The sequence below is a fragment of the Ctenopharyngodon idella genome, chromosome 12, assembly GCF_019924925.1.
Source record: "Ctenopharyngodon idella isolate HZGC_01 chromosome 12, HZGC01, whole genome shotgun sequence".
In the NCBI taxonomy this organism is placed as follows: Eukaryota; Metazoa; Chordata; class Actinopteri; order Cypriniformes; family Xenocyprididae; genus Ctenopharyngodon; species Ctenopharyngodon idella.
Window position 1 is genome coordinate 6,199,916 of NC_067231.1, and position 66,517 is coordinate 6,266,432.

Here is a 66,517-nt window from a genome sequence, read left to right on the forward strand (position 1 = left end):
CTCTCTCTTCTGAAACTGTAGAGGAGAAACACTGGGTTTTTTCACCTGTAAAAAAATCGAGATTGATAAGAGATTTCATGTGTGATTTTTCTTTCCTACAGGTACAAGGGTGTGGACAGAGTTATCTGTGTTGATTGTTAAGCACACACCTCTTATCATGTTGGAAAACCTTGAACTCCATAAAATAAATAGAGTAACATTATGAACAGGCTGTGAGCTCAAAGGTTTACCTAACATCTAAGCGTCTCTAAAACAAGAGGAGCTCTGGGCAACTGCTCACATGTCAAACAAATTCCACACATTTCTATGTGGAATGTCACACAGCAGCCACAGACTGACAAAATGCTGCATTATCCAGAGGTGAACGTCAGGCTTTTTGGTCTTACTTAAGAAAAATTTAACAAAAATTAAAAGATCCAAGGCAGATTTGAGCTGAGGATGGAATCAAGTGACAAGCAAAGCCATTAATCGCGTAATTTGTTCTGACAAGGTAATTGCACAACAACATGCCCTTATACTTTGATAGAAAAGCTACTGGTAAGCAAAAATACACTGTCCTGTGCATGACTAAACATGTTTCCGCTATCTGTCATTAGCAGTTCACCATCTCCCACAGTACTATGGGAACACAGGGGCTTTTTTTTTCTATCACAGCTATCAGAAATGTTTAATTACACACTCTACACCTTCTCACTACAAATATCTATACTTAGGGTTATCATCAATCATTAATGTATAAACACAGAAACATTACCTGTAGTATGCAGCCTACAGGTGGCAGCATTAGTGGATTATGTAATTGTGTGAACGTCTGAAAGTTACATCACACCAGAACAATACAAATATGAAAGTAAAATGAAATAACTGAATAAAAAATAGCATGGGCACGGATTAAACTAGCCAAGACTTGCAGATTGGAAGACAAGTTGATTCAAACTGAGAATTGGGAAAAATGACTGACTAAATTAAAATGAAACTGACCAAACTGTCTCACAAACAGTCAATCTTTGGCATTTGCCACCCTATATTTTTCAACAAATCACAAATCTGTTATGAAACCTAGTGAGTTGCTTCTCTAGACAGCATTCAAAGGTGTCATAGTTTCCAATGCTTTTTCTAAAAGTAGATTATGTAGCCTAAGCCAAGGTACCTTCTTTTGTCCAAATTTCTATAATGCATTGAAGAAATTAAGTAAAAAAGATCATCATAAAAAAGGCAGACAAAGCAAAAGAAATGGAATTACTCAATTAACAAATACCTGAAGACTACCCAGCTAACAGGGAACATTCTCAGAATTGTGGCTAATGTTCTGGCAAGGTTCTCTCAAGTTATGAACAAAACATTATTCCAGTAACATTAACAGAAGGTTAGCTCAAAGTTTTCTGGTTCGTTTAAAACGTTTAAAAACATTATTTAGACATTGTTCTTGGAAGGTTTTTTCCGAAACATATTTTTTGTAAAGCTAGGTACATTCCAATTTCAGTTATTTTTATTTATTAACATAATAATGTTTTAGATATGTTATTAACAAATACTTGAAGTCTACATTCCACTTAATTATATCAATATTTAACTTTTTAATTAAAGGACTATGCAATAACATGTTTGTTTATGCAGCGGTGGAAACTGGTATTGAGAATTGTGAAATATTGTTATCATAACCCTACCTATAAGGTTAGCTGCCCTGGAGACATTAGACAGTAAGGGTTTGGAACAGAGCCGTAGTGTTTGTGTAAGGTGTGTACTACAAAAAGAATCAACAGTGTGTTTAAAAGCCACAGGGAGTTTGGCATGAGAGTCAGTTCCCATGCTACAAAGATGACTTGATTTTGTTGTATTATTAATACCTGCCATTTGTATTAAAGGGTTAGTTCACCCAAAAATGAAATTTCTGTCATTAAGTACTCACCCTCATGTTGTCCCAAATCCGTAAGACCTTTGTTCGTCTTCGGAACACAAATTAAGATATTTTTGATGAGAGTATCTGATCCACACATAGGCAGCAACGACATTGCACCTTTTGAGGTCCAGAAAGGTACTAAAGGCATCGTTAAAACAGTCGACGTGACTACAGTGGTTCAACCTTAATATTATGAAGCGACGAGAATACTTTTTGTGCACAAAAACAAAAAGCAAAAATATCGACTTTATTCAAAAAAATTTGTCTGTCCCCTGTCATACTGATAAGCTATTTTCATTGCAGAGCTTCAGTGTGTACATCCGAACGTGGGCTCAGTATTGGCTGGCTCCTGCGTCAGCATCACACACATGCGTCGTGCTGCTCACATGACCATGATCCGGCCAATACAGAGCCACCGTTCGGACATAAACACTGAAGCTCTGCAACGAAAATAGCGTACCAGTATGACAGGGGACAGACACATTTTTTTGAATAAAGTAGTTTTTTTTTTTTTTTTTTTTGTAATATTAAGGTTGTACCACTGTAGTCACATTGACTATTTTATCGATGTCTTTAATACCTTTCTGGACCTCAAAAGGTGCAATGTCGTTGCTGCCTATGTGTGGATCAGACACCCTCGGATTTCATCAAAAATATCTTAATTTGTGTTCTGAAGACAAATGAAGGTCTTACGGGTTTGGGACGACATGAGGATGAGTACTTAATACAGAAGTTAATGACAGAAATTTCATTTTTGGGTGAACTAACCCTTTAAGCAAGAGAGATTTTACAATATTAAACAACAGGACCTAAGATGCATAATGTATCTGCAGGCCTCAAATCTAAGCGAGATATCAGAAAATGACATGGCGCGTCATATATAATCATATCAGACTAAATGGGGGGATAATTTGATTCCAATGGTGCCGAGGAGAATCATATTTCATACAAACTGCCCATCTTCACATTACCCCATTTACATGCATTCATCACTTTGCAGTGACATATTGCAGCACTGAGTTATATTTAGACTTTTATCTCATGACTAGCCAAATTCATACATTACAGAACAGTGAAAGATATTGTGGTTTAGTAAAATATGCAAAAAAATATTGCACCTTTGGTGCAATACTTAAAAATTAAAAAATGTTGCCAGTTTTCACGAACAAGAAAAAATTTAGGCTGGGACTTGATTTTGTCCATCGGGAATTGATTGGATGTTTTTTATTGCTGTTGTTTGCTACTGTTGCGATCTCATGTGAGTGACAGGTTGTTCCACCCTTGCTCCAGTAAATGCATCATCACAGAATAGAAAAGATGTCACTGCAAGAGGGAGGGGAAGTTATTTTGGTTAAAGATTACAAGAACACATCAATTCAAAATAAATACTGCATTTTGATCGTACAGCAACTATAATTTTGCTAGTTCTGGTTTTCCAAGCATTTTTATTTAACTTTTGTTGTTGATTTTGTTGTCAGTCACAGTGTGTGTGTGTGTGTGCGTGCGTGTGTGTGTGTGTGTGTGTGTGTGTGTGTGTGTGTGTGTGTGTGTGTGTGTGTGTGTGTGTAGAGAAACTACATGTCTGATAAATATCTTAGAAGATACTCGTGTTGTTGTACACTGAAGGCAGTGAGGATTGAGATCTCGTGTTTGGACAAAGTCCCTTTTCCAGTCATGCAAGTACAGCTCCTAACAACTTGAATGGGGGAAGATTGAAAACAGATTGTCAGTGATATGTTTTACATTCAACACATTTCAAACCAGGAATAAAGTCTGACAAAAACAGTATTGTAAATTTTGCTAAAGTCACGCTAACAAACTGTATTCTTCAGACAGGTCCAGCTAATGTGTATTAGCATTCAAAAGTAAACAAACAGGTGATGCTTATTTAACTGCAAAGGGGGATTTCCATTTATCTGCAAAAAATGTAAATGCTACTACTATCTTTTGTCTCTGAAAGTGTTTCAGGCGATACAGTAGCATCATTCCATATCTGTAAGATTTACTCAAATAGTCTGAAAACTTGCACAAGATATACATTTAGTATACACTACTGGTCAAAATTTTGAATCATTACATTTTTTCCCCCCACAAAATTACTAAGCAGCAAAAACTTTTTTTTTTTTAAATTAATAATAATAAGAAATTTTCTTGAGCACCAAATCAGCATATTAGAATGATTTCTGAAGAACTACACTGAAGACTGGAGTAATGATGCTGAACATTTAGTTTTGCATCACAGGAATAAATTTCATTTTAAAATATATTAAAATAGAAAACAGTTATTTTTGTAATAATATTTCACAATATAAAAGTTTTTACGGTATTTTTGATCAAATAAATGCAGCCTTGGGGGGCTTTTGACTGGTAGTGTAAATAATTGTTGAAGAAAATAATGGCTTTATTGTTGACCAGCACTCTTTCGCTGTACAATAGACTATTCTGAAAGAAAAAGAAATGTGACACCATGTTTGAGTTTCAACAATGATGTGATACTGAGCTCCTCAGTTCAGGCATTACTTAACACATGACCTCACAATGTACAGTAAGCTCTGACATCAGAGGTGACAGCAAGTGATTGAACAATTCTAATGTTGTTGATGATGTCACTGTGATGACAAAAAACATCTGTTATCCATAAATGTGTCCTTGGAAAACACACTCACGTTGGGTTTCCATGTTTTATAGGGACATTCCATAGACATGATGATTTTTATACTGTACATTTTATACTGTACTGTGATTTTTATACCCCTAACCCTAATCCCCCCAAACCTAGCCATCACAGAAAACTTTCTGCATTTTTTACATTTTCAAAAAACATCACTTAGTATGATTTAAGCTGTTTTCCCTATGGGGACCAAAAAATGTCCCGACAAAGACAGGGATTACAGATATTTCCATCTTTGTGGGGACATTTTGTCCACATAATGTAGGGTTTAACTGAACCACACATACACACACTCACTCAGTAATCCTGTCTGATATATATTAAGGCCACACATACTCCACAGGGCTTTTTTAATTTGGACAAAATCAATTAGATTAAAAGAAAAGCAAATTCCTCACTGGAGGTGTGTCTGGTTAGTAATGTGCCTTCTAGCCATGTACTCATATGACTGTACATGTAGGTTCAACTGCAGAACGCACCTCTGTCTCCTGAGGTCACATCAACCACAGCCGCGTCATGCCTTTGGCTTTCACTATCAACACCCTAATCTGCTTATTATGGCCACACCCCTGAGGCCTGGCCGGCTCACACTGAAGCATGAAGATTTATGGGAAAGGAGATTAGACGTGACAATTGGAAAGTTATATAGCACACACTTTTCGGCACTTCAAAGCATCTGGCCATTTTTGCCAAGTTTCTTTCTAGGCTAACTTTGTGACTGTCACACAAAACTGTCTACAGGAAGCATTGCATAATACTTTCCCATCATTTGGCTACTAATAAAGACATATTAGTTACTGATAACTACATAATACAAAAACACTTCAACATTGACCATTCCAAGAAAACTGAGACTAAAACATAAAACAGTTAAATCATTTTTAAAAGTTAAAATATAATAATCAAAAAAAAAAAAAAAAAACATATACTTTTTTTAATTAAGCTGTAAATCACACAAGTGGAGTTCATGGTTGTATTTACGAGCTGAGTGCGCGTTAATATTACCACAATGTTGTAATTACCAGTAGGAGACTCCAACATTCTAAGCTGTTAATGTAAATTAAAGCCTCACTGTAAAAAAAAAAATTGTCTTGGTCATAATTCAGTTTTAACTGCATGTGAATGTTGAATGTATTAGTTTGCATTAGTTTGATAGAGAATAGTGATAAAACTTGTGCAGCAAAACTATATTTCTGAACAAGAACCACTTCACCACAATGTCCAAATATGCTGTATATTATAATTATAGTGTCACAGTGAAAGTTATTAGGTTTTAGGCTATAACAATACACTATTTCTCAAACCTTAGTTTTCAAATCTTTTAAATTAAAGGGTTAGTTCACCCAAAAATGAAAATTCTGTCATTAATTACTCACCCTCATGTCATTCCACACCCGTAAGATCTTCGTTCATCTTCTGAACACAAATTAAGATATTTTTTTATAAAATCCAATGGCTCAGTGAGGCCTGCATTGACAGCAAGTTAATTTAGACTTTCAAATGCCCAGAAAGCTACTAAAGACATATTTAAAACAGTTCATGTGACTACAGTGGTTCAACCTTAATGTTATGAAGTGACAAGAATACTTTTTGTGCGGCAAAAAAACAAAATAACAACTTTATTCAACAATATCTTGGAAAGGGCTATTTCAAAACACTGCTTCATGAAGCTTCGAAGCTTTAGGAATCTTTTGTTTCGAATCAGTGGTTCGGAGCGTGTATCAAACTGCCAAAGTCACGTGATTTCAGTAAACAAGGCTTCGTTATGTCATAAGTGTTTCGAAATTTCAATGGTTCATGTGACTTTGGCAGTCCTCCAAACCACTGATTCGAAACAAAAGATTCGTAAAGCTTCAAAGCTTCATGAAGCAGTGTTTTGAAATCGCCCTTTACTAGATATTGTTGAATAAAGTGGCCATTGTAGTCACATGAACTGTTTTAAATATGTTTTTATACCTTTCTGGGCGTTTGAAAGTCTAAATTAACTTGTTTTCAATGGACGCCTCAGGACCCATCGGATTTTATCAAAAATATCTTAATTTGTGTTCTGAAGATGAACAAAAGTCTTACGGGTGTGGAATGACATGAGGGTGAGTAATTAATGACAGAACTTTCATTTTTGGGTGAACTAACCTTTTTAATAACCTTTTTAATAACAATATTTGTATTTAATTTTTTACTAGTTCCAACATGCTAATAATCCAAAGTACAAATGCATCAACACATTCTTTGTATTTGATATATTTGTTGTGAATTCCACTGAAAGTAGGAATATGCATTGGCCGTCAGGCTGTGAACTCCATGCACCTGAGGTATGAGGACGCTGCTGTGTCATTAACACACATCTGCCAGTAAAACTCCTCCTCATTCTGCCTGCATGAACCTGCCCTTGCCAGCATTCCCCGTGATCAAAGTCAACATTATGGATTAAGACTTTCTGGAAGAATGATAACGTAAATATAACATTTATATCCAAAACCACCGTACAATAGAAACATAATTTGTAGACTTATGAAAACAAACGGTACTCAACTGAATGAAATTGTTTTTGATCTGTTATCTGAGGGGTTGTGTAAGTGCTTGTGTTGCTGATGAATTTATATAACACACTTATCAAAGCTGACATTTGGCTTATTAGTACTGGCTAACTGCACTGCAGAGTGCACGACTTACGTGGGAAATTCAAGTAGAAAACGATGACATCAGCTCTCCATTGCCATGAATATGTCAATCAATCAACAGAATAACCTCTCTATGTTCTTGGCAGATACAAAGAGTCTTGTAAAGAGAACAAACCTTGTGAGGCAACTTTGATAGTAGCGACGCATTAGCAGTATTGCAGCACAAAACAATGAAATGAAATGTATCGCCAAACCTGAAAAAAAAATAGTTTGAAATAACTATCAATTCAGTTCATGTTATAATATATTTAGGTGACAAACTTCTTCAATTTATGTGACTCTACAATAACAGTTAAAATACCATTTCAAATGGTACCATTTTTGAGAGCTGAATAGAAAAAATATGTCTGGTCTTAAAGGTGCAGTAAGTGATTTCCGAGAAACACTGTTAATATTTGAAAATGGCACCCAAACAAACCTACCCTCCCTTCATTGCTCCGCCCCCAAAATAATGAACATGCTATGCAACACAGGCAACAACTGGTGTATTAGACAGCTCGTGCAAGTATGGATGAATGAGCTGTGATTCATCAACAACAACAGCATACAGAAATAAGTTAATGCAGCCTCTTATTTACATGAGGTAAGCATAAAGCTCCTTGGTTTATATTTTTAATGTATACAATTGTATAGTGCTGCAACAACTAATCGATAATGAAAATCATCGACAACGAATGCCATTATCGATTAGTCGTGTCTGCCCACAGTGCACAGAAAACTTCCGCCAGTCACGTCAAATTACAGCACTGAATAACACATTTCTATGGACAAAATGCATCTAAAAATAGTGAAGGAAACAGAATGAGCTGCTGTGAGAAAGGTATGTGATCCAAGCTGCCCAAAACATGAGAATATTTTATTTTAAGCTTCAAGCTAATTCATTAGCGTAATGTTTAACACGGCTTGCCCTGTCAGGCACTTTGACAGATGCGTGTGCTGTTTGTTGTGTGATATGTTTCCTCAGCGCAACACTTTCATTTTACGGTTATATCCTTATATGTAAGTGTTACAAATCCACGCCAGTATTTCCATTTTGCATGAAGGCTTGTCCTGACTGTCTGCGTTAAACTTCAGACTTTACTGAATGAGCGCGGCGCGCACATGTGCGTCAAACAGATGGGATGCATTAAACAATTAAAACAATTAAAATTCAGCGCAAAAATATTCACTTTGCTAAAATATCTGTTGTTGGACGTTAAATGTATGTTTAAAAGTCAACATGTAATTCAAGTATTTTATGAGAGTGGTAACTATAAATGCTATAAAAAAATAAACTATATGCTTTATAGCTCTTTTGCACATAGCATAGATATATTCACTATGTTTTCATAGCATTCAATTGACATGTTTGTTTGAAGGACAGCTTTGGACAGGATGTGGAATAGTGCGTTTTGTCAATCAAATAAATAAAATAATTGATTAATCGATTAATTGAAGAATAATTGGCCAACTAATTGATTACAAAATAATCGTTATAGTTGTAGCTCTACAATTGTATACAATACATATTTTAAAGGTGTAATGTGTACATTTTTGGAGGATCTATTGACAGAAATGCAATATAATATATATAACTATGTTTTGAGTGGTGTATAAAGACCTTACATAATGAACCGTTATGTTTTTATTACCTTAGAATGAGTCATTTCTATCTACATACACCGCGGGACAGGTCCCATTACATGTTAAGTCAGCATTTTGCGCCGACATGTTTCTACAGTAGCCCTAAACGGACAAACTGCTCTACAGAGCGCGTTTGATTGACTAGCTACTCTCTGCTGTCTCAGACGACGACATATTTGTCCTGTATTGACCACCATAGCTTCTCGATATTACAATTTGCAACCTCACTGCTAGATGCCGCTAAAATTTACACACTGCACCTTTAACAATTGTATTCCACACCTGATGCTGCCAATAACGACCCATTTTAAATGTTATGTGATTTATTTCTCTTTCTAATTAATTTAAAAAATATTATTATTATTATTACATTGTGCAGGAATAACAAATTGGTTTAAAAAAAGAAAAGAAATTAATGGTGTTGCTTTCACCCTATGAATTACATACACATAAATCACCAAATCAGAATGTGAAAACATGCTTCAAAGATGATCTAAGCAGACGTGCCAAACTGCCTTCCACTCCACAAGCACAAGCCCTGATCCTGCTCTTTATGAGACTGCAGGCACAACAGAACCCATCATGTCACAGACACACTGGCTGTCAGATCTGCTCTCATCCCAGACCTCCTGTGCCAGCCGGATTGTTTCCTGCTGACAGGAACGCTGATTAGTGTAAATAAGTGCTAAAGACTCTGAGCTGGGTGACGGGACTCTCTTCAGCTCAAATAAGATCAGATTACAACCTTAGATACCTGAGCTTGTTGCCCTGCATGTCTTGGGAGCAGAGAAGTGTTTAACAGTGTGTGTGTGATTGTGAGTGTGTTACAGGCTTACACAACTATAGTGAGTGATACTTCCAGGTCAAGTCCTTCCTTTTACACAGAAAAGACCGAACAGAAAGGACAGATAAGAGAGTTTGCTTTCAGGACAAACAGGATTCCAGCTCACAGTATTGTGTAATAAATCTTTTAAATAAGATATCAGCATATTTGCCCAATAGAATATTATAGAATTTTGAAATCTTTGCTTATGATTGCTCATGAACTGACAGGCCGATGCCATAAGAACATGCACAGTCCCAATTTTTCCATTAGCGACTGTCCTTATCTGTGACATTAAAGAGGACCTATTATGGGGTTTTTTTTACATTTTCAACTTTCTTTAGTGTGAAATGTTGCCGTTTAAGCATGAAAAATGTCTGCCAAAGTTACAAAACACAAAGTCACTCCAAAGGGAGTTATTCTCTATATCAGTGCGCACTGTTTCTGAACTCCCTGAAACGTTTTCTACGAACACATCATAATATTCCTCATTTAAATAATTCCCGCCCAAGGCATATGCAAAAAAAGGGACAAGGCCTGGTTGAGTTGCATTAGTAGTGTGTTGAAACTCGCAGTTATGGTAAGGGGCGTAAAATTTCCCAAACACGCTCAAAGCCGTTGACCAATCACAACACACTGGTCTAGCCGTCCAATCAGAGCACATTGTGTTTTTCGGAAGGAGGGGCTTCACAGAGACCGGAATTAAACAGAGTGTTACTGACAGACTGGAAAGAGAGGTGCTGCAACAATGTAAAATATGTAAATAATATTTTTTTTTGAACATTCAAGCACAAAAACAAAGCAAGACTTTGTAAAAGGGCATAATATGGCCTCTTTAAAGATCAGCTTAACTATATTGTTATAAAATATTTGTGATTTAAATATTTAAATTACACAAAAATAGTAAATAATAATATAATAAATAACATTCAATAATAATAATAATAATTTACTATAAGCATATTTACTGAAAAGAATATTTTGTCAAAATACTTGTGAATGACTATCAATGGAGAAAGATGCTTTTAGCAGCCAGATGTACTAATGGCATCTATCAGCAGTGGCTAACAGTACCATGCTAACCAGAGAAACCTTGACCCCTTAACATACACATACTTGCACAAAGCATGTTTTGGGCCTAAAGGTAAGTGTATTTTCCTACTGTACACCCTGTACAACTGTTTGTACCATTTATCCAAAGCAGTTCTGCATGTTTACATATAATTCACAAAAGGTATAATGACTTCCAATTTACTTTGCGCCTCTTAGTTTTTCATCCAAAACAAGTGTGAGAAACTCTCAGGAGACATCAACAGCACTTTGAGTGTGGTGTCATAACCTGTGGCTGTCTTGAAGAATGATGCAACCATTATTACAACCTAGAGCAGGTTATGACAGAAACACATTCCACAAAATCTGGCACATAAAAGGTGTTTTTACTTATGTTGTTTACATAGAAGTCATTTATGAGAAGAACCCCGAAGAAACTTGTTTGCAATATGTGGCAATCAGTTGGTAATTAGCCAAATGTTTGAGCCATCCTAAAGTGAGATTATATCAGTTATCAGATGTCATGCAAACACTTTCTTTATAAATGTTGAAAGACAAATTAGAAACAGGTATAGATTGACAAGACCCAAGGGCATGTCAAGAATTTCCTTAAGGCTTTTGTTTGAAAAAATGATGCAACTTTTTTTAAAATAAATTTTAACCTTGTCACCTGGAAGAAATTAGTTACAGCATCAGTTCACTGCTATCTAATATAAGCATTTTCATTATGGAAGAGGGGATTTGGAAGATAATTAATGTAACAAAAATGCAAATCCCAAATTGAAAAAAACTTTCTGCATTTTCAGATATTGCCATCTTTGTGAAATAAATTATGAATATAATTTATCACAAAATAATTGTTAGGTTTTTTTTTTTTTTTTTTTGCAAAGACAAAATCCAAAAAATCATTATATATTTGCAAAGATAATTTTACGCAAACATGAAACATCTGTAATCTGACATATTTCTTAGTGAAACAAGGCCAGGACTTAATTTCATCCATTGAGAATTGACTGGATCATGAAAATACATGACATGGGCATTACATGACAGAATAGAGCCAGGTGGTTAAAGGGAAGTTGAAAACAAATATGAAGACAATATTCTGATTTCACACTGACTTTAAAGGGGTGGTTGATAATGATTTCACTTTTTTAACTTTAGTTAGTGTGTAACGTTGCTTTTTGAGCATAAACAACATCTGCAAAGTTCAATGCAAAGGGAGATATTTTCTTTTAAAGAATTTTCTGTTTAAGGACTACAACACTAACCCAAAAATTTACATAAACCCTACCCCCGAGAACACGCAACAAAGGGACCGAAGAGAGGCAACCGAAGAGAGAGCTGTTAAAGCTCCACCCTCTTCTGGAAAGCAGGCCAGGAGCAGCAGCTCATTTGCATTTAAAGGGACACACACACAAACGGCGTGTTTTTGCTCACACCCAAATAGGAGCAAATTATAATAATTTGACAAACTATAATAAATGGCCTGTGGGGTATTTTCAGCTGAAACTTCACAGACACATTCTGGGGACACCAGAGACGTATATTACATGTTGTAAAAAGGGCATAATAGGTCCCCTTTAAAGTCTCAGGGGGTTCTTCAAGTCAATAATTTAGGTGTCAGGGGTTCAGCTGACAAAGGTGAGGTTAGGAGCCTCTGGCCAAGTAAACAACATCAGCTAAAATATGCAGTTGTTCCAAAATATCTACAGTATAGCCAGAGTATGCATTACACCTGACCTGACATATGACTGTATGATCAATGATCTGCATGACAACAACCTTTAGCTATACTCTAGTTCTACACTATATTATATTTAGCATAACCTTATTGGTTAATTAAACCAAACAGCTGTCTAAGAGAATGAGGGGTCAACATTTACCCACTATGAGTGTGAGAAACCAAATTGCACAATAAATAGCATATATAATCAGTAAAGACTATCTGTGATGTTTGCAGATGCTATGAGCCTAAATGTCAGCAGGCCTTCACAACATTTAAATGCTTACTTGAATGCCCGGGCCACATTATGGAAGACAGTCCCCATGGTAACCAACACAACAGCCTGATTTCTCCATGGCAACCAAAGCACCATAGGGATACAAATGTGAGCAGAAAACAGAAAACTAAAGAACAAAGACTATTTGTGTCAGACACTTCCACTATCAAACATTCAAACAAATCTGACAAATTTCTCTTTACTCTAGACAAATAACAGTGAAATATATCAGTAAATATATATATCAGTTTAAGAAATAAAGACACTGATTATTAGTCACTGAACTGAACATTAAGGGCCCTATTTTAACGATCTAAGTGCATGGTCTGAAGCGCATGGCGCAGGTACACTTAAGGTACGTTTTGTCCGAATCCACTTTTTCTAGTTTAACGACGAAAAAAATGGTCAGCGCGCCAGGCGCATGGTCCAAAAGGGTTGTTCCATAATCTCTTAATGAGTCATGGGTGTGTTTTGGGCGTAACGTGCAATAAACCAATCAGAGTCTCATCTCCCAAACAGATCTCACCCCCCATTTACTACCATAGTATTTATTTTTCCTACTATGGTAGTAAATGGGGGGCGAGATCTGTTTGTTTACTGACATTCTTCAAAATATCTTCCTTTGTGTTCAGCAGGACAAAGAAATTCATAAAGGTCTGGAACTACTTGAAGGTGAGTAAATGATGACACAATTTTCATTTTTGGGTAAATTATCCCTTTAAAAGTGAAGTGTGTCATTTCTGTGGCATCAAATGGAATTGCAATTTGAGTGGCCCAACTGAACTGGGAGCAAAAACACTATAACAAAGTACTTTGTGAGGCCACAGTACGTGAAGACTATTTTCCAAATGATTGATATCCCTTTTCCATCTTCATGTTAATGCATATTTTGAGTATTTTCAAAATACACTATCACAGCTGTTCCACACTGGCTGTAGAAACTAACAGGACCACAGAGTTACTGTGCAAACAGTCAGGACCACTTACCGTGAGAGCAGAAGGAAAAAACAAAAAAAACAAAGACAACTAAACAGGAAACAGTATAAGAGACATACAGCTTAACTCACAGTTCCCTCACATAAATAACAGCACCTAAAGAACTGAACAGATATAAACATCATTCAGAATGGCTGCTCTTTCTCTTCTAGAATTTATAGTCTCTGCACTTGGCCCATTTCCTCATGGATGGCACAAAAGACATTTTTTTAGCCCCTCAAATGGTTGCATAGCAAAAGTCTAAAAAGTGTCATGGCACTATGGTCCTCCAGACAGTTTACCACCTTATATCATACTTTCCCCTGAGAGACGTTGTTTAGTTGTTATGTAATTTGTTTGTAACATACTAAATGGTGCACAGCACCTGGAACAACTGGAGGACACACTGACTGAGAGAATACAACAACAGATTCATATGAGACCTGACATGTAGGGCTTCGAATCCACATATCCTTTCATGAAACTGTTATTTTTCCGGGAATATTTAAATTAGGATGAGTTGCTGCTTGTGTGGATCATCGTTACTGCACTGGCACAACATTTGGACAACATTCCATGTACACCGCATATTGCTTCTTATAAACAAACACAAAAATACTTATAATTACTGAAAGCAATTACTGAGTGATTACTTCACTAGCTAAAAATACCATGTGAAGACCTCCCTGTGACCAGTGCTGTGAACTGTAGCATTAGCAAGATTACAGTTGTTTTGAAAAACTTTTATATGACATTTAATAACATTTTTAAACTTCATGACACATGTGGTGTAACCATTAAGTAAAAGGTAATAACATATTTTCCATACACCTTGAATATGTGAGTCTTAAGAGGACCAATTATGCTTTTTAACTTTTTCAACTTTCTTTAGTGTATAATGTTGCTGTTTGAGCATGGTCTGCAAAATTACAAAGTACAAAGTCATTCCAAAGGGAGTTATTCTCTTTATCAGTAAACACTGTTTCTGAACTCCCTGAAACCACTCAATTGTAGTCTTGAGTTTTCTTCCGGGAACGTCACAATATTCCTCATCTAAATAATTCCTGCCAAAGCATATGCAAAAAAAAGGTGTAATGTCTGGTTGGGTTGCGTTAGTAGTGTGTTGAAACTCGAGGGTATATTAAGGGGAGTGACATTTCTGAAACACGCTCAAAGCGGATGACCAATGTCGCACCTCATTATATTTTACAACCTGAACTAACCTTGCCTTGTCATTCAAATTGTTGGTCAAATTATCTGATATTTTAAGAGACGTATTGACCTCGACGCAGTCAAGGGTCCAAAGGGTCAAGGGTCCAAAGGGTCAAGGGTCTGCAGGGGTTCACTCTAAGATATCACTTCCTGTTCTATTTATTTTACTTATTTATTTGTTTATTTATTTATTGAATGTTGGTTGTGCAACGTGACTTTTTCAAATATTTTTGCCAAATTATTTACTATGGTTCTCTCTTCAAGAATTTCATTCTTTTAATGAGGCTTATTTCTTCATTTTGACATCAGGACAGTTAAACCATGCACCTTCATTTTTTTGACTTTATGCACAGAAATGAAAAAACATAGAAGAGGAACACAAAAACTCATTATCTACATGAAATTGCATTTTTAATGTACTGTAATATTGAATATGAGTTTTATTACATTAAACATATGAAATACGTGTTATATGCTATTGAAAAGTTGGCTTAGCCTTAAGGCCGAGAATTTTATTAAATAATAATGGAGAATGATTAAAGCATGATTAGAATGATTACGCATCTGCATCTGCCACATTCCCCACAGAAACTAAACAAATCAGGTAATGGTGCAAAGACATCCTGTGCAGACAGTAAAATCCTCTAATTCTCTATTACAATGCTCTTCTCCTTCATTTTATTATCATTTGATGAATTACTGCTCCCATAATCAATTGAAAATGTACAAAAACATCGCTTTAATAAAGTTCTGTTTATCACCTGCTTTCCACGGGTGATAGCGTGATGTTATTTACAGCAGGCAAATATTGCTGACTATTGTTATTAAGTCACAATCTATTATGAGCCTAATTTACATAAAAATGAAGTGAGTTTGCAGCCATGGTGCAAAAACATTTTTCAGTCCATGTCTGTTTCAGTATATTCCACTAAAGTTCTTTCTGACTGCATTAAAGAAACTTAACTCAGCTCCATAAACTTTTATGGATACTATAACAGTGACTCAAGTTAGAGACAATAGATTACTAGGGTCCAAAGGTAAACCTCTGCTGTGAAACAATGCTCAGGAAGAATTCTTTGAGCATTCTGGACTTTTCTAGTTGTGTACATTTAGACTTGTGGACATTACGCACATTTAGTTTCAGCCTGAGGCTGCTACTGTCTCACATGTCACAGACAGACAGTTCACTTTCAGATGCTATGAAAATCACCTATTCTGTCTCCATTTATAACATGTTAACAGTCTTTTTTTAAAAACAAATGGCTTTCAAAACATTGCAATGTTTTGTGATTTAATATACCTTCTCAGATGCACAAGAAGCTGTTTGACACTCTCTTGACAGACTAATATTGCAAAAAAAAAAAAAATACTATCTAGTTTCTAGCACACTGCATGTACAGCTGATTACCCTGGTAATCATGGCCACCCAACGTAAAATATATAAATAATTTTAATAGCACGGCCATTCAAAACCCGAGGGTCTACCATGTGCATGTAAAACTATCAATGACAATCAGGCTGGGGCGGGAAGTAATGTAAACACAGATATCGGATACCAGTCGCGTCTAAAGTGAATGTAAACACACTGGCCCAAAAATCGGATACGGTCAAAAGATCGGATCTGTGCATTAAGACTTGCAGTGTAAATGCAGCCAATATGCGCCCCTAAAAAGGACAAAATGCTCAAGCATACCTTTTTTTTTTCGTCACAGGAGCAACTTTGCCATTACAGGCATCAGAAAAGCCATCTCCTTGCAGCAGATCTTCATTTGTGTGCAACAGAGCACCAGTCCCTTACACATTTTATAAGCTCTTCAAAAATTCTCAACTGGTAAAAATACCATCGTATGTACACACAATGGGTGCATTTAACCCAGCATACCGCATTGTTTTGAATGTTCACTAAGTTCCGTCACAAAATATATGTCCTATTTTGTATCTTTAGCTTTGGTCTTAAAATTGACAGTGTGAACGCTAAGTAAACCAAAATGATACTATTGTATGGTCCAGACCAAAAGAACTAAGAGATTCGAAATACAAGTGTAAACACACCTTAAAGGCATGTTCACACTTGGCAGGTTTGGTTCTATTAAAAGGAACTCTTGTGCAATTGCTCTGTTAGTGCGGTTCATTTTAATAAGTGTGAACGCTGCCATCCGAACCCTGGTGTGCACCAAACAAGCGAAGCGAGATCCCACTTCCAACTGAACTCTAATACGGTTCGACTGAAATATGAATGCAACACAGACCAAAGACATCTAAACAAACATTTAAATGTATACTGTTTAGAAAAAATATTATATGAGCAATATTATATAAAGTGATATTATAAAGACAATAAAATTCTATTATTTATTCATTTATTAGCCTACTTTAATAAAAAAAATTAAATATTATCTGGAAAACAGTCTGTGTTGGCAACAGAATAAAATAATCACAGTTAATCGCATGACTTCTGTCCAGTCTTAAGCAGAATGAAATGGTAATATTATTAAATTTGGTGAATGAATGAATTTGTTTCTTTAATATATAAAATGCTTTGTGAAATGTTCTTTTTTGTCTCTCACACGGCTTATAGGTTGACCTGCTCTAAACTAATTATGCCACTTTCGATGATTAAGGTTATTATGGTCTTCTTTATTAAGGTTTATTATCAAATTATGGTCTGAAACTCTTAAAATGGTTTCGAACAGGTTTCCTGATGCAATTATTGCTTTCAGTGGTGCAGAAATCACACTGCAAATTTGCCTTAATTGACAAGAAGAGACTCCATTGATTTGTCTTGCAGAGAAAGATAACAGTTATTTTGCAATATTTTCCATGTCTAATTGACCTATGTTTAGCATGAATCTCTAATAGCACCACAGTCAGAATGACAATGCATAACTCTTAAACTAATAAAATTTGTATTGTCTACACATTATTACAATACTTCAGAGGACCAGTTTGGACACAGAGGGGTTAACCAATCATCATAAGACGTATGAAATGACATTTTGTCTTGATTTTTACAGTACTGCTGGAACAAGATCTCTTGACCAACTGCATGATGCAAAGGTCGGTCAGCTGGGCAGCTGAAGTCATCCGTACCTAAGACACATCATGACATGTAGGGATGGCCTTTCTTTTTTTACCCCATTGCTCGGATTGCACTAAAAGAGGGTCTCATTCACCATCTCTGTATCATCACCAGCTGTGTCAGTCAAACAACCCAACAGACCCAGTGAGTCACGGGCCAGCACTTGTATCGTTTGCATCATCAATGCATCACTGCCTCGTTTGTTTGTCTCCAGAAGAAGCCTGGAGAATAGACAACTTGAATGTGCTGCATTTAGATCTTCCACTAGGGCCCAGCTGAGCATCATAACTGTGTCACACAGTCTTTGCTGTTGTTGTGGCAGCAACGAAAAGTGGACAAGAGCCAACTGCATAAATGAAAGGCAAATGCATACAACTGAATCATATAAAGCCCAGAAGCCCCTTAGAGGCAAGCAGGCATTTGTCAGGAATGACAGACAAACTCTTGACCGTTTAAACACAGTGATAATCTCCATACATGGAAACAGTAAATGCATGTCGTTCATGCCTCTCTCTAGCTTCAGGGACAGGATTTCTCTACCCAACCCACTCCGGACATCTGAATAACCTGTATTTCCTTGTTCCACCTCAGAGTATGCCAACACTGTAATAATAAACCATTAACTTTGTACTGCCGCTACAGAAAAGTCTTTCCCACATTTCAGACATGTTGTCTGCACAAGGATCCACAATAAACACTATAAAGTTACGTGATCTAATAATCACTAAATAAAAGTTTCAAGCAGCAAACACTAACATGTGAATGCAAATTTGGATTTGAATAACAGCCTACAGTTATGTATTTATTCACCACATTTATTGAAAGAAATGAATGCTTTTATTCAACAAGGCAGCATTAAACTGATAGCGACAATAAAGACATTTATAATGTTACAAAATATTACTATTTCAAATGCATTCATCAAAGAATCATGAAAAAATGCATCACAGTTTGCACAAAAATATTAAGAAGCACAACTGTTTTCAACATTGATAATAAGAAGACATGTTTCTTGAGCAGCAAATCAGCATATTAGAATGATTTCTGAAGGATCATGTGACACCGAAGACAGGAGCAATGATGCTGAAAATTCAGCTTTGCATTACAGGAATAAATTACATTTTAAAATATATTCAAATAGAAAACATTTATTTCACATTGTAATAATATCTCACAATATTACTGTTTTTATTGTATTTTTAATCAAAAAAATTCAGCCTTAGTGAGCAAAACCTTTAAAAATGAATGGCAGTGTCCATTATTTTAATGTCAATGTACCTTACAAAACTTTTTTTTTTACTTGGTAACATTTTATTTATAACTTTCATTAATAACATTAACAGATATTTGTATAAGTAATGATATTTAAGCATTACATAATTACATTCATGAAACTTCATATTTGAATGTGCATAATTCTGCATAGTTTGCTAATCAAAATGAATTGATGCATTATTAATGAAAGTGAAAGTGTTGGCTTATTTATTAGTAAGAGTTTACCTTATTGTTAGTAATAACCATATTATTAATAATGATAAGAACATCATAGAGATTTGAGGGCTCTTTTGACAAAATGCAATATGTAGCACCTAGTAAAATACCTTAGCAACCAAATAGCAACACAGAGAACCACTCTGAATACCTTAGCTAATACTTCAACTATCTATAACACCCTAGCAGTGCATTGGAAACCACTTCTTAACCAATACTGGTAGAGTTTGAGTTCAAATGAAAGGACCATTCAGTTCCACAGAATTTTTTTTTTTTTTAATTAATGATTATTATATGATTATGAGTTCACACACATTTTGGCCAATATGTTTCGATGTGGTAAAAACATTCTTAACTGTCATCTGAAGCAACGGGAAAATCATTCACAACATGACAACAACATCGATTCAGATCAGAAAACGCGTTGAAAATCGAAACGGTCAACCGCAGAAGAGAGCGCTCGTCAGAGAATTCCCCGCGAAATATGCAAAAGCGCTCACCTTTTTAAAGATACACTTCACATTTATTCAGCGCAGCCAAAACTGCATGCTTAGAAACATATTTATTAAGACATTAACCAAACAAAAATATAAAAACTGAACACTCTAGAGCGTGACTTTCACAGCTGTCACGCAGCCTGAAGTAAGAGAAGTAGGCTACTCATGCCTGCATTAAAATCGCTCTTTTAGTGACAGAAAGTGAGAGGCGAGTGAAGGGAAGAGGTCAGGAGTGATGTCCTCTCACCTGTGCAGGTTCGTTTTCACCTGTGTCGACGGTGGCCATGTTGAAGTAAATCCTGGAGCAACTGTACACATTGAAAAATCTGCCCCAGTGTGCAGCAACTTCCTGCTCTGTCCATTGGCTCTGTTCCTGAAAAAAATATGTATGCCAGCATGCAATAACTCCCAAAAGGTTTCCCGTTACATATAACGAATGCTTAAGAGAAACATTTATGGCAATATAATATAGCCTACAATATAATATATGACAGCGTGTTAAAGTTGGCTTTATTTTACTTTATAGTGCGCCGAAGGGTGGCTATTGAAGAGCAATATAATGTAGGCTAACTAAGTGATACTAACACTTTTGGGGAAAATACAAAAACATTATCATTGAACACAAGCTTCTATCAGTACAGTTTTGTATGGACTAAGCCATAGCCTATGTTTCCAAATGTGTCTTCCAAAATGTTTATGCTGTTTGTGTTGTTGTCGCATTGGGCAGGGCAATAATCCAATATCATCTCAAAAATCAATCTGTTGAATTAGTTGTATTTTTTGCAAGGTTAACAGTTAACTTGCAAAGTAAATAAACTTTAGCTTTTTCGATTGAAGTGATGGGATTTGAGATAATGTTGCTCTTTAAAGAACACTAGATGGCGCCCTTGTTTTATTTCTACACGGGCATGTCATTGACTATGCTGTATCATTGTACGGGAGACCGGGGCTTGTTGTCACAACTAAGGGATGCATTTATGAGGTCTGGGTCCAATTATAAAGCTGTGGAGTTTTCAAAAGCAGTGGTTTTCTATGTAAAATTCTCATTATGCCATATCTCTTGGGTAAGCAAGAACACGATGGGGCACATTAGGGTTAACTATTATGAAGGTAGATTTTATATTGAGGCAAGTTGTCACGTGTTTAGTATGTTGTTGAACAGATTAATTACAAATTTTTTAGGCTAAAATGTTTTTGTTTTGCAGATTTTTCATGAATGATTTTGTCCAGATTTCAATTTACCCAATACGGTGACGGCATGTTCCATCATTCAGGCATGTTGTCACAAAAATGAGTGTTCAATGAATTCTTTTTTCTTCCTTTGAAAATACTGGTTAAATGCTTGATTTCTATACAAAAAAACTCCCAACATGAAATAATCAGTGGAGTAAAAACTATGACAACTAGCCCCAGCCTTGCCTTTAGTTACATCCAGTAGTAATAATGTGAGTTTCTGTTTAAATGGTGTGTCGTAAGACAACTGTCAACATGGTAATATAACTTAAACTTTCAGTAAGTAAATGTAAAAAGGAAACATTGTTTGGTCAGTGTAGAGTAAATACTAAGACCTCTCAGTCACTATTGGAATGATGTTTGTTCTTGAGGCGAATTGTCTTTAAAATACTAGGAACATGTTCCAGCAATGCAAGACATTCATGGTGGCTCAGTCTTATAAGGTGTTGAATTACAGTGGAGCAGTCTTTATGTCTACAGAGTAACTTAAACCAACCATGACAATCACAGCAATAACAATCACCCTCTCAAACCCCCTGATATAAAAATGCTTGACATTTTCAACAACACTGTATCATATCAACATTAATAATAATAAAAAAAAATTATTACGTATTAATATAAAATAAACGTTAATATTACATTACCCCAGACTGTTAATCATTTATTTACAGTAGTGTTTCCAAACCCGGGGGATTTACGACGGGTCGCTTAAGATTAGAAGGTTACATGAAGCGGTTATCGGTTTGACGATAAAACCACGATATAATTCCCGACGGTTAATATCACAGTTTAATATTTTAATCATCATTAAACCCGTATTTTACTACCAGGATTTGGAAAAACTCACGGTAAATACTGTAAATAAAGCTAGCAACAGTCTCATGCAGGCGCAGAATGCAGCGTTTTGTTTTGTGTGAAAACATGGCGAAAAGAAGTGAGAGGTTTCACAACCTTTACAACCTAATGCTGAGGGCAATGAATTAAAGTATGAATGAATTATATCAATGTATCTCTGAAGGGAACTTGCTGCCTTGAGAAAAGATTCGAAGGCATTTTCTTTTCATCTTACCTCCGTGTAAAAGCGCAGCGCTTCTTTGTGTACAGCCGTTACCGGGGAAACAGCTCTATTTCTGCTGTTCCGTAAGCGCCATCTACTGTCAGAGAGTCGATTTACAATTTCATTCAGCCTGTCTGCGTTTTTTGTTTCTAAAAACAATTTGATTTAATTCGAGAATTATTTATGGAGCTGATGAAATACCTATTATCATTTATCATTTTGACACATCCTCTTAAAAAACTCCTCTTAAAAATGGTTTAAAGGCTGAAATCCGAGGTTTATCATTTTGTAAAACTTTTTGTCAATTCTTTATTTGAACATGTAATACATGTTAGTAGATAAGTTAACCGACCAGCACACTTGCTAATTTAAAGGGATAGTTCACCCAAAAATGAATTCTGTCATTAATTACTCACCCTCATGTCGTTCCAAACCCGTAAGACCTTCGTTCATCTTTGGAACACAAATTAAAATATTTTTGATGAAATCTGAGAGCTATCTGACTTCTCCATAGACAGCAATTCAATTACTACTCTCAAGGTCCAGAAAGGTACTAAAGACATTGTTAAAATAGTCCACGTGACTACAGTGGTTTAACCTTAATGTTATGAAGCGATGAGTATACTTTTTGTGTGCAAAAACAAAGTAAAAATGACAACTTTATTCAACAATCTCTTCTCTTCCATGTCAGTTTCCTACGCAGTTGATGTAGTAAGCACAGTGCAGAGCTTCCATGTTCTACGTCAGAACGCTGACTCATTATTGGCCAGCTACTGCGTCATCATCGCATGCATTGTGCTGCTCAGCATTGGCCAATACTGAGCCGGCGTTTGGACAGAAACACGGAAGCGGGTTGGAATGACATGAGGGTGAGTAATTAATGACAGAATTTTCATTTTTGGGTGAACTAACCCTTTAAAATCCATCCATCGTTGTTAATGTTATTATTTTAATACCATTTGATCAGACCGGCAACCTAATGTATATATATACACACATACAGGGCTTGGATAATGAAACACCTGGTTTTAGACCACAATAATTCATTAGTATGGTGTAGGGCCTCCTTTTGCAGCCAATACAGCATCATTTCGTCTTGGGAATGACAGATAAAAGTCCTGCACAGTGGCCAGAGGGATTTTGAACCATTCTTCTTCCAGAACAGTGGCCAAGTCATTATGTGATGCTGGTGGAGGTAAACATTTTCTGACTTGCTCCTCCAAAATACCCCAAAGCGGCTCAAAATATTTAGATCTGGTGACTGCAGGCCATGGGAGATGTTCAACTTCATTTTCATATCTTTCAAGTCTTTCTGTGTGTATTGGTGCATTATCATGCTGATACACGGCACCCCCTTCAGGGTACAATGTTTGAACCATTAGGTGCACATGGTCCTCCAGAATGGTTCTGTAGTCCTTGGCAGTGACGCACGCGCTCATCAAGCACAGTAGGAAATGCCATGATATTGCAGCCCAAACCATCACTGATCCACCCCCGTGCTTCACTCTGGGTGTTAAGCCTCTTTGGGGCTTCTCCACACCGTAACTCCCACAGATGTGGGGAAGACAGTGAAGGTGGACTCATCAGAGAACAATACATGTTTCACATTGTCCGCATTGGCACGAGTGACCAAAGGTTTGGCTATAGCAGCCCAACCATGACTACTGAATCTGTGGAGCTCCTGATGAACAGGTTTGGTGGAAACAGAAGAGTCGAGGTGTGAATTTAAAATTTTGGGATAAATTTTGGGATTTTTCGGGATGTGTGTGTATATATATATATACAGTATCTCACAGAAGTGAGTACACCCCTCACGTTTTTGTAAATATTTTATTATATCTTTTCATGTGACAACACTGAAGAAATGACACTTTGCTACAATGTAAAGTAGTGAGTGTACAGCTTGTATAACAGTGTAAATTTGCTGTCCCCTCAAAATAACTCAACACACAGCCATTAATGTCTAAACCGCTGGCCACAAAAGTGAGTACACCCCTAAGTGAAAATGCCCAAATTGGGCCCAATTAGCTATTTTCTTTCCTCAATGTCATGTGACTCGTTAGTGTTACAAGGTCTCAGGTGTGAATGGGGAGCAGGTGTGTTAAATTAGGTTCAACATGGCACCTCATGGCAAAGAACTCTCTGAGGATCTGAAAAAAAGAATTGTTGCTCTACATAAAGATGGCGTAGGCTATAAGAAGATTGCCAAGACGCTGAAACTGAGCTGCAGCACGGTGGCCAAGACCATACAGGACAGGTTCCACTCAGAACAGGCCTCGCCATGGTCAACCAAAGAAGTTGAGTGCACATGCTCAGCGTCATATCCAGAGGTTGTGTTTGGGAAATAGACGTATGAGTGCTGCCAGCATTGCTGCAGAGGTTGAAGGGGTGGGGGGGTCAGCCTGTCAGTGCTCAGACCATACGCCGCACACTGCATCAAATTGGTCTGCATGGCTGTCATCCCAGAAGGAAGCCTCTTCTAAAGATGACGCACAAGAAAGCCCGCAAACAGTTTGCTGAAGACAAGCAGACTAAGGATATGGATTACTGGAACCATGTCCTGTGGTCTGATGAGACCAAGATAAACTTATTTGGTTCAGATGGTGTCAAGCGTGTGTGGCGGCAACCAGGTGAGGAGTACAAAGACAAGTGTGTCTTGCCTACAGTCAAGCATAGTGGTGGGAGTGTCATGGTCTGGGGCTGCATGAGTGCTGCCGGCACTGGGGAGCTACAGTTCATTGAGGGAACCATGAATGCAAACAGAGCATGATCCCTTCCCTTCGGAGACTGGGCTGCAGGGCAGTATTCCAACATGATAATGACCCCAAACACACCTCCAAGACGACCACTGCCTTGCTAAAGAAGCTGAGGGTAAAGGTGATGGACTGGCCAAGCATGTCTCCAGACCTAAACCCTATTGAGCGCAAGGTCTCTAACATCCACCAGCTCCGTGATGTCGTCATGGAGGAGTGGTAGAGGAATCCAGTGGCAACCTGTGAAGCTCTGATGAACTCCATGCCCAAGAGGGTTAAGGCAGTGCTGGAAAATAATGGTGGCCACACAAAATATTGACACTTTGGGCCCAATTTGGACATTTTCACTTAGGGGTGTACTCACTTTTGTGGCCAGCGGTTTAGACATTAATGGCTGTGTGTTGAGTTATTTGGAGGGGACAGCAAATTTACACTGTTATACAAGCTGTACACACACTACTTTACATTTTAGCAAAGTGTCATTTCTTCAGTGTTGTCACATGAAAAGATATGATAAAATATTTACAAAAATATGTGGAGTGTACTCACTTCTGTGAGATACTGTATATATATATATATATATGTATATATATATATATATATATATATATATGTATGTATGTATGTACGTGTGTGTGTGTGTGTGTATATATATATTACTTTTAATTAAATGTACATTATAATTCAAAAGTCTGAAGAAATAATAATAATAATAACAACAATAATAATGATGAAGATGATGATGATGATAATGATAAAATGAGTAGGTGTGTCCAATTATTTCTGGATTTTGTTTTATATTCATTATTATATGTATATATCTCAATTCATTATGACCTGCACTACCTTCATAGACCCCCAGGGGTCCCAAATGTAAAACACTGAATACTACATAGTAGACAGAATGTAAATATTTATATCCACACAATTTCCTGAAGTACTTTTGACATGAATGAGATATGTCAGTTTAAAAAAAAAGAGCAAAAAATGTCTAAAATCTCCAAAACACCTTGTATTGCAAATGTCAAGCAAATCTCATTATGTGCTTGTATAAATCATTTAGACACATGTAGAGATGCATTATGCCCTAATTGAACTTTAATCACATACAAAATAAATTCAATTTTATTCATGAATAAACTTCATTATGTGTTTGTTTGTCTTACCTTAAGCTGCCAGTAAAAGCCTGTCTTGGGACACGTGGCTACTGTTGGCCACTGCCTAGGTCAAGGAATTATGCGTCCAGTGTCCAGATGGGATTGCATGGAGTGTGAACACAGGATAAATAGGGAGGCTTGTAAATGCGGCTACTTGCACATCAGCCTTATGTAACATGTCTCTGGACAGATTCTGCAGGGGCACAATCAAACATGGCTTGGCTTTTGCCATCTGCTTGAGATTGATCATTGCAAAACAAAAGTTGGACATACCAAATACTAAAAACATGTTAAATTCAGTGTACACTCATATTGCTTATAATAAAAACAATGCATTACATTAGAAAAGAATGCAAAAGAGAAGCATTTTCACTAATGATCTCAGACTTTGGATGCATCTCAGAACTGTCATGAGTATAAGTGACTACCAATTATTTTCAAAATGATCCTTCTACCTGAAGCTATAAACCCAGACATCTAACTGTGCCACTGGCTAAAGGCTGATTAGCATACTCACCTGCCAACTCTGTCTGCACATCAATGGCTTTAGTAGATTAAAAGGATTCCCACATCACTAGTCCTGGTTATCTTGATTAACCACAGGATCAGGATCTGGAAAAAGGCCTCGCTTTATCATGGTGCACCAAATCCAAATGTAAAATTAATTTTTGCCCTATGAAGCACAAAGTAAATTATCATAAATTTGGTATTTGCAATCATAATGAGACAGCGGATTATTGAAAAAATGCACAGTGATTATTTGTGATGCTTCATAGGTTATGGAATGGAAATAATTTTTTCTCTTTTGTGCATTTTCAGAACTGTCATTTAAAAGTTTAAACGAATTATGGCGCACTGGCGCTCATTAGTGATGCACAAAATGACAAATGAGTCTGACAACTGGGTCATAGCAGGTATTTTACATGAATTATTTAAATTAATTTGAAGGATTACATATTACAAATTGGAAAATTTCACTTATATATTATGCACCACATGATATCACCTACTTGACAAGCAGGCAGGCTAAGACATCCCAATTCTGAAGCTGAATAATCCTGTTTACAGGATGTGTCCCACTCAACTTTGCCTTCATTCAGCCACTGCCTCCAAGGGATCAGTCTCCAAGCAGTTATAAATATATCTACATCACACACTTCATGCATGATTCAAAAACATCCTCTGGGCTTATAGGCATGAGACAGGCCCTGAAGTATCTCTTGATGTGGGTCTGGCTCCGCCGCCCTGGTTTCATTCATAATTTGAGCTGTTTCTCCGAGCAAGTAAAAAGACAGAGAAAATTGCTAGAATTAGGACAGTCTGTTCTTTTACTGGATTCACAGGTCCAGGGTCTATGCTGTTATGAAACAGAACTAATCGGCAATTCAGGTTTTTGCTCATCCACTATATATGCAGAAGATAATATCGGAAATGAGTCGATGGTAATCTACTTATTTGGATTAAAATGATGTAGACTACAGACATGTCAGTCATTTAACATCTAATCAGGGTGTAAATAAGTGTGTGTGCAGATGTATCTGACTGTGCTTGTAAAATAAATTTCAAAAGCTGAGGAGATTTACAGCATAATGCCTTGTTATACAGAATTAGACTTAATGGCTACCAGCTTTGACAGTGACTGGCACTTACGCAGTCATATGTCAGGTCTAAGTAGCAATTCCATTTGAACACTTCTAAGATGTTTCTTATTTGAAATGAACACGTTTTGCTTTGTGTGTTCATTGAAAATTAGCTTCCAAGACGCTGGCTGATGCTGTTGTTTGGCTAACAGCACATATGAGGCACCTTGTTTTCCTGAATGAAATCGTACGCGCGCGCTATTAATAGCACCGGCTCTATGACGTCACAATGGAAGCCGCATCTGACTCGCGACAGATGATGATTCTCTCAAAGAGCCTCGCGACCGAGAAGGACACAATATCCCCGCGTATTTATCAGTCTATACGCTTGCAAATATACAGGAATTAACTTTTTTTGCTCACAGACGGGGACGTAGTGGCGGTTAGGAGATGGTTTTGCAGCATTTCCCTAGCTAGCGACGAGCAATTGTTCTTTCATAACATCAGCAAGCTGCAGTCACTGTGTACTGAATTCTTGACTTCTGACAACAATAAACACACACATCACAAAGACACGGTACGTATGCTTGTGTCCACCGTGTGATGGCTTTTGTTTGCAGGGTGGTGTCCTCATGTAATTCATCATGCACCTTACAGTTGATCAACTTCTTAAACAGTGACAACGATGTATTGTTTTTATATATGCTATAAGTAAATTATAATATTATTTTTGTTGGATATGAAGTTATTTGACCAAAATTGCATTTTGTGGACAATGTGGAGTAATGCCAGTAGCCTATTTTCCATACATTCTCCACACTATTGCTTTGCAAGTTCATACATTGCTGTTTGCATTTTCAGCAGTGATCATGTTTTATGTATAATTGAAAAATGTGCTTTGTGTGGTATAGCATATAAATGAACTACTTTTATTCACATTAATTATAATAATAATAAGTCTAATAATAATACTAATAATTAATAAGACTAATAATAAATCAACTTTGGTAATAATTTTTAAGGGTGAGATGAGATAAGGAATAACACCTTGCATGGGCACCTGCATACTTCCACGTTTCACTGTGTGCATTAATGTTTTTGTATATGTTTACATTCTAGTTGAAATGACTTGCACACTGCAATATCTTTGATTCTGCAGTTAGAGTTAGTATGTTTTAGTATGATTGTTCTGCAAGTGCTTTAAATAAAAATCATAACATATCTTTGATATTTACTATGCATTTACTTGTCCATTTCTACTCGATTTTATGATTTTTTTAGTTTCAACTTGCCATTCTTCATTTGTTATTTGAAGTGGTTGGAAAAATGCAGTGAACCTTGATACCACTTTGTTTTTTATAAAACATTTAAGGCAGCAATTAACTACATTTTAGTGGGTTGATTTTTTTTTTAGTTTGTGTTTTTTTGCTCAGTTTTTGAACTGATTCATTTTTTGATCAAAGTTAAATTGCAACAGCCCCTGAAAAAAATGCCAATTAATCTGTCTTTGTACTGTATATAAAAAGATTTCAGTGAGTGGATTAGTTAAAGAGAGCACAGAGGTGTGTGCATGGAAGTTTTGTCATCATGCTGAATGAATTCACATGCCTTAAAGGCACAATATGTAAGATTTTTGGATTAAATTATCCAAAAAACACTAGAACAATGTTATATATTTTGTTGACTTGTGTACCTACATTATCACAAATGTTTCCAAGAATGTTTAAATCCAGAGAAATAAGCAATTTTAACCAGGACACGGATTGTGTCCGTGCGTCACCTATCAATGACATCATACCCGCGTTACCCTCGGTTCCCGGTTTTATTTTGTAGAAACCATGGAAACACCAAAGATGCTTTAATATATTATGTGTTTTATTAGACAGGTGAGCAACTGTTTGGATACATTTATCAACAGAAAACTAATCATGTTAAATAGCTCATCACAGTAAGGCGCCGTTCACGTCGCATCTTTTGCGTGCTCAACTTCGTTATTTCAAATGTAGGTGCGCGACAAGCGCGCTCATAATAGAAGTGACGCACATGCGGTGCGACGCGCTCACTTTTTCCAGGCGCAGCAAGATGAAAAATTCTCAACTTTTCAGAATGCCGCAAGCACACCGCAGGTCATGTGAACCAAACAATCAGCTTCGGCCTTTCCATAACAACATCGAAAGCTCAGCCGAACAGCTGATCATAGCTGTACATGGCAGGTTTTTATTTACCTAGTAGTAGAGCTAATGCAAGGGCTAGAAGTCAATATATTCTTTGCTGAAACTTCCTCCTCGTCGTGGAGAACGCAGTTCATGGTTGCATAGCAACGACAGACGCCACGGGAGTGCAAGCGCTTTGGAAAGAAGGAGAAAGCGGCACGGCCGTGCTTTCCATGCATTTTTAGACGCGACATGTGAACTAAGTCTTGTTGTTTAAATCTCGTTTTCTTGATTTACTGTGAGTACCATGTTTTACCATGCCTAATATCGATCTAGCTTACTGCAGTGTGCAACAAGTGTCTCATAGTAGCTGTTGAGCGAATGCACAGAGTAGCATTATAACAAATTTTAACACACAAATGTATCTAATATGATAAAACAGCGCTGCATTACCCTACATACGCTTGACTGGAAGAAGTTGAAGTGCTCAACTGCGGTATAATTCGTGCTTGTCTCTCATTAGCAATCACTCCAGCAGCCACGTTCTGTTCCATGGGCTTTCAGCCACACCCTGCTTCATACAGTAATGTTAATAAATCTTTAATACATTAGCTCATCCATTAATATGATTTCTGCCCAAGCCCCGTCGGATTCTTTTCCACGTGAAGACAACACCTCCCATGATTCCGCAAAATCAAGACATCATCAAGCTACGACTTTGTTTTGAATAAGCGACCTCTAGCGGCGAAAAATGACATATTGTGCCTTTAATAAACAAGTTTACATATTGCTGATACTGTATATGCTGATTGACATCATCACATTTTTGAGGTATAGAAATAAAGCTCAGTGATGATTTTTCAGAGAATGCTTATTTACACCTCACCTTTAAAAAAGATCCAGTGGAAGATGTATTGAAGGTGTGAAGGTGAAAATTAGAGATGATGTTGCATTATGTATCAGCGCTAATTGGAGTGATTAAAGGCCACATCAGTAATTTAATATTGTATTATGTAATCAGACGTGTTTTTCCCCCTTGGAATTAAGACATGAGAAATAATTTAATGGTTTCAATATTAAATTATAAAACCACATGGATGATCTTTACTGTTAATGTTATTATTTATTGATTATGGTAGATGCACCTGCCAAATAGTTAACAGCCAATAATTACCAGAGCTGTCTTACACTCTTATATTGTTAGCAAATATTTTGAAACACTTTACATTTCAAAAATTGTATTTTTTTAAAAAAAATATTAAAATTATGAACATCTTTATATTTGCAGTCATAAACACTGCATCTGACAAGAAAGTCATATGGGTTGGGTTTTGTCCCACTCAGCAGGAACAAGATGTGGATATAATATAGGGCAACTATTTTAGGAATGTGAAAACAAGAAGTCCTGTATTATATTGAGGTTTCATTGACCCACAGCAAGGTCAGCGCTCTCTGCAGCTTCTGCTTTATTAGATCTGAAATGAAATACCAGTATGTATGTGCGCCGTTATGAATTCTTGTACAACAATTCCTCTTCTCATAGGGTGCTAAAGTTAACTATGGACTACGAAAGACCCAACGTCGAGACCATCAAGTGTGTTGTTGTGGGAGACAATGCCGTGGGGAAGACTCGCCTTATTTGTGCTCGGGCCTGCAACACTACCCTTACCCAGTACCAGCTGTTGGCCACCCATGTACCCACCGTCTGGGCCATCGACCAGTACAGAGTCTGTCAAGAGGTAAATCTTCCCTCAATTAAATTTACCTTGCCGTTATCATTGCATTACGTCAGGCCCATGGCTGGAGATAATGAGCGCATGATCCCTAGATTTGCTTCCATCAGGATTCATTTAAATTTCAGCTGGCGGAAGGGAAACAGATTACAGAAAAAGATCAAACACGCCTGTGGTCTTCTTTGCTTCAGGGCAGCGGGGCAGGAATTAATGCTATGACTCCTTGTAGGTCTTAGAACGTTCCAGAGATGTTGTGGATGACGTAAGTGTGTCCCTCCGGCTATGGGATACCTTTGGAGACCATCACAAAGACAGACGCTTCGCCTACGGGAGGTACGGATACATTCCGTTTGATTTGTACTTTCTGTGTAATAGTGGTGCTAGCTTAAAAGAATTGTTCACCCAAAAATGAAAAGCTAAGCTAAGCTAAAAAAGACAAAATGCACCATAAGTCTCTTAGAATAATCATCATTCAAATAATCTATTTTAAAATATTTAAATAGACATTATTCAAAGGTAAGGCTTCATTCACTTCATGTTCATTCATTTTTTTATTTAATACTGAAAACTGAAAATTATAAAAACAAGAATTCAGCTTAATTTTTTTAGGGTCAGGGGTAGAAAATGAATAAACAGCTTAAATATTCAATTTCCATGTGTAGATGGGCAATACAAAATATAATAATATTTCTGTGTAATACAACATATAATATTATTTCTGTGGTTGTCGAATTTTAAAGGGTTAGTTCACCCAAAATTGAAAATTCTGTCATCATTTACTCACCCTCATGTCGTTCCAAACCCCTAATACTTTTGTTCATCTTCGGAACACAAATAAAGATATTTGTAATGAAATCCGAGAGATTTCTGTCCCTCCATTGACAGTCTACGCAACTACCACTTTGACGCATCAAAAAGTTCATAAAGAGATAAAACTAATACATATGAATCGATGAACATATGAATTTTATTCACATATAAACATCAGCGAACATGAACGGAAGCTCAACCGTACTTGCTTGATGCACAAGAACGAAGCTCATTGGTTCTTGCGGATGCTCAAATGTGCTGCGTAACCTGAGAATGAACCTCATTGGTTCTCACACGTCAAGCAAGCATGCTTGAGCTTCCGTTTACCATATCTGATGTGTGTTGATGAATGTTTATATGTGAATAAAAGCCTAAATTCAATCTGTCTATCATATAAAGCAATTGAGTTTCTTGAGAAAATTTGGACTAAACTGCTCAATTCAATGGATTCATTTTACAATCTCTTTATGAACTTTTTGAAGCATCAAAGTGGTAGTTGCGTAGCTGTCTATGGAGGGACAGAAAGCTCTCAGATTTCATTAAAAATATCTTCACTTGTGTTCCGAAGATTAACATAACGTAAGTGGTGACAGAATTTTCATTTTTGTGTGAACTAGTCCTTTAAATCAAATAAATGAATGCAACATACACAGACCATTCTTTGTCTGTCACATAACCAATCACTTACCATGTTTGAATATGTGCATTTCCAATTGAGATTTGAGCGCTTAAGAGTTGAAAATAAAAGTTTAAATTTCAGTCTCTGAAACCCTAGCTATTGCATTTCTTCAGAAGACTTACAGACTCAAGTTTTTTTGTTGGTCACCATTCACTTTAATTGAATCGAAAATAGCAGCGTGAACATAGTACTGAACATCTTTTGTGTTCCTCAGAAGAAATATAGTACTGTGGGTGTGAAAGAACATGTAAATGATGACATCATTTTAATTTTTGGGTGAACTATCTTTTTAATTCCTTGTTGAATTAAATTCATTGCATTAGGATGCATTATATTCATTTATTTATTATGGCAATCAGTGTGACTCAGATTAAGCTATGATGTTGAAAATAACATAAATATGAGGGTATGCATGAGAAAATTTCACAGTGCTCTCTGGTTAATATCTCAACAAATTACCGGAGAAAAATTTTAATTGCTTCTTCAGTTCACAAGTGCCACCACTTTACTGAACAGAAAGACAGGAAGCATCTTGCCATCAGATGCTTTCATCATTTGCTCTGACATCAGACACTGAGCTATTTGCAATTGAATGCGTGCCGAACATGACAGCTGAGCACTGTTATGTTAACTCATGGCCATTTTGTGTCAAGCACTTGTTTAATGAGGTCTTTCTTTGCTTTCATCACACGCTCACTGCTTCTCATGCTTTCTTTTATGGCATTTTCGGAACAGAATAAACATAGAAAGTTCTCATTTTGGTATGAGTTTGTGGTGGTGGTAACATAATTAACATCAATTATGTTATGTTCACAGATGTATTTACAAGAAACTTAGAATGCATAGCATGCAGCATTCATTTTCATATTGTTATTTCATTCAGGGTCATTTTTTGTTTAACTGTTAATAAAACAAACACATTTAGTTAATATTACTGATTAACTGGCCAGTTTTTACAGAAAGGGTTTTTGGTTGGTGTTATAGTCATGTGTCAAACCTCATTTATTATTCAGCAAGATTTTTTTTTAAGAAATTAATTTTTTTTTTTTAAGAAATGGCAATAACATCTTAACTAATATTATTAAAATACATAGGGTGTGTCTTAGTCCACTGCTGCAGAGGGAATATATATCACTATATTTACTTAATGTGGCTGGAAATAATACCTGAAGCTAATGCCTTGTTATACAGCGATGTTTTTTATAAATACCATTTTACATTTTATTGAGTGATCTTGTCATGTCATATTTAGTCATCAGTGTCCCAGTGCATAGTGGATTGTTAGCACCCAAATTCATGTTCATTATATACCGATTCATACCAGCTAGAGAAGGGAATGAGGCGCAGTTCAAGAATCCATTTCAGAAGAAATTATATTCCTGCAGTGTTCAGTTCTTATGTCCTTTTGGAGTTGTTTAACAGATGGTGTTCAACTGGATGAGTATGACCTGATTCTTCCCTCTGACAGTCTGAAGAGAGACTTTAGAAACCCAAAGAAAGGTTGTCTGCGTATTTACCCTACAAAAGAAAGATTTAGTGCTAAACCCATCCCAATCCAGATACACTAGACTACATCAATCAGACACGGCTGACTTGTTGCCTGGAGAGCGTGCCTTGCTCCCTGACTTGCTCCCAGGTATGTTCAATAGAATTATATTTTTAGTCTTCCCTGCTTTATTGCATCCTAAAAATAAAACCAAGGCACTGAGGTCTGGAGTCATAAAGCTTTGCTCTGACTTAAAGAATGACCTCTAGATGTCCACTACTCAGGGCTTCGATGTGTTACTGCTGTATATACTCTGTTTTTAGAAGTAACCCATAATTTAGGAACCAGATTCTAAAGTCCTACACCTCTCAGAATCCCCATGTCCTGTCTGTAATTGCCAAATAGAAGAGTGAGAAATGTGTGCCCTGCTTAATGAGAACAGGATAATAGTAGGGGTGGGCAGCATGAATTAATGCTTGTATCACAGTATCAATAATATTATATACTGAAAAAAAAAAAAAAACATGAATGCTGCTTCATCTCATTTTGGAACTTTATGGACGCAGACCAAAAGATATGATTTATTCATGACAAATGATAAATCTCACATTATGTAACATTTAAAGGGCTCAACCAAAAATGAAATACTAAACCTCATGCCATTCTAAACCTGTATGACTTTCTTTCATCTGTGGAATACAAAAGAAGATATTTTGAAGAATGTTGGTAATAGGGCTGGGAAGCGATTAAAATTTGTAATCTAATTAATTACATGAGATGCGAGTAATTAATCTAATTAATCGCAAATTTATCGTACATCAAATTAGATACATCAAAAAAGTCATTATTGTGTAAAGCATCATATAGACATTACAAAAAGTAGATTCAGAAAGAAATATTTTATTTGATTCAACAGAGAATTTATTATACAAACTTTTGGACCATGAGGTTGAGTAAATGATGACTGAATTTTAATTTTGGGGTGATTTATTTATTTATTTTAATAATATGGAAAGTAAACATATAGTCAACTGATGTTTTATGAAAGATTTTCTTAGAGAAATTAATTTACTGAAGGCTACCAAGAAAGCTAGGTTACTAATTTTATTAAATTAATTTACAATATGTGCACTTTTATTATTAATGTGAGGGGCGACGCATCACACAGGCACAATAGCGCTGTATGATGGCAGATGTATCACTTTTATTTAGTTTTTCCTTTTTTACTCAAAATATTCACAAACTTGTTAACTATAGCCTATCATGAACTACAGGCTATATAGGCGCTGAGCACCCACGGATAAACATGAGATATTCTCCATTAATTTTAACCAATAAAAAAATGACTGCAGCTTTCAGATGCGACGTTCTTTTTATTTTTATAGTTCAGTTTTATAGGCAGTTACTATGGCATTTTTAACGACGCATGTCGAGTGCGCATCAATGCAATACATTAACGCGAGAGCGCATCAATGTCATGTGCAGCACGAATTTCTCCACAAAACTCACAGGCTCTACTCTGGCTCAGATATTATTATGTGGGCATGCTCGGTTATGGAGTGTGGGCACCAACCGGCAGAAACATAAATCAATTGTCAAATATTTGAATGTGTTTTGTCTTATAAATCATGTCAGTTGATCTATAATGCGTGATGGGTGCTACCACCGCAGAAGCACGTTTGAAATTAGCAGTGAACGTTCTGATCTTACCGGTGTTGTCATACATTTCAAATGGTTCAAATTGATCGCCTTTTGCCTTTCATATCTTGAATTTTATGTGCATTCTAACTTCATTCTATAGGCTATGTCATGCAGTGAGTTATTGTCCTGCATCATATTTATCATCAGTCAGCTGCATGAAATGTAGGTCTGGGGCTGGGGCAAGTGTGTTAAATGCATTAAAAATTTAAACACGTTATTTTTTTCCATAATTAATTAATCTAATTAACGCATTAAATTCCCAGCCCTAGTTGGTAATCAAACAGTTTTTAATTCTATAGTATAGACAAGGGGTGTCCAAACTCGGTCCTGGAGGGCCACTGTCCTGCAGAGTTTAGCTCCAACTTGCCTCAACACACCTGCCTAGAAGTTTCTAGCCTATACTAAGACCTTAATTAGCTGGTTCAGGTGTGTTTAATTAGGGTTGGAGCTAAACTCTGCAGGACAGTGACCCTCCAGGAGCAGGATTGGACACCCCTGGTAGACAAACAAACAAAACACTGAGACATTTCTCAAAATATCTTCTTTTACATTCCACAGAAGAAAGTCAGTCATACAGGTTTGGAACAATATGAGAGTGAGTAAATGAGTGACCTATCATTTTATGTTAAAAACAAAAATAATTATTATAGAGCGGGTAGTTCCGATACTAAAATCTGACTGGATGAGACATTCTGCAGTCAAATATTCAAAAAAAAATTATACAACAACTGTTATACAATATACAACAACTCCACTTGAAGTGGCTTAAAAAACGCTCCTGAATATCAAAATTCTTCCTCATCTCGGAAGAAACACAATTGAACAATATATCTACGAGTTAAAACATTTCCACTGTCACACAGTATATACTTACATATCTCTTGCTGAATGACTGGTTTGTTTAGTGATAAACGAGAAGAAACAACTCAGCAAAAGAGAAGTCATAAATCTGCGTGATTAGCTGACATTGTTGACAGTGGGAAAATACAACCTTTACCACAAACAAAGACCGTTTTGCATGGATGTAGCAATTTTACAAATGACTCTGTCTGCTAGTGGGTTGCGTTTTATTGCTAATTAATGATTTTGTGGATTTTACCCCTTGGGTTGATGTAAGGTTGATAAGGATAATTGCTGCTTATATGCTGATTTACTCTCATTTATTCAGGTTGAGGGAGTTATCGTTGAGTTACTGAAAGGGCAAACTGAATCCATGCTGGCCCTCCAAGACATCCTGTAGTCCAAATGAGTGCTACATGTTTTACCAGAAGTGCATTGATTCTGGCTTAACATCAATAAGGCTTGTCTCTAGAGCAGTAGAGTGATCTGCCAAGAGCCCCATTTTGACTTGAGATGTCAGCAAAAGTCTTTAACCTAGCAATTATTGGGACCATGCTGTGCCATATCAAAGTGTTCAGGTATCTTCAAACTCACGTCTTAAAAGCTGCTTGATATCAGACTCTGGTTTACTGTAGCTTTGGACTTACATTGTCATTAAAGATTGTGGCAGTAATGTTGTTCTCCTTCAGACAGATTTCCCTGAACTGTCATTGACTACAAAGGCAAATTATTATGTAGCATTGTTCTGTGCCTCTTTTTGTTTGTAGGGCTCCTATGATCTTTATGCAAGCCTGTGAAACATAAGAGAGACACTGTAAGTCCTCAAGCCTGCTAGCATCTCCATAATTCTCTGCATTGCCAAGTGTGTGGTGTGGTAGCTGAGACCTTTGCTTGCCCAGTCAGCAAGAAATGCACGATTCCTTTTGTGGACAATGGCAAATGGGTGATCGTACATTATTCACCTACTTGTGTGGTGACGGGTGTTGCCCCTCCCCAGGATAGACTTTGTACTAATCTTGCTACAGGAAGGTATGCCAGCAGTGCGCCAGAATGTCTGCATGTCATCCTCTTTGTGCTTTTGTTTTGTCTGTTTTGTTGACCATGTTTGTTCTAGTCCTCACAGATACAGCCAAAAAAAGCATTGCCAAAGGAGTTTATGGTCTTGGGCATCAATCTAAACTAAAGGCAATCTTTTTGCGTGCTGTCAACGAGTCAGTGTCAGGCTGGCATTAAGATTGCAGGTTTTGCATGTCCACCGAACACTGAAGGACTGTAGTGTTGCTATGGATACCGCTTGGCACCTGTCACGTACGACACTCTTGGCTTCAAATCCTGTTAGCATGCGTGTTACATGGTGTCTTGCCCTGTGTTGTTACACAGACAAGTTTTCTTCGGACAATTACCTGATTTCCTTCTTACCTTTCACTTCTGAAGGTCTGACGTCGTGGTTCTCTGCTTTTCCATCGCCAATCCCAACTCCCTACATCATGTTAAATCCATGTGGTACCTCGAGATCAAGCACTTCTGTCCACGCACACCCGTAATCTTGGTCGGTTGTCAGCTGGACTTGCGCTATGCTGACCTGGAGGCAGTCAATCGAGCTAGGCGACCATTATCAAGGTACTGGTAACTAAAACTCCTTGCAATTCTTTGCTATTCCTTTGCAATTCCTATTAAAAATTCCCCCCAGGAAGTTGCATACACAGGTGCGCTGTCATATTAACACAAGAACTGACTGTATTTATTTGTCTTTCACAGGCCCATTAAACCTGGAGATATTTTGCCTCCGGAGAGTGGAAGGGAGGTAGCCAAAGAGCTTGGCATCCCATACTACGAGACAAGTGTTTTCGATCAGTTTGGTATCAAGGATATCTTTGACAATGCCATCCGAGCAGCCCTCATCTCCAGACGCCACCTACAATTCTGGAAGTCCCACCTGAGGAAGGTCCAGAGGCCACTGCTGCAGGCACCATTTTTGCCACCCAAAGCCCCTCCACCACTTATTAAGATCCCAGAGTGCCCAACTAAAACCCGGGATGGCCTGAGGCAGCTTCTTGAGAGCCCCCTGTGCGCTGATGTTATGTTCATCATTCAGGAAAACGTCCACTTGTTTGCCCACAGGATCTACCTGTCTACCTCATCGTCCAAATTCTTCGACCTCTTTCAAATGGACTTCTCAGATGAGTCCCAGTGCTTGGTGGTAACTGAGCATCACAGGCGGGATCAACTGATGCGCACGCTAAGCCTGGACACAGAAGAGGACGTCACCGTTCTCCCCAACCTCTCGCCTTGCTCGCTCCGGGCATCCAAGAGTGATGGTACCCTCAAGATGATGAGTTTCAGTGGGATGCACCGGCGCACCAGGCTGTCCCTGGCCTCTTGGAGCAAGGCTTTCTACAGCATCCACAAGGAGAACGTGCTCAACCCAGTCACGGGTACGCCGGCTCTTATGACTGTTGTGAAGATGGATCATTCCATCCACCATGGACCATTCAGTGCTGTCCTACGCTTCCTCTACACTGGAGAACTGGATGAGAAGGAGAAGGACCTGATGAAGATCGCCCAGATTGCAGAAATCCTAGAAGTGTTTGATCTTAGGATGATGGTGGAGAACATCATGAACAATGAGGGCTTCATGAATCAAGAGATCACAAAAGCATTCCATGTGAGAAAGGCAAACCGAATCAAAGAGTGTCTCGCCAAGAATAATTTCACAGGTATTAAGGAACCCAGATATGTTTAATTTATCTAAGGCCATGTTTACACCTGGCATTAAGATGCGATTTGGTCGATCGGATCACAAGTAGAGGAGGGAGACACTTTCCCGTTTACACCTGATATTTTAATCTGTCTCTTTTGTCCACTTTCAACCACTTCTGTCATGATTTCTTCGAGGGGAGGGTCTATGGGTGGGTAAATGTATGGTTTTTTTTTTTTCAGATCTTTCGATCTAATGGACAAAATAAGCTCACGCGATTTACATATGAATGCACCCGGATACGATGGAAAAACACGGAGAGCAGCAAAAAACATTGTGTTTAGTATTTTTTTTCATCTTCAAACTAAACTTGGGTCTCCAACCAACAAAGTTTAAATCCCGTGATTCCTATAATGTTCACGCATTAGGTCAGTAGGTGGAAACTAGGAGGTCTCTTGTGGCTGTTCAAACGCATTCGACAACATGAGTGTTCACACTACGAAAGCAATCTGGTTGAATGTGTTTTCGACTACCTCTGGAAGTGGTCGAAAGTGGACAAGCTCAAAACGTTTCAGACCCAGTTTCCACTATTTAGTGTTGTTCACTTGTGATCCGATCGACCAAAACGCATCTTGATACCAGGGCCTTACTTTGATTGAAAAAGAAACGGGTCACTTGAAAATAATTATTACATCTGCTGCAACATCTGCTAGCCTCCTGAAATGAAGTGTTGAGGAAATTACTTTGTAGCACACCAAGCCACAAGCTTTTCATAATTTAAAGCATTTCAACTACAGGTATGTAGCTCAAAAAGTGCTAGCAACTTGGTCATGAGTTTGATTCCCAGGGAATGCATGAACTGCACGATATACCTTGTTATTTTGGGTAACGCATAAGTGTAAATGTAACTACAGTCAAGTCACAGCTTTATAGTTACACTATAAGCAGACAACAAAAAACAAGCTATGACTGATGTAGCATTTTGTCATGCTATACAGCTACTTATTGGATAAGTATTTCATTAAAAGCAGCATGTTTTTATAGCTGAACTACTGTCATACTGTAAAACAGTTACATTAATAGTGTCACTACTTTCAGTTATTAAATTCCCAACACTGCTAGTTGATGTGATAAAGCATTAGTTTAAGTGGTATAGCAAAGATGCTATAAAAGATTACTTTGTAAAGAGCAGTTACTCATGGTGTTTTGCACTGTCTTTGCAGATGTGGTGTTCAGGTTGGATGATGGCACCATTAACGCCCACAAACCACTGCTGATTTCAAGTTGTGACTGGATGGCTGCCTTATTTGGGGGCTCTTTCATGGAGAGTGCAAATGACGAGGTGAGTGTGAAAACAATGTTCAATGAGCTCCAGTTAGGGCACTGACAAGTTTACAGAATATCTTTATTTTGTCCTTAAGCATTAATGAGTCTGCCAGTTCTTAAACAGATGGTACAAGGTCACACCGCTCAGACATTTACATGCGCTTATATACTCAAATAGATGCGCACTGACACATTTTACAGACACTGGCTTGCCAACAAATTGCATCAAATTCTTGAATAACTAAAATAGTCTGGTCCTGGTGTCTCTAAGTGACGTTTTGAAAATCTATTTTTGCGATGATGAATGATCTGTCAGCTCTCATGACATTTGAAGTGCATGATGTTTATCTTGCAAGACATTTTATTTACAATATAGCAATTTTATTACATTTTGAAAAATGTCATTCATTTGTATTTTGTTTTGCATTGATTTTCAATTTAAGTTTATCTGCAGTAATTGTTCATTCATTTTTTTTTTTTTTTTTTTTTTTGGAAATTATTTGAAAAACAAGTGTTTTCCTTTTAGTTCTTATCTATATTTTAATGCACATTTATAGTGTTACTTTAGATTGTACTTATATTGTCTAGAGTGTTGTCTAGTTTTAGTCGTTGTATTTTATGAATGATAATAACCTTATAGTATAGTTAGCATCATAATTAATAATTAATTATAATTTCCTAGCCATCGACATGCATAATTCATAATTAATGAGCTGAGATACACCATTGATACAGGTACTTCCTGCTGTTTGAAGCAAACATTATGCTTTTTGCTAGTTCCATGGCTGCCACATGCACACTTAATCCTGTTTCTACTGTCCAAATAGATGCTTTCATCTGTGGCACTGTTCATTAATTTCCTCCTTAATGGGTGGAATAAAGCCGAGGTGGAATAAAACCGAGTTTCCTCCCTGAGGAGGAAAAGCAGACGTCATTCAGAGACAGTGATCTGTTTTCTTCTATGGATAATTTTTGCACAAGGGACTTAATGCATGATGGCCAGTCCTTTTTATTTGCCTTAGTGCTCTGACATTTCATGCCAGTGTAACAATTGGGACAGCTATATTTTAGGCAGCGTCCTACTTTCAGACTTTAGTCTACAGTGCTTGCTCAAATCCGACAGAGCATGCCTCTTTTTCTTGCACTCTCTTTTGGAGTGGTTAGACTACCCCAACGAAACACAGCAATCTACTGTGCTTGCCCTTGAAGAGTATTATGTAATGGGTTACGTAGCAGCGTCTATCTGCGTGTTCTGCCCAAATGTGCTTAGTAATGCTGGGCTGCTGGTGAGCTGGCCATCAGTTTCATAGAGATTAAAGACTGAAAAGTCCCGTTTCCAATCAGCTGACCAGAGACTATTAAACGCACTTTGTTTCTGTTCTGAAATAAATACTTTTAATCTTTTAATTGTTGGTGCTGTTAAACATACTTTTTCAGTGGTCGAATTCAAATCTATAATGTATTACATTTCTTTTGTAATCACCCATAAATCCTGTGAAAGTAAAAACTCAAAAAAAAAAAATAATAATAATAATAAAAAAATGAAATACTGAAGTAAACTCAGCAACACAATATACAAAAAATATATAATAATAACAAGAATACAAATAATAATTATATATATATATATATATATATATATATATATAATATCTATATATATGTGTGGTTTTTATAATCAATTAACACTGCTTTTGTCATTTTTTACAAGATGGACAAAATTTGTCACCAAAAATGTCATTCAGTTTAACCCAAATTTTGGTTTTACCGAATTACACTTTTGGTTATACCAAATGACGATATTTTCAAACAATGCTAACAGGCTGATATCTAGCTAGTTAGCTGGCAAAAGGACAATCAAACATTTTATATTTAGTACAAGTTTTTAAAATATTCCAACATTTTCCATGTTTTATAGCGGTTGTACCGAATGACCTGATGTTTCGGGACATGCGTATGAGCAAGTGAAAACATGAATTTTTCAAATAGTTAAGAGAGAGTCAGTTACTTTGCTTTATGACCATGTGGTCCTTTGCAGGTGTATGAATGATGTCACATCCTGTCACATGATATTGACAGCATAACTTGATCCAAAATGGTCCCTTTATATTGGTTACTCTGAATGACATCAATGAAATTCATTTTTCTGGACATTCTTTCTCATAACAAAGCAACGACTTCTACACATAATTTTAATATTTTTTGCACTATGTTGATATATGATGATATAAAATCATGCCAGAATAAAAAAATATATACATTTATTTAATTTTTAGATATTTTAATCACAAATGAAATGGCTGTATTGGCCTTTGGACGGTTTAACTGAATGACCGTTTGACACTTCAAAATCTTTGAAATACCTTTATATGTAGCAAAATATAATTAAAACCTTTTGTTTTCAATAAAAGAGATCTAGTTGTACTACCTTACATACTTTGGATGTCATATCTTTGTTTTTTATTATTATTAAGGCCTTTGGACAAAAAAATGACCCGTCACATCATTGACCCATTTTATATATACAGGTGCTGGTCATATAATTAGAATATCATCAAAAAGTTAATTTTTTTATTATAAATTATTTTTAAAAATGAAACTTTCATATATTCTAGATTCCCTACATGTAAAGTAAAACATTTCAAAAGTTTTTTTTTAAATTTTGATGATTAGAGCGTACAGCTCATGAAAGTCCAAAATCCAGTATTTCAAAATATTAGAATATTTCCTAAGATCAATCAAAACATGGATTTGCAAAACAGAAAAGTTAAAGTTCTTTAAAGTATGTTCTTTTGTGCACTCAATACTTGATCGGCAGGACATATTACAGCAAATGACTTGCTCCTAGCACAAATTACTGCATCAGTGAAGTGTGGAATGGAAGTGATCAGCCTGTGGCACTGCTGAGGCACTATTGAGCCTTCAGATCATCTGTATATTGTTGGATCGACTGTTTCTCATCTTTCTCTTGAAAATATCCCATAGATTCAGGTCAGGCATATTGGCTGGCCAATAAAGCACAGTAATATCATGGTCAGCAAACCACTTGGAAGTGGTTTTTGCACTGTGGGCAGGTGCTAAAGTCCTGCTGGAAAAGGAAATCAGCATCTCCATAAAGCTTGTCAGCAGATAGAAGCATAAAGTGCTCCAAAATCTCCTGGAAGATGGCTGCATTGACTTTGCACTTGATAAAACACAATGGACCAACACCAGCAGACGTCACGCCCCCCCCCCCCAAATCATTATTGACTTCAGAAACTTCACACTAGACTTCAAGCAGCTTGGATTCTGTGCCTCTCCAGTCTTCCTTCAGACTCTGGGACCATGATTTCAACATGAAATGCAAAATTTACTTTTATCTGAAAAGAGGACTTTCGACCACTGTTCACTGTCCAGTTCTTTTTCTCCTTAGCCCAGGTAAGATGCTTCTGACGTTGTCTCTGGTTCAGAAGTGGCTTGGTAGTCCTTTTCCTGAAGATGTCTGAGTGTGGTGACTCTTGATGCGCTGACTCCGGCTTCATTCTACTCAATGTGAAGCTCTCCCAAGTGTTTGAATCGGTTTTACTTGACAGTATTCTCAAGCTTGCGGTCATCCCTGTTGCTTATGCACCTTTGCCTACCCAATTTCTTCCTTCCAGTCAACTTTGCATTTAATATGCTTTGATACATCACTCTGTAAACAGCCACCCCATTCAGTAATGACCTTCTGTGACTTTCTTTGTGGAGGGTGTCAATGATTGTCTCCTGGACCATTGCCAAGTCAGCAGTCTTCCCCATTAGTGTGGTTTCAAAGAACAAAAGATACCCGGAATTTATACTGTAGGGATTGTCATTTAATGAAACTCAAATGTAAATATTCTAATATTTTGACATACTGGATTTTGGACTTTCATTAGCTGTACGCTCTAATCAACAAATTTAAAAAAAAAAAAAAACTTTTGAAATGTTTTACTTTACATGTAGGGAATCTAGAATATATGAAAGTTTCATTTTTTAAAATAATTTACAATAAAAAAATGAACTTTTTCACGATATTCTAATTATATGACCAGCACCTGTATATATAAAAAAATTATTATTATTATTATTATATTATAAAGGAACCTAAAAAATGTGCTTTATCTGGTAACAACTTCATCTAAATTAACTGGGTTTATTGAGGTCAAAATGTTATGTAGTCTGAATAAATCATCCTCACAAATTAGGTTAGATCGAGCAGAAATAAATCTTTGCAGTAACGACTGCAGGTTTTTTTGTGCAACTTTTAACTTGCTCTGCCTTTAACTGACTTTTCTCTTTGGTAGATGTCACAAGTCCTTTTATTTTTCAACCTCTCCGAACACCTGTTATATAAAGATGCGCACACAATTTAATCAGTTCTCGTTGGATAAAGCCAAGTCTCATTCTACATTTTTTTCCACCAATTTCCTATTTCACTCAAGAATTATGTCACATTTCAGAAGTAAATGGGATGTAAATGCTATTTCACGCTGACTTAGTGGCACCAAATGGAATTGAAAAAATCGACTGTTTCAAAAATAATGACGTACGTCCATATGTGTTGCCAGGTCTCATTCCCCAACACCAGCAGGGTATGTATGCAGGCAGTGCTCGAGTATCTCTACACCAATCAGCTGTCGCCCATGGCAGACCTGGACCCAGTGGAGCTAATCGCCCTGGCCAACAGACTGTGCCTTCCACGGCTCATCGCCCTGACAGGTGAGCTTCTGCCAACGCCCTGCCACATGCTCCAAATGACACACAAAACACCAAATGCCTTCCTCAAGCACAAGATAAAGCCGTTTGACCACCTCAGATCCAAAGCAAACAGGCCTTTTAGCCCTTTCTTTCTGTGTTGCTTAGCAACGAGCGATGTCAAGGTGCCAAATAAAAGAGAACATCTCCACAGAGCTTTGTGTGGCACACACTACAATCTGTCCGGCAGACGTCATCTAATGACGTGGTGGTGACAGGCTGAAATTTATCTGTGACTCCAGATGCAGCTATTTACCTCATGTTTTGCGTAGCCTGCGCCGCCCCGGAGAAAACACATTTTCTTTTTTTGTGCGTCAGATTATTTACAGTCTGCAAGAGTAGCAAAGCATCACATGAAATATTATTCTATGTAAATATCGCTGCTTTGCTTAAACTAGATGTTGGGGAGAAGCTCTTCTAAATGTTTAACAGATATTTTCTCTCCTCAGAGCAATACGCCGTGAGCGAGTTATTAAAAGCATCTAAAGATGGACAGGATATCGACGGCGAGATACTCACCTATCTGGAGCTTGCTCAGGTAAATGTGTCCTTCATTATTAAAATGGATAATTAATATTAGATTTAAGTGTCAGCTAAATGTATAAATGTAAATATTAGTGCTGTGAATCGTTAAAAAAAACTAAACGCATAATTAATCACATAGGTTAGTTGTGGTGAGTCACGATTAATCGACTGCTAAAATTAAAACTTGTAATTGTAAATATATCTACACATGAAATCTACACATGAATTAAATTAGAATCAGTATAAAGTAAATATATTTTACGTACATACTAGTAAGGTTAGTATGTCAAATATTAATCTATTAAATCTATTAAAAACAAATTCTAAAAGTTAAAATGAGTACACTGATGGTGTTGGATTTACTTTGAAACAATTTTCTCTCAGAAATTGCTAGTAAATTCACAAATAATTACACAGAAACGGCAAAAATAGTATTTTCTTGTAATTGTTGTTATTTTCCCCTGCCCTATTAGATATAAATGAATAAATGTAAATATTTTCATATTAAGAAAATTACTAAATGACTGGATATATTTAAAAAAAAATTTAAAGGGATAGTTCACCCAAAAAAGAAAATTCTGTCATCATTTACTCACCCTCAAGTAGTTCCAACCCTGTATGAACTTCTTTGTTCTGCTGAACACAAAGGAAGATATTTGGAAGAATGTCAGTAACCAAACAGATCTCGCGCCCCATTGACAACCATAGTAGGAAAAATAAATACTGTTGTACTCAATGGGGGGTGAGATCTGTTTGGTTACTGACATTCTTCCAAATATCTTCCTTTGTGTTCAGCAGAACAAAGAAATTCATACAGGGTTGGAACTACTTGAGGTAAAATGATCTTGAGTAAATGATGACAGATTTTTCATTTTTGGGTGAACTATCCCTTTAATATTTTTAATGTAGTTAAAAAACAATGCTGTGATTTTACAGGTGAGAATACAGCAGTAAATATATCTGTAAATATCTGGTATTCTGTAAAACTGTACTGTAATTTATCTGATGCTTTTATTGCAGTTATAATTGCCTTGGCTTGGAGCAACCATGCCATTTAATTTTCCTTTTAGCATACTGTAAATTGTACAATAACTTTCAAAGATTTGACAGAAGCTGCAAGAATTCATGGTAAAATACAGAATATCATTTCAGAATACAAGATGACAGCCTTTGTTTACAGTGATCATATTGCAATATTTAGACTAAATACCAATGTGACTGTTTATCATACAAACAATGTTAACGTCTTGTTTTTTATTCTCTTGTTTTGATGACAGTTCCATAATGCTATTCAACTCGCTGCCTGGTGTTTACACTACATCTGCACCCATTACAACAGGATATGTGCCAATTACCGCAAAGAGATCAAGTCGAAATCGCTGGGTAAAAGCATTTCCTGAACAATTATGAGTCAGATGCAAACATCATCATTGGAACTGCATGATTAAAGCACCTGTAGTAACATTTAACTTTGCTTCATTACATAGAAGTAGCTATGATGAGTATTTAAGTGTCCTCTTAAAGTGATAGTTCACCCAAAAATGAAAATAATGTTCCAAATCCATATTTTTTCTTACTATGGAACACAAAAGGAGATTTTTTTTTTTTTTTGAAAATGCTCACACTGCTCTTTTTTTCACTACAGTTCATAGTGACTGTAAAGTGGTTCTTCTACCTTTTGTGTTTTTCAGACAGCATACAAATTAAATAGGTCCTTTTATGCTTTTTTACATTTTCAACTTTATTTAGTGTGTTTTTGAGCATGAAAAGGTCTGCAAAGCACAAAGTCCACTCCAAAGGGAGTTATACTCTATATCAAGCACTGTTTATGAACTCCTTGAAACGCCTCGATTGTAGTCTTGAGTTTTCTTCTGGGAACGTACATGTCACAATTTTCCTCATTTAAATAATTCCCGCACAAGGCATAAGCGGAAAAAAAGGGCAGAGGCTTGCTTGAGTTACATTAGTAATGTGTTGAAACTTGCGGTTATGGTAAGGGGTGTGACATTTCCCAGCCAACCAATCAGAGCACACTGCGCTTTAGGAAGGAGGGGCTTCATAGAGACTGGAAACTAAACAAAGCGTTACTGACAGACTGGGAAGAGAGGTGCTGCAACAGTGTAAAATATGGGAAAAATAGTGTGTTTTTTGAGCAATTAAGCATGAAAACCTATTCTAATAGACCCCAAAAACAAAATCAAGACTTTGTAAAAGGGCATAATAGGTCCACTTTAAGAAAATAAGCAAAAAAAATGAAAGAATTTCCTTTAAGAGGACACATTTCTGCTTCATAAGCTTCATTGTATATCATTCAACCTTGACATCTTTCTGGGTTTGTGTTGTAATGTGAGCAGAAAACCAGGAATATTTTGAGAAGCACCGCTGGCCTCCGGTCTGGTATCTGAAGGAGGAAGATCACTATCAGCGGGTGAAGAAGGAGAGGGAGAAAGAGGATGTGATTTTGAATAAACATCACTCGCGGCGACGCTGGTGTTTCTGGAGCACGTCCCCTGCTGTCGCTTGAGTCTTTACCATTCTAAAGCTCATTTTATTTTTAAAGCTGTTATTTTCCTTCTTTTCCAATTTTGCTAAGATGAAACGGGCCACACTAAATGAGCAATCGGTTTGAAGCACAATCTCAATGTCCAATCAATGCTGGCCAACAAATCTGTGGAGGTGATGTAAGCCTATTCCTTATGGTGTAATAATAATTGTTTTAATAATCGAGCTGCTGTGTTGGACTTGTTTGTGTCACAGCAGTGATCTGACTGTGTTACATGCATTAGAATCTTAAAACACTAAGAGGATTAGGGAATCTGTTTTATCTTGTATTTCCTTTTTTCACTTAGGTGCTATATACTGTATATTTGCATTAACACACTGTTAAATGAAGTCATCTAAGTGGAAAATGCTCATTATGCCACTAATTCTGAGCACATGCATTAATCTACGAAGTTTGCATTGTACAATTCTACATTCAGGCAAATTTTGGGTAATGTGGGAGGCCTGTGTTTTGGACAACTTATGACCAAAAACTAAGAGCACTTGAGGTTTGGGCTTGCTGTAGATTGTAATATAATGGATGTAGTTTGATCATTGTGATTGTAAGAGCTTACAGCATTCAGCCCTATGTAAATAGCAGGGACAGGAACGCAATAGCTGCACTGTAAAAAAATTAAGTTGAGAAAACTTAAGTTTAAGGCAACCAGCTGGAGGAGATTTTTTTTTTTGAGTTTTCTCAACTTGTTGTTGTATAACAAGTTCAATTTTCAACAAGCTGAGAAAACTAAAAATCACCTGCAGCTGGTTGCTTTAAACTTTTAAGTTTTCTCAACTTTTGATTTTTTACAGTGTGGGTCATTCCTGTTATGCAGTACATTTTGAACTCCTTTTTCAAAAACAAAACAAATGGATGCATTTCTGTAAAAGATTATGCTAGTCTTTTTGAAAGATGTTCTGGTAAAAACTCAGGCACTTAAAATTTATAAATTATAACTTGATTATTTACTCAATGTCAAGAAACAAAAAAGTTACAGCCCCTAAAGGGTCATGGTGTCAAAAATATGACATGGTAGAAAAAAATATATATATTTCAATACTTCTGTGTTCACTCGCAATATTTTAGTTTTCGTTCCTCTAAAAAACTTTGCATTCGCTTGCAAAGAGCGCAAAACTATTTCCAATTTATCAGGATTTTACTGTTAGTCATTGCTTAGTGAGATATTGGCAGTTAGTTTTGAACTTCTTTTTTCCTTTTTTATTTTTTGATATCAGTATGATATACTGATTTTTGTAATTTCTGTAAATGATAAACAGGTGGAATATTTTAAAATAAGACAAACCAACTAATACCACAGAAAATAATTAATCAAATTCATTGTTCACTGCAGTCTTTTGATGTTTGTGTTGTTCCCATTCAGTCGGTTCAGTCAGTACAACACATGACTATGGGATGACGCTCTCTCACGCCATTAGCTGAAGACACCTTTATTTACGTCTGAAAGGCTAATTCCCCTTGTTTCTCAGCTCTTCACCGTGATGGTAGAACACCATCACACCACATTTACGAGAAATACCCACAGTGGTGACCCTTGTTGAAGCAAAAGCTTCAAAAGAGAAAAAAGAGAAAAGTTATTTAGCTCTAGTTTAGCTTTGCTAACAAAGGGCTAATAAACTCTTTTTCAAAGCAAAATGTCTAAACATAAGAAGGGTTCTCGCCCCTGTCCTATGACATGTATTTACTGTCAGAAAAGGATACTCACAAGCACTGTCCGGAGTGCCCTCTAAGGCAGCGGGTGGAAGTGAGGTGATGGAGGACACTTTCATCAATCTGTATCGGAGAGCGGCAGGAGGCTGTTAGTGGGAAGTGGGTTAGTGTCAGCCCCCCTAATGAAGCATTCGCTTGCTGCATACCTGGCGCCGGTTAAAAATAGTGGCATTGCAGGTACCCCCACTCTCCTAATGGGTCCATGCCGGTTCTCATTCAAACAGCTCGGCAGGAATTATAGTGATCAGGCCTGCACTGCTAGAGTGTTGAGCACCATGTCCTTGCTGCAGACGTACCTGTACCAGGCTACCTGCTTGGTGGAACTGAGCAAGGCCGTGACAGGGGGAGGCCATGCGACGTGCTTATGGGGGAAGTACGGTCCACAGCCGACTACATACTACGTGCAACATGTTGCACGTTGGTGTCATTGTGTCATGCGATGGCCAGAACAATGGTGGCTCAGAGTCATCTTTGGTTGACACTTGCAACCCTGCGAGATTGGAATGCTTTTCTTCGGTGCACCGATCTCCCCATCCGGTTTGTTTGGTGAGGGTCTTAATACGTTTCAGGTGGGGTTTGAGGACTCTAAAACAAAGGCGGAATCTCTGAGGGGCCCGACCGCCACTAGCCACCAGCCATCTCCCTGACCGCCACCAGCCAAGAGGCCAGCCTCAGCAACAGCTCCGAGGCCCAGTGCTTGGGGAGCCGGGCCGATGAACACACAGCCTAAACAACAGGTGAGGTCGGAAAGAAGGGATCCGCCCCTGGGCAAAAGGGAGATATTTCTGTGCAGTCGTTTGGCTGGGTCTCCTCTTTATGCATGTGTTCCAGTGTTGGGCACTAAGCAGCGAGTTGGATGTCACATGTCGTTTAAACAGACGGGTGACTATAACAGCATTGTGTGTTCGAACTCTGATCCCCTGGGGAAACCCGGATCTGTTGACAGAGGGAATTCCCCTGGGCATGGTTTTGTCACGCGTAGTAGTAACGACAGATGCGTCACAACATGGATGGGGAGCTCTGTGCAATGGGAGCTCTGTAAGAGGGGAGTGCACATCCTGGGCCATCTGAATGGTGGAGCAGACCTGCAGTCCAGAGGGGACTGCAGGTCAGGGAGTGGCGTCTGCACCCTCGGATAGTGGTGCAGATCTGGGATTGCTTCGGCAGGTCCAAGGTGGATTTTTGTGTCTACAGAAAACATGTACTGCTGACTGTTTTTCTTTATCACAGACAGGAATGCCCTGCTGGGGATGGACACCCTGTCGCATCCATGGCCCAGAACCCTGCTGTATATGTTCCCGCTGGTGGAACTGATACAGCCCACCCTGGACAGGAGGGTCTGTCATTAATTTTGATGGCTCCTTGCTGGCCAGTGAATACATGGTATGCGAGCATCATGACGTTATCAGGGACACTGTGGTGTCTTCCCTTATGCAGGGACCTGCTGTCCCAGGCAGGGGGGCAGATTCTGCACCTGCGGCCGGAGCTGTGGTCTCTATGGACCTAGCCACTGAGAAGGAGAATCTGATGGCAGCGTGGCTCCCAATCAATGTCGTGGCAAGGGTGCTTTATGCGTTGAAGTGGCGCATTTAAAGCTTGGTGTGGCCGAAGGTCTTTATTGCCGTACCAGTGCCCGATTGGGGGGATACTGACTTTTTTGGAGGAATTGTTGAAGGAAGGTCACTCCAATTCCATGTTGAAAGTTTATTTGGTGGACATTTTGCCAAATCTATCTATTGACTTCATTCTTTATGCCCTATGTCAGAGGCTTGGTGAAGAGCTGGACTGAACAAGGGGAATGACGTACATGACCGCATTTATATGCTGTCGGCAGGTAGCCCCTACCACGTCGACGTGTTATTGGCCTTTCAGGTGTGAATAAAGGTGTCTTCAGGGAATGGCAATGTCAATTCTTATATGATAATGTCAACGTGTAAGGGAATTTACAAAAGATTAAAGGCCCGTTTACACCAAGAACAATAACTATAAAGATAACTAGAACGATAACTATGTTAGCATCCACACCAATGCACAATAACTTTATTATAAATGCAAGCTGCAGTTTTGTCACCTGCCACTTTAAATGCTCGAGCTCTTTAAGTGCAAATTCCTTATTTAAAATGTAGGCAGGATGGATTCTGATTGGCTTCTGTCAATGTTTTTATCGTTCATCACCTAGACAAAATCGTTGTGAAAGTGATTCCAACGATTTTCTGCCGGTATCCTTATAGATTTGATGAGGACTATTATTTTAGAACAATTAGAATGTAGAACAATTTTTAGAACAATTTTTTAAACTAAATCTCTATCGTTATCGTTATAGTTATCCATGGTGTGGATGGGATGGGATAGTCAGAACACATCATAAACCTATAATTGATTACAAATTAAAACAATATTCTTAATGAACATTATAAAAAAGAATTTAAAAAAAAATAATCAACTGAATTAAAAAAAAAAACATATATATATACAGTATATATATATATATATATATATATATATATATAGTGTTATTTTTATTGAGACTAATAGGGTTTATTTTAATGGTGTCTTTTAAAAAAAATGTGTATTTAATATTTTATTCAATATTAAATAGGATGGAGATTTCAAATATGCTGCATAATATGAATGACCCAGCTCTGTCCAGATGTAAAAGGTTTTACAGGAGCTACAGTCAACTATGAGTTAAGGCCCGTTCACACCAAGAAAGATAACTATAACAGTAACTATATTAGCGTCCACACCAACTGCGGTTATGTTGTATACCGCTTTAAATGCTTGAGCTCTTTAAATCAGGGTGGATTCTGATTGGCTGTCAATGCTTTTATCGTTCATCAGCTGGACCAAAAAAACGTATATATTTGTGGTGTGGACACTGCTATTCTTTTACATTCATCTTCATGTTTATCGTTATAGTTATCATCCTTGGTTTGAACGGGCCTTTATTTTTCTACATTCTCTTCCATGTGTTGTAGCATAATGTTAATCTTTACTGACAAACTACACATTCACTTATAATTAGAAGGGCTTAGAAACACGGCTTAGTTCAGGGCAAACCATAACTAACAAAACATAAATAATGTAACCACTACTCACATATAGTACATATAATACATGAATTCCACCATTGTTGTGCTAGAAGTTACATATATGTACTGTAGTGGATTGTAACTTTATTTACACATCAAAGATTGTCATAGTTGTGAAAGCTAAAACGATTTGCTGTGTCCTATAATGAATAATTAATGTTTCGTGTTTCATGGTAGGATATTATGGTCTGTTTTCACAGGTAAAGAATGTACTGTGGCTTTATGTGTGAGTATTTACTACACTCTCAAAGACAATGATGATTTTTGCACGACAAAACACCCGGTCGGTGCCGAATCCTAAACGAAACCAGACGAATGATGTAACTGCCTAATAAAGGAGGAACGTTCATACTTGAAGAAAAATAATAAAGTTTAGTCATTATAGTGTAGATATTCTTTAGTTTACCAAAGCAATATATAGAAGATCACATACATAAGATACCATGATTGTTTTTTTGTTTGTATGTTTTGTTTTGTTTTGTTTTTTCCAGTGGTATTGGCGAAATTGTTGTTAACTATTGGTAGCTGCTAAAAACCAAATGGCTGGTTCATTTGGTTCTTGCTGTCTAAATGCCTTTGATCTTGCTGGTCATTATCTTTAATGTTGGTTGTTTGTTTATTTATGTATTTCATTAATTTATTTTTTTTTAAAAATGGAATATTGTTGAATAAATTATTGATTTTACTTGGTATCGAGTAATTGGTTTTTCTAATTCAATCAAATTTTTCTATTTCATTGTGATCTTCCAATGCAAATGGGTTGGTTATTGGGTAGTTGACATGAAATTTCAAGCAGTGGTACTGGTGTCCGCAGTATGACATATCTATACTTCATCAAAACCTTTCTAATTATTTAATGTATTAATCAAGATTAATTTGCCACACTGCAGGATGAGACTGTCCTCCTCCAAAAAACGACCCTATAGGTCATTTTTTCAAGCACCTTATTACGACCTATATTTACGTTTTAAAGTAATGTGCCCTATAGCTGGCGTAAAAATAATCACAGTGTCGTGTTATGTCTGTCATCATGAAATGACCGTCGTTACCAATCAAAATGCGTGTTCATTTAAATGCAATGTGTGGACTTTTCACACGGTCCCTTACCCACCATTTGTCCTATTTCCATTTAGCAAAACTCATTTTACCCCAACCCTAAACCTACCCTTAGTGATTTATAGTGCACATACACTTTATGAGCACATGCGTTCCCTGGGATCGAACCCACGATCACATATTGTTGTATATTGCAATGCTCTACCAATTGAGCTACACGAAACCCAAAATATCCTGTTATCGATAGGGGCACAACTTTAGTAAACGCTCCTATGGGTTGTATTTCAGGGAAGTGACAAACGACCTATATGGGCGTATTGGTTGGATGACATGTTGTTGCAGGACTATTAAAGTAAAATGCATGTCATGGATGCTCTCTCAAACTATTGAAGTTCATGACATGTGAAGTCCCTCAAGGCACAATTCTTGCACCGCTCTTGTTCAACCTGTATATGCTCTCACTGAGCCAAATAATGAGGAAAAACCAAATTGCCTATCACACCTATACACCCAGATCTACTTAGCCCTATCGCCTAATGACTACAGCCCCATTGACTCCTTGTGCCAATGCATTGATGAAGTTAACAGTTGGATGTGCCAAAATTTTCTTCAGTTAATCTAGGAGTCTAAAAACAAAAAAAATCAATTGGTGTGATTCTGGATACTAACCTTAGTTTCAGTAGTCATGTAAAAGCAACAACTAAATCAGCATACTATCTGGATACTATGAAATAATTCTTGCAAAAATATGCTTTGTTTCCAGTCAAGACCTAGAGAAACTTGTTCATGCTTCCATCACCAGCAGGGTGGATTATTGTAATGGACTCCTCTCTGGCATTCCCAATAAGACCATAAGACAGCTGCAGCTCATACAGAAACACTGCTGCCAGAATTCTGAGCAGAACCAGAAAATAAGAACATATCACACCAGTCCTCACGTCCTTGCACTGGCTTCCAGTTGCATTTAGAATTGGTATTAAAGTACTGTTACTTGTTTATAAACCACTCAATGGCCTAGGACCTCAATACATTGCATATATGCTCACTGAATATAAACCTAACCGATCACTAAGATCATCAAGATCAAGTCAATGCCAAGGTTTCGCTCAAAGCAAGGAGAGTCTGCTTTTAGCTATTATGCCAGCTGGAACCAGCTTCCAGAAGAGATCAGATGTGCTCCAACAGTAGTCACATTCAAATCCAGACTCAAAACACATCTGTTTGGCTGTGCATTTAATGAATGAGCACTGTGCCACTGTATATCCGACTGATTGCACAGTCTGAATGCCATTGCATTTTATACAACCAAAGCAAGAATTATTTAAAAAGAAGAAGAAGAAGAAGAAAAAAAATATAGGCTAGCACAGATGTTTAAGATACTGTTGAAAGCAAAAAGTATTGTGACACTTTTCTGGTTTGTCAAATATGTTGGATCATGTTGATAGCTAATGTGATGAACTACAACTATGGTTCCTCTGTGTGATCTTGAGGAGAACTGACTTCATACATCCACTAAAAATCACCTGAGACCTGAACATTAATAGTAATTTAAGCAAAAATGCTGAAGAAAATTGAAGTTAGTGTTAAAAGCAGCATCACAGATGTCACTTTGTTTTTGTTATCTAATGCAATGACATTCAGACATTTTTTAAGTGTCCAATTACTTTTTGAGACTTATATATATGTACCTTTCAAACGAAAAGCTTGATGTTGGGACAACAAGAAGTGTACAAAATAAGATAAGTAGGTAGGTATTTGCCCTGTGTGAATTACTATCTTAAATGACTGATGCCATATCTGGCCTGTACATTACACTGTATATATATATAAGCACATATTTAAGCCCTAGATGACATGGGGTTAAAAGTCTTGCTCAATAACATCTAAATAAAAAAATACGTAAAAGTAATATTACATAAAGCTCCAGAGTTGCTTCAATAATTCCTTAGAAAAAAAGTGACATCCTGTATAATGTGGCTCTTTGATCCCGACCTAATCCTCCTCCGACACACAGGCGTCCTGGCGAGAGGGGAAAAATCTGATTATATAACTTGACTTGTAGGGAAACGGCGTGCGTGAGGCTTCCTGTGTCAGTTTAGGATTCGGCTTATGCTGCTGACTGTCATTGACTTCAGTTAAACTGCCAACAGAGCTGTAAATCACATGCTACTGTAAAAGTTTCCACAGAGGGGTTGAGCTCAGGTCTCAAGAGTGGGTTGCAGGTGGAGGGTGCGACAAGTCAGGACATGCCTCTGGAAGAGTAAAAGCACTTAGTGAAGTCACAAATTAAAGACGTTGACTGGGAAACTGTACAGGGACTGTATATGCCAATAACAAAATAAATAAAATAAATGCTGGGAAAAAAAAATAAATAAATGCTATTACCAAATGATTATGGACAATGCAGGTGAAGTAGAAACAATTCATGGTCATTTGACAATGTGATTTTACTCTCTCAGTTCAACCATCAATACAAAAGATCTAAACAGTTGAGTATTTGACAGCTTTTGTTCATTGTTGACAGCTCTACAGATTCAGGATTATAGTTAATCTTATATCAGTGACAGAAGGAGGATTTATAGAACTACAATTACTACCTGTACAAGTGTCAACGCATGTAATTTTACTCCATTATTTCACTAACCCAAAGATGTTGAGATAAATATGATGCATTTTTAATTTTTAATTTTTTATTTTAAGGGTATCATTTTCTATACAAGCCCGTTTCCGCCAATAAATAAAAAAAAATAAAAACAGTAATTGCGACTTTTTATCTCGCAGTTGCGAGTTATAAAGTCAGAATTCTGAGATAAAAACTCGCAATTGCGTGATATAAAGTCAGAAACTCGCAATTCTGATTTTTTCTCGCAATTGCGACTTTATATCTTGCAATATCACGCAATTCTGACTTTATATCACACAATTGCGAGTTTATATCTCAGAGTTGTGACTTTATAACTCGCAATTGTGAGAAAAGAATTCACAATTCACAATTCTGAAATAAAAAGTCGCAATTACTGTTTTTATTTTATTATTTAGTGGCGGAAACGGGCTTCCATAATTTTCACACCATATGGCACTCAATGTGAGGAACCATAAAGTATTAAAGCTGCAGTCCGTAAATTTTTTTTTTTTTTGGTTATAAATGATCCAAAATCAATTTTTGAGCAAGTACATAACCAGCCAATGTTCAAAACTATCTCCTTACCTTAGCCCGATTCACAACGGTAAGCTTAAAGGAACACTCCACACAAATAGGCTCATTTTCCAACTCCCCTAGAGTTAAACAGTTGAGTTTTACCGTTTTCGCCATATCGGCAACTTTTCATTTTCCGTCGGTCTTAGTACACGATGTAACTACAGAAGAGTCAAGTTTTAATTAGGAAAAATATCGAAAATCTCTTTGGTCATTTTTGAGTGAGATGCTAACGGTCTAATCAGATTCAATGAACTATGCTAAGCTATGCTAAATGTGGTACCGCCAGACCTGGAGATCGGCTGAATGGATTTGAAAACGGTAAAACTCAACTGTTTAACTCTAGGGGAGTTGGAAAATGAACCTATTTTCAAAAAAATTGGAGTGTTCCTTTAATGTTTTCTAATTAGAGTGGTACTGGTAGGTTTCAGCGGGGAAATTCAAGCATCGTCTTTGCATCATTATGTCACATCTGAATACATAAAGAAGGAGTTCCAGCTAGTAGGCTATATGGTATGTGAGAATGTTGCAGGTGGCAGATCATTTATAGCCTTTTCTCACAGCAGCTGCAATAATTAAACTTATCATTTTGATGGCAGATTGTATGGTATGACTTAACGTTTGTTGTATGGTATGAATTAACGTTCGAGATTAGACTGTACAGAAATTGAAATCTACAGGTAACGCTAAATAATACACATAGTCACGCAATGCTGATGTTGTTAACATTAACAATTGGAGAACAAAGTATAACAATAATAATAATTTATACGGTTTGATGTGATATAAGCTAAGTGATCGTTAGATTAGATTTAATCACTATTGGTAACGCAATTTATTGTAATGATTTTTTTTCTCAGTTGGTCAGAACAAAAGTGGCAGATTTGTTACTTGTTCAGATGACATTTTACAGTGAAAATTCTTATTTTGGTCATACTTCCAAGACTACAATCTGTGATTCAGAAGTACCTGTATAGTATCCACCGGTGCGGTGACTGACAGCCACACATTTTCAAAGCATTAGATTCATCCGCTCTGAGGAGCCGTGCTGACGCACAACCCACATAAAGATGATAATTCCGCAAATAACTGCAATTGCAGGTTTCAAACTGAGATGGCAACAAAGAGGCAAAACTTATGGACTGCAGCTTTAAATCAATTAAATCTTCATGGAAATTTCTATGGAAGTTGGTCTTTGTCAGTGCAATATCTATAAAATTATTCTAAAAGAAAAAAAAAAAACCTTATGCATAAGTCATGATTCATGAATGACTGGAAAAGTCATGAAAAGCCATAGAAGTTGTAGGAATACCTCATTCTTATTACTTTGTTCTCAGCAGTTACATATGATCCTCAAACAGAACAGGCTGTTGGTGTCATAGTGAGAACACAAGAAGGAGACTGAGATACTCTATTTATAAGAGCCATGTTATACTGGAATATTTAGTTACTATCACACCAGGACAATCAATACTTATACTGCTGGCTATTCATATAATGTTATATTCTCGGGACTCATGACCTTTTTTTTTTTTTTTTTCTTTGTTACTAAAATAAAAGGCTTTGTAACACAAGTAGACAGATTATCGATATACCTTTCATTTTAAGCTCACCTTTACCGGTTCATATTATTGTTACAGTTAAACAATAATATTAATATCATATGTAATATAGTTATAGAAAATTCTTTTGGCGCTAATAATATACAGTTAATCCTTGTGCCCTTCATTGAATGGGTTATTTTTTGTTGACTGTAACCTTAGAATATCTACTTGATACATGTATCAGTTCAGCAGGTCAGAACTCTCTGTCTCTATATTTTGTTGGCTTGATCATAGTCTTTAACTGAACTGTGTAAACCTATTAAATAAATTCAACAGAATCATGCCACTATGTTTCCATAGCTGCATGACATAATTTATTTCATTTTAATGTTAATGGTATGCAGCAAAGCAGATTAGCCTAGATTATCCTGCAATCTGACATGAAAAAATAATTGATTGAATCTTTGCCAATCTGATGATTAAAAACAGAAAGAAAATGTATTTTTTTATTACTTGAAACCATCATCATATAATTTAATTCGGAATTAGGCTATGAATAATTTGTGTTTAAAATTAAATTCAAATAAATTCTCAACTAAAAAATCTTGCTTGTTGGATGCAAACATTCTACTTTTCCATTTATCATATGATGCCCTCTGGTGGATACCTGATGTTAGTGGTACAAATACCAAGTTATCAAATGCTTATATAAAATGTTAATTTTTATATTTTCATCAAAGAAGCTTTTAATATATATATATATATATATATATATATATATATAAAACTAATGTTCTATAAAAGTATTTCACTTTTAATTTTTGTGTTATAGACTATGTATTCATTTGAAATTAAAATAGAAAAGCTTTCATACAGTCAGAATGAAGAAAATAAGAAAAAAATGGGAACAAATGTAAAAGGGAAGGAAAGAAAGTTGTTATCACACATGAACTTCCTCTCATCCAATTAGCCTGGCAGGAGAGAACATATGAACACATCCACAGCTCACTGCTCTCTATTTCAGCTATTGTGTGCGATGATTAGGCTATATTGGAGTCTGGACCGTCATTTCACAGAGTACAACGTGTTCCCAGATTAACATCTTTGTTGATCCTGGAACAACATTCTAATCAACCAATCAGAGTGGGACAAGTTTACAGTTTGTCAAGTTTAGGCTTACAACCAGGGTTAGGTGTTTCTACATCAGTGTTATTCTCTTATCATTTCCCTCTGATTTTAGGGATGTTATGGGTAGGTTTAGGTTTAGGGGAAGGGATAGGACTAATTATTCAAACTGGAATGTTGTTCCAAGATCAACAAAATATGTTGATCCAGGAACATGTTACTTGGCAAAATCACGGTGACCATTATCTGACTTGCATTCCTCTTCCAATTCATCCAGTCTGAGATAAGCATTAGTTTAAAGGTTCAGCAGCAGCTCATGTATCTGTATCAAGATTTACAGCCATTTCTCGACATGAGGTCAACATAACAAAGTCTTAAATTTCAGCTTTTTCCTCCAAAACACAACAAAAGGATACTTCTTTCCTTCGTGTGATATCCAAATAGTCAAAGCCAAATGAATTAATAATATGATTGTTTGACAAACATGTTAGCTGTTTAAACATGCTCTGCCCTCAAAAGGGCACAGTCATGGTATTTTCATAGTGTGTTTCATGCTGTTTGTGCTTTGAGCTTGACCATTGCTTGGCCTACAGTATATAAAAGCATTATTATTTAATGTTTTTGAAAGAAGTCTCTTATGCTCACCAAAGCTGCATTAGAATGATTTCTGAAGGATCATGTGACACTGATGCTGAAAATGCAGCTTTCCCATCAAGGAATAAATTACATTTTATATTAAAATAGAAAACAGTTCTTTTTCATTGTAATAATATTTCACTATAGTATATATATGTATGTATATATATATATATATATATATATATGTATAGTACCGGTCAAAAGTTTGGAAACATTACTATTTTTAATGTTTTTGAATGAAGTCTCTTATTCTCATCAAGCTTGTAGTTATTTGATCAAAAATACAGAAAAAAACAGTAATATTGTGAAATATTATTACAATGAAAAAGAACTGTTTTCTATTTTAATATACTTTAAAATATAATTTATTTCTGTGATGCAAAGCTGAATTTTCATCAGCCATTACTTCAGTCTTCAGTGTCACATGATCCTTCAGAAATCATTCTAATATGCTGATTTATTATCATTGTTTGAAACAGTTGTGTTGCTTAATATTTATTTGGAACCTGTGATACTTTTTTCAGGATTCATTGATGAATAAAAGGTTAAAAAGAACAGCATTTATTCAAAATATAAATCTTTTCTGACAATATAAATCTTTACTATCACTTTTTATCAATTTAACACATCCGTGCTGAATAAAAGTATTAATTTCTTTCAAAAAAAAGAAAGGAAAAAAATTACTGACCCCAAACTTTTGAACGGTAGTGTATATTGTTACAAATGATTTCTATTTTAAATAAATGCTGATATTTTTTTAACTTTTTATTCATCAAAGAATCCTTAAAAATTGTATCACAGGTTATAAAATAATATTAAGCAGCACAACTGTTTCCAACATTGATAATAAATCAGCATATGTGACACTGAAGACTGGAGTAATGATGCTGACATTTCAGCTTTGCATCACAGAAATAAATGATATTTTAAAGTATATTAAAATAGAAAACCATTATTTTAAATTGTAATAATATTTCACAATATTACTGTTTTTTCTGTATTTTTGATCAAATAATGGTAGGCTTGATGAGCATAAGAGACTTCGTTCAAAAACGAAGTCTCTTAAGTCTCTTTTATAGATATTGTACTGTGTATATATATATATATATATATATATATATATATATACACTGTAAAAAGTAATATGCTATATCTACTCCATAAAATGTTGGCAACAGATTACGAGCAATATTATTAATTAAATTTAACAAATAGAATTGAGTTAGAATTAATAACATTAATTCCTTAAATGTCAACCATTTAAAACGAGTAAAATTTAAGTAAAATTTAAACAAAAATATCTGAATAACAGACAGACGTCAAAGATGAATTAACTCTTTTTTTTTATTGCCAACATTGAAGACACCTGATGACAACAAGCAGAATCACTGAAGGAAAGAGAAACACATGAATTAACAGAGGTTTAGATGTTGATGTTGATTTTATTGAAAATGTGTGGTCACCATTATGGTGATCAGTGTTTCGTTTAGTTGGGTAGTTTGGCACTTTGCTTTTTATGTCAGTTTGTGGTTTTTGTAATGGTGTTTGCTAATTTTACACATTTTAAATTGTTGACTTTTAAGGAATTAATTTGATTAATTCTAACTCAATTCTTATATGTTGAATTTAATTAATAATATTGCTTGTAATCTGTTGCCACAATTTTATTGAGTAAATAGAGCGTATTACTTTTTACAGTGTGTGTGTGTGTGTGTATATATATATATATATATATATATATATATATATATATATATATATATATATATATATATAACATTCATGAGAAATACTACTACTAATAATAATACTTCTACATTTTCAACATTTCAGTGAGAATACACTAATGCATAGATAGTAATTTGCTGATATGAAACAGTTGATTACAAAATGATCAAAAGGTAACAGACTAAAAACTAAAACTAAAAGACTAGAACTGCTCATTGTTGTTAGGAATACAAAACAAAGCATATGACTGCAAACATCCTGCGGGGATATTGAGTATTGAGCTGATACTGGGGTCTGTGTGCACAAACATAATCTGAATGGAAGGAAGAAACCTTACCTGTGACCTCAGCATAAATGTCAGAATCACAATTCAACACCACACTTAGATAAGCCACTGCCAAGTGTTGTGGTCTGATAAAAAGTAAATTGAAATCTCTGGCCACAATCACAATAGGTATGTTTGAAGAACAAGGAAAATCATTGAGGAAAAGGAACTGTTAAGCCTTAGTGGGTTTGTGATATCACAGGTCATTGTAAGGGGTTTGGGGGAAGAATGTATTCTGCAAATACTGTCAGTTATAATATTTCACATTATAATTAATATTACAAGTAAATGATGGTCCTGACAAACACCAAATTTAACCACAGAGGACTGAAGTTCTGTAATGAATCAGTCTTCAAAGTTCAAACTTTTGAAATATTTTTGGACATCCGTTGATAGTTCTGATAGTTCTCAGTGACTTCAGGATGACTAGTAAATATGCTTAAAGTGAAGAAGGCACACTTTGACTCATTGAAAATCTGTAATAATTAACCCTTTGTTACTGTTTTGGCTATTTTTGGCCAATTTTTTTTTTTTTTTTTACTCCATTGGAATGGTATGCAACTTGGTGACCTTTGCTATATGAATGCACAGAAAAAAATGGGGACATGATTCTAAAAGGTTAAATGGTCTTAAAAAAACAGCCACACTTATACTGTTTGCAGTCAAAAGTGACCACCATAGGAAATGAATGGGAAATACAAAAACACAGCACACAGCAATAATCGGGTTAAACTCTAAAATATCAAGCTGAATTTTCAGCATCATTACTCCAGTCTTCATTGTCACATGATCCTTCAGAAATCATTCTAATATTCTCATTTGCTGCTCAAGAAACATTTCTGATTATTATCAATGTTGAAAACAGTTTTGCTACTTAACGTTTTTGTGGAAACAGTGATAACATTCAAACATTTGTGGTAAGAGTAAAATAAGAGAGAAATTAATACTATTAATTATCAAGGATCCATTAAATTGATCAAAAGTGACAGTGAAGACAATTATAATGTTACAAAAGATTTCTATTTAACAAATGCTTTAATAAATTTAATAAATACATTTAATAAATGCAAATAAATTCTGTTCATTGAACTTCCTTCATAAGTTGAATAGGGAAGGCGTAGGACATAGCGTAAGCTTTTTGAAATGCGAGAGGTGTTACACTTTCTTTGTAAGTTAAATACGGAAGGTGGTCTGGTGGAAGCTAGTAATTTTATTTTATAACGTGTTAAATATGCATATTTTTCTTACTCAAACGCATCGCTTCACTTCAGAAGGCCTTTATTAACCCCCCAGAGCCGTGTGGAGTACATTTATGATGGATAGATGCACTTGTTTGAGTTTCAAACAGGTGGTTTCCGTGCACTGCCATTATAAAGCTTAGGAGCATCAGGGTGATTATTAATATAACTCGATTGTATTCGTCTGAAAGAAGAAAGTCATATACACCTAGGATGGTTTGGACTGCCTTAGCGGTCTAAGAACGCTCGTCAATGTCAAAATGATTGAGATGGCCAATCAAATTAAAAAGTAGGCGGGGTTTACGTTCTCTCTTTGCTCGTGCACACAGTCTTCACAGCACAGACGGGCACGTCAATCGATCGCTTAACGCCGTTGCGGAGGTTCTATTTTTCCGGTAAAATCACAAAACAAATGCACATAAACGTGTCCCTGCTCTTGATATACAACCATTGATGGACATCTTTTATTTTAATGAGTAAAAAAAAGAACTATGCGAAGGCGGATTAAAACATGAAACCTTATACTGTTAACAAAAATTCTACCACTAGACCATTAGGGAATTTGGATATTTAGTGAGGATCGATATATTTATTCACTAAACTGAAGAATCTCGGAACTAAAAATAAATCGTATTCTGAAACTATCACATTAAAAATGAGTTCTCAATATACTATTGAAATTGATTTCTGTACATCGTAATGTTTTTTTTTTTCTACAATTGTTATTGTACATATCTGATATAGCATTGTATTAGCAGCAGTTACGTTCACTGTTTTGTTTCTTTATGCTTTATTTAAAAAAGAAGAAGAAAAAAAAGGGTCCCCCCTAACAAACACTAACAAAGTCCCTTTAAGACAAGTCATTTCACTCGGCGGCCATCTTTGAAACGCCTCTCGGGCATGGAAGTGCAACTCCTCTCTCTTTGAATGGGGAAACATCAAATTCTCCAAAGCTGTTTGCCAAGCTTTCGATTAAATTTCATATTTGTAGTCACCAATCAAATATAACAACAACTGTCTCATAATTTTTTTCCAAATGCTCGAATCATGACAAAAAAACTGTATTTTTTAGGCTGGATCAAGCTAATGCGCGTCTCCTGTGCCTCATTTCGGAGGCGCGCATCTGATTGTTTCTATAGAAACCGGTGCTTCTAACGGCCGCTGCAGTGACGCGATGACTTTACCAGTCGGCGATTGGCTCTTATTTAGAAGGCAGGACTTATTCCGCCATATTGCGCGTTTCACTTTATCCCATTCAAAACAATATGAGTGACACGTCTTGTGTTGTTCTATAGTCTTTGCCCCAATGTTCAAGACGTGGTTGACACAGGCGTTTGACGCATGCGTAGTTTTGAGCAATCTCTCGCCACGAGTTACAACCCATGTAAACATTGTATTTTTTCATGCTAGAGTTGTACAAATGAGGGTACTTTCTAACCTCTTCGCACAATCTCTCGTCTCTGTAGGCCTTCATTGTCGCTGTAGCTTTCATGTGTTCTGCTCTGTTCTGTTTATGCAGTTTTTCTTTGACTACCTTGTGAATCGACGCCCTCAGGGCACGGTGGATAAACTAATTACTACAAAAAAATTAAATGCGCATGTACAAGTACGCACGGTTAGAAAAATGCGTGTACAGTTTTCTGATGACGAAATTCGCGTCGGGTGCACTATACGCTGACCCTTGCGTAAGCGTTAAAAGTAAACTATAGTTTGGGCATAAGTCCATGAGATCGTAGGGTGTCCCATTTGTCATTTTAGGTTTCAAAAGGGTGCTCGCGAGCACACCTTTTGCGGTCAATATGTGCCCTCGATG

At 36.5% G+C, this 66,517-nt stretch overlaps 1 protein-coding gene across 2 annotated transcripts; it reads left to right on the plus strand.

Annotated features, from left to right (window-relative positions):
• Positions 1-28,069: 28,069 nt before the first annotated feature.
• rhobtb1 (Rho related BTB domain containing 1) lies at positions 28,070-54,543 on the plus strand. 2 transcript variants are annotated; one of them, XM_051915382.1, is made up of 10 exons: positions 28,070-28,365; positions 31,485-31,680; positions 31,904-32,007; positions 38,625-38,810; positions 38,949-39,907; positions 41,112-41,230; positions 45,783-45,933; positions 46,419-46,507; positions 47,772-47,877; positions 48,849-54,543. In XM_051915382.1, the coding sequence occupies exons 2-10, from the start codon at positions 31,501-31,503 to the stop codon at positions 49,016-49,018; spliced, it is 2,064 nt and encodes a 687-aa protein (XP_051771342.1). In that variant the 5' UTR covers positions 28,070-28,365; positions 31,485-31,500; the 3' UTR covers positions 49,019-54,543. The 2 variants fall into 2 exon arrangements, with proteins under 2 accessions (XP_051771342.1, XP_051771343.1); XM_051915383.1 differs by lacking the exons at positions 28,070-28,365; positions 31,485-31,680 and adding an exon at positions 37,958-38,004 and having other exon boundaries at positions 31,906-32,007.
• Positions 54,544-66,517: the final 11,974 nt, after the last annotated feature.

Bases quoted from the DNA above. Each gene is read 5' to 3' on its own strand.
- rhobtb1 (XM_051915382.1), top strand. From the start codon at position 31,501: ATGGACTACGAAAGACCCAACGTCGAGACCATCAAGTGTGTTGTTGTG. The intron at 39,908-41,111 runs GTATTAAGGAAC...CTGTCTTTGCAG, and splicing joins CGCCAAGAATAATTTCACAG to ATGTGGTGTTCAGGTTGGAT. The intron at 45,934-46,418 runs GTGAGCTTCTGC...TTCTCTCCTCAG, and splicing joins ACGGCTCATCGCCCTGACAG to AGCAATACGCCGTGAGCGAG.